At 43.1% G+C, this 69,049-nt stretch overlaps 30 non-coding genes and 1 pseudogene across 30 annotated transcripts; 27 read left to right on the top strand and 4 right to left on the bottom strand.

The window, feature by feature from the left end:
• Positions 1-6,633: 6,633 nt before the first annotated feature.
• On the bottom strand, positions 6,634-6,797 carry LOC134992363 (U1 spliceosomal RNA). Its single transcript, XR_010196535.1, has one exon. It is a non-coding gene; the product is annotated as a U1 spliceosomal RNA (small nuclear RNA).
• Positions 6,798-6,947: 150 nt separating this feature from the next.
• On the bottom strand, positions 6,948-7,111 carry LOC134992222 (U1 spliceosomal RNA). The gene has a single exon (XR_010196407.1). It is a non-coding gene; the product is annotated as a U1 spliceosomal RNA (small nuclear RNA).
• A 674-nt stretch (positions 7,112-7,785) lies between these two features.
• LOC134992518 (U1 spliceosomal RNA) lies at positions 7,786-7,948 on the bottom strand. Its single transcript, XR_010196676.1, has one exon. It is a non-coding gene; the product is annotated as a U1 spliceosomal RNA (small nuclear RNA).
• A 152-nt stretch (positions 7,949-8,100) lies between these two features.
• LOC134992061 (U1 spliceosomal RNA) lies at positions 8,101-8,264 on the bottom strand. The gene has a single exon (XR_010196255.1). It is a non-coding gene; the product is annotated as a U1 spliceosomal RNA (small nuclear RNA).
• A 44,958-nt stretch (positions 8,265-53,222) lies between these two features.
• Positions 53,223-53,386, top strand: LOC134992203 (U1 spliceosomal RNA). Its single transcript, XR_010196389.1, has one exon. It is a non-coding gene; the product is annotated as a U1 spliceosomal RNA (small nuclear RNA).
• A 152-nt stretch (positions 53,387-53,538) lies between these two features.
• Positions 53,539-53,680, top strand: LOC134992353 (U1 spliceosomal RNA; annotated as a pseudogene).
• Positions 53,681-54,372: 692 nt separating this feature from the next.
• Positions 54,373-54,536, top strand: LOC134992163 (U1 spliceosomal RNA). Its single transcript, XR_010196351.1, has one exon. It is a non-coding gene; the product is annotated as a U1 spliceosomal RNA (small nuclear RNA).
• Positions 54,537-54,688: 152 nt separating this feature from the next.
• Positions 54,689-54,851, top strand: LOC134991915 (U1 spliceosomal RNA). The gene has a single exon (XR_010196134.1). It is a non-coding gene; the product is annotated as a U1 spliceosomal RNA (small nuclear RNA).
• Positions 54,852-55,525: 674 nt separating this feature from the next.
• Positions 55,526-55,689, top strand: LOC134992109 (U1 spliceosomal RNA). The gene has a single exon (XR_010196301.1). It is a non-coding gene; the product is annotated as a U1 spliceosomal RNA (small nuclear RNA).
• A 972-nt stretch (positions 55,690-56,661) lies between these two features.
• Positions 56,662-56,827, top strand: LOC134992376 (U1 spliceosomal RNA). The gene has a single exon (XR_010196549.1). It is a non-coding gene; the product is annotated as a U1 spliceosomal RNA (small nuclear RNA).
• Positions 56,828-56,979: 152 nt separating this feature from the next.
• On the top strand, positions 56,980-57,142 carry LOC134992380 (U1 spliceosomal RNA). Its single transcript, XR_010196553.1, has one exon. It is a non-coding gene; the product is annotated as a U1 spliceosomal RNA (small nuclear RNA).
• A 671-nt stretch (positions 57,143-57,813) lies between these two features.
• Positions 57,814-57,977, top strand: LOC134992104 (U1 spliceosomal RNA). The gene has a single exon (XR_010196296.1). It is a non-coding gene; the product is annotated as a U1 spliceosomal RNA (small nuclear RNA).
• A 152-nt stretch (positions 57,978-58,129) lies between these two features.
• Positions 58,130-58,292, top strand: LOC134991901 (U1 spliceosomal RNA). Its single transcript, XR_010196121.1, has one exon. It is a non-coding gene; the product is annotated as a U1 spliceosomal RNA (small nuclear RNA).
• Positions 58,293-58,963: 671 nt separating this feature from the next.
• On the top strand, positions 58,964-59,128 carry LOC134992478 (U1 spliceosomal RNA). Its single transcript, XR_010196639.1, has one exon. It is a non-coding gene; the product is annotated as a U1 spliceosomal RNA (small nuclear RNA).
• Positions 59,129-59,280: 152 nt separating this feature from the next.
• LOC134992405 (U1 spliceosomal RNA) lies at positions 59,281-59,443 on the top strand. Its single transcript, XR_010196578.1, has one exon. It is a non-coding gene; the product is annotated as a U1 spliceosomal RNA (small nuclear RNA).
• Positions 59,444-60,117: 674 nt separating this feature from the next.
• On the top strand, positions 60,118-60,281 carry LOC134992144 (U1 spliceosomal RNA). Its single transcript, XR_010196333.1, has one exon. It is a non-coding gene; the product is annotated as a U1 spliceosomal RNA (small nuclear RNA).
• Positions 60,282-60,433: 152 nt separating this feature from the next.
• LOC134992378 (U1 spliceosomal RNA) lies at positions 60,434-60,596 on the top strand. The gene has a single exon (XR_010196551.1). It is a non-coding gene; the product is annotated as a U1 spliceosomal RNA (small nuclear RNA).
• A 674-nt stretch (positions 60,597-61,270) lies between these two features.
• Positions 61,271-61,434, top strand: LOC134992264 (U1 spliceosomal RNA). Its single transcript, XR_010196447.1, has one exon. It is a non-coding gene; the product is annotated as a U1 spliceosomal RNA (small nuclear RNA).
• Positions 61,435-61,586: 152 nt separating this feature from the next.
• On the top strand, positions 61,587-61,749 carry LOC134992591 (U1 spliceosomal RNA). The gene has a single exon (XR_010196733.1). It is a non-coding gene; the product is annotated as a U1 spliceosomal RNA (small nuclear RNA).
• Positions 61,750-62,423: 674 nt separating this feature from the next.
• LOC134992263 (U1 spliceosomal RNA) lies at positions 62,424-62,587 on the top strand. The gene has a single exon (XR_010196446.1). It is a non-coding gene; the product is annotated as a U1 spliceosomal RNA (small nuclear RNA).
• A 152-nt stretch (positions 62,588-62,739) lies between these two features.
• On the top strand, positions 62,740-62,902 carry LOC134992436 (U1 spliceosomal RNA). The gene has a single exon (XR_010196608.1). It is a non-coding gene; the product is annotated as a U1 spliceosomal RNA (small nuclear RNA).
• Positions 62,903-63,576: 674 nt separating this feature from the next.
• On the top strand, positions 63,577-63,740 carry LOC134992262 (U1 spliceosomal RNA). The gene has a single exon (XR_010196445.1). It is a non-coding gene; the product is annotated as a U1 spliceosomal RNA (small nuclear RNA).
• Positions 63,741-63,892: 152 nt separating this feature from the next.
• Positions 63,893-64,055, top strand: LOC134992458 (U1 spliceosomal RNA). Its single transcript, XR_010196620.1, has one exon. It is a non-coding gene; the product is annotated as a U1 spliceosomal RNA (small nuclear RNA).
• Positions 64,056-64,729: 674 nt separating this feature from the next.
• Positions 64,730-64,893, top strand: LOC134992298 (U1 spliceosomal RNA). The gene has a single exon (XR_010196479.1). It is a non-coding gene; the product is annotated as a U1 spliceosomal RNA (small nuclear RNA).
• A 152-nt stretch (positions 64,894-65,045) lies between these two features.
• On the top strand, positions 65,046-65,208 carry LOC134992423 (U1 spliceosomal RNA). The gene has a single exon (XR_010196595.1). It is a non-coding gene; the product is annotated as a U1 spliceosomal RNA (small nuclear RNA).
• A 674-nt stretch (positions 65,209-65,882) lies between these two features.
• LOC134992236 (U1 spliceosomal RNA) lies at positions 65,883-66,046 on the top strand. Its single transcript, XR_010196421.1, has one exon. It is a non-coding gene; the product is annotated as a U1 spliceosomal RNA (small nuclear RNA).
• A 152-nt stretch (positions 66,047-66,198) lies between these two features.
• Positions 66,199-66,361, top strand: LOC134992442 (U1 spliceosomal RNA). The gene has a single exon (XR_010196613.1). It is a non-coding gene; the product is annotated as a U1 spliceosomal RNA (small nuclear RNA).
• Positions 66,362-67,035: 674 nt separating this feature from the next.
• LOC134992114 (U1 spliceosomal RNA) lies at positions 67,036-67,199 on the top strand. The gene has a single exon (XR_010196306.1). It is a non-coding gene; the product is annotated as a U1 spliceosomal RNA (small nuclear RNA).
• A 152-nt stretch (positions 67,200-67,351) lies between these two features.
• On the top strand, positions 67,352-67,512 carry LOC134991912 (U1 spliceosomal RNA). The gene has a single exon (XR_010196130.1). It is a non-coding gene; the product is annotated as a U1 spliceosomal RNA (small nuclear RNA).
• Positions 67,513-68,186: 674 nt separating this feature from the next.
• LOC134992274 (U1 spliceosomal RNA) lies at positions 68,187-68,350 on the top strand. Its single transcript, XR_010196457.1, has one exon. It is a non-coding gene; the product is annotated as a U1 spliceosomal RNA (small nuclear RNA).
• A 152-nt stretch (positions 68,351-68,502) lies between these two features.
• LOC134991899 (U1 spliceosomal RNA) lies at positions 68,503-68,665 on the top strand. The gene has a single exon (XR_010196119.1). It is a non-coding gene; the product is annotated as a U1 spliceosomal RNA (small nuclear RNA).
• Positions 68,666-69,049: the final 384 nt, after the last annotated feature.

Below are 69,049 nucleotides of genomic sequence, written 5' to 3'. Positions count from 1 at the left end.
TTCTATAGTAAAGGGTATCTTTGTATTTATTAATCCTCCCTTTATATGTGTCTGTCTTTCAATAAAGCTTTGGGCTTGTGATTCCGTCACCCTCTAACACTCCACACCCATAGCCTTATTAACTATTGTATTGTTTAAATGTATAGTGCAGTTCATGATTTATAGTGTAGGCTGACCTGTACTGTAGTTCTTGAACTGTACTATACCGACAGCATTTGTATTGTGTTTTGGCTGTGCTGCAACACAGTACTTATGTGTGTAATGTTTATGTATGTTTTTTTGCTTCTTTATGTCAATAAAGACTGCTTTTTCAATCCAATATCTGAAAACAATCAATGTTTATCTTTGATGGCAATAGAAGTGGTATGATATTTGCTGCTTTTGAAAGGCAATATCTGATATGTCCCCTATCTGGGAACCATATATTAAATGGCTTTTCAGAAAAGGGAGATGGGAGAAGAGCTTTCAGTACTTGTAGGACCGATGCACATTTCCTATTCTAGCCTCCAAAAACAGATTCAGTTGCATTTTCCAGCGTGTTTTGGATGCGCCTTTGCAAATGTCTTACATCGACAAACTTATTTAGTACTATTTTGCAAATAGGGTTACATTGTTGCAACATTGTGTTCCCTAATTGTTTGATTTTTTAAATGCAACAATTGATAAAAACACCTGATAACTGCTCTGCGGAGTCTTATTTTGTGTCTACTTCTTATCTACATTTAATTCCGTACCTCTAATCAAGGCATTTTTAAATGCTGGCGGCTGCCAGGACGTGAGGCCAACCTAGACTTTAGATCTGAATTTGAATGTACTTGTGAACTAACTTAATTTCCTACTTCTAAATTCATTCCTAAATTCACTACTTACATGAATCCTGTAGTTGGGCATTTTGGGACTTCGATTGTGGGCATTGTTTTGTGTCCAGACCAGCAGCAGGTGGTGTGCATTTGCTGGAAAGGCATCGAAGACCTCCGATATGCTGCATCTCCTGATGTGTGTCTCCCTCAAGTGGCTGTCAGCAAATGCCTGCTAGACACCCCATTCCAAGCTGATTGTGACATCACGGAACATGCATCATAGAACAGGCATGCTAAAACATGGGTCTTCAACCTGCGACCCTCCAGCTGCTGTGGAACTACACATCCCAGCATGCCCTGCCTCAGTTTTAGCATACCTTATAGCAAAACTGTGGCAGGGCGTGCTGGGATGTGTAGTTTCACAGCAGCTGGAGGGCCACGGGATGAAGACCCATGTGCTAGAGCCAAGCCGCAGGTACATTGAATGCTAGCAAGCTGAATATTTAAATCCTTTTTGTTCCGCAGCATTCCAATGCGGAAGATTCCATGGAACCAGAGATCCTTCCATTGAGAAGGACATGCTGCCTGGATGACTACACTGTGCAAATTAAATCACGGAGCCAGTTGGTTTGTGGGTGGCTCTGGTGACTGGGTGGTTGGGTGGGTGGTGTGTCGGAGGTGGAGCACATGCAAATGATTGTGTATCATCCAGCTAGTGAGAGTGAAAACTCATGCAGGAGTGTGCCTGCTTGTCAGTGGGTTATGCACCTTGCCAGACGTTAAATCTACATAGAGCAGCTGGAGGGGACAAGAGCATGTTTGCAAAATATAGATAGAAGAGCATATATGCTGGCGCATTCTCCATGATTGTGTCAGCTTATGTTTTGGTGCACTGCACTTTCCTCCACTAAGTTTTAGCCATTTTTGTTAAGCTCAAGTGTAGTTGCTTCTCGGCCTTTTGGCTGTGATCTTGTATTGTGGTTGAAGGGTCTGCTGGAGGGAGGGATTGCTTTCTTCATTGGCGAAAGACCAAAGATATTCCAGGATGGAAGGCTTGGGAACACTATCTGTTTTTCAGTTGTGGAAGAGCACAGAGGTCGGATTGGACTACATTCTATAGTAAAGGATGTCTTTCTATTTATTAAACCTCCCCTTATATGTGTCAGTCTTTCAATAAAGCTTCGGGCTTGTGATTCCCTCACCCTCTTACACTCCACACCCATAGCCTTATTAACTGTTGTATTATTGTACAGTTTAAATGTATAGTGCAGTTCATGATTTATAGTGTAGGCTGGCCTGTGCTGTAGTTCTTGAACTGTACTATACCATCAGCATTTCTATTGTGTTTTGGCTGTGCCGCAACGCGGGTACTTATGTGTGTAATGTTTATGTATGTTTTTTTGCTTCTTTATGTGCATCGGTCCTACAAGTAATGAAAGCTCTTCTCCCATCTCCCTTTTCTGAAAAGCCATTTAATATATGGTTCCCAGATAGGGGACATATCAGATATTGGATTTCAAAAGCATCAAATATCATACCACTTTTATTGCCATCAAAGATAAACATTGATTGTTTTCAGATATTGGCTTGAAAAAGCAGTCTTTATTGACATAAAAAAAAAACATACATAAACATTGCACACATAAATACAGTGTTGCAGCACAGCCAAAACACAATACAAATGCTGACGGTATAGTACAGTTCAAGAACTACAGCACAGGCCAGTCTACACTATAAATCATGAACTGCACTATACATTTAAAGTATACAATAATACAACAGTTAATAAGGCTATGGGTGTGGAGTGTAAGAGGGTGAGGGATTCACAAAACCGAAGCTTTATTGTAACACAGACACATATAAGGGGAGGGTCAATAAATAGAAAGATATCCTTTACTATAGAATGTAGTCCAATCCGACCTCTGTGCTCTTCCACAACTGAAAAACAGATAGTGTTCCCAAGCCTTCCATCCTGGAATATCTTTGGTCTTTCGCCAATGAAGAAAACAATCCCTCCCTCCAGCAGACCCTTCAACCACGATACAAGATCACAGCCAAAAGGCCGAGAAGCAACTACACTTGAGCTTAACAAAAATGGCTAAAACTTAGTGGAGGAAAGTGCAGTGCACCAAAACATAAGCTGACACAATCATGGAGAATGCGCCAGCATATATGCTCTTCTATCTATATTTTGCAAACCTGCTCTTGTCCCCTCCAGCTGCTCTATGTAGATTTAACGTCTGGCAAGGTGCATAACCCACTGACAAGCAGGAACACTCCTGCATGAGTTTTCTCTCTCACTAGCTGGATGATACACAATCATTTGCATGCGCTCCACTTCCGACACACCACCCACCCAACCACCCAGTCACCAGAGCCACCCACAAGCCAACTGGCTCCGTGATTTAATTTGCACAGTGTAGTCATCCAGGCAGCATGTCCTTCTCAATGGAAGGATCTCTGGTTCCATGGAATCTTCCGCATTGGAATGCTGCGGAACAAAAAGGATTTAAATATTCAGCTTGCTAGCATTCAATGTACCTGCGGCTTGGCTCTAGCACATGGGTCTTCATCCTGTGGCCCTCCAGCTGCTGTGAAACTACACATCCCAGCATGCCCTGCCACAGTTTTGCTATTAAGGTATGCTAAAACTGAGGCAGGGCATGCTGGGATGTGTAGTTCCACAGCAGCTGGAGGGTCGCAGGTTGAAGACCCATGTTTTAGCATGCCTGTTCTATGATGCATGTTCCATGATGTCACAATCAGCTTGGAATGGGGTGTCTAGCAGGCATTTGCTGACAGCCACTTGAGGGAGACACACATCAGGAGATGCAGCATATCGGAGGTCTTCGATGCCTTTCCAGCAAATGCACACCACCTGCTGCTGGTCTGGACACAAAACAATGCCCACAATCGAAGTCCCAAAATGCCCAACTACAGGATTCATAAAAGTAGTGAATTTAGGAATGAATTTAGAAGTAGGAAATTAAGTTAGTTCACAAGTACATTCAAATTCAGATCTAAAGACTAAACACAAAACACAAAATAAGACTCCACAGAGCAATTATCAGGTGTCTTTATCAATTGTTGCATTTAAAAAATCAAGCAATTAGGGAACACAATGTTGCGACAATGTAACCCTATTTGCAAAATAGTACTAAATAAGTTTGTCGATGTAAGACATTTGCAAAGGCGCAAACAAAACACGCTGGAAAATGCAACTGAATCTGTTTTTGGAGGTTAGAAAAGATGCAGGATCAAGTAGCTCCATGGGTAGGGTGTTTGATTAGAATTCAACAGGTTATAGGTTTGAATCCTGGGTATGATAGTTTGAGGTGTTATTTAATAAAGCATGTTTATATATTAGTCACACATGGCTTACTTGTACAAATGGCATGTCACCAGTTAGTGCTGACTGCTGATATGCCATTTGCACTAAAACAAATTAAAATGGTAAAAGTTATTGTACTTTAAGTAAAAATAAAAGCTAAAATATCAATCCCAGTTTTGGATTACTTTAATGAACAAAAAAAAAATGCATATAGCAAAGGATAGTTTCAATCTGCCTACCTCTGGGTTATGGACCCAGCATGCTTCCATTACAGTACTCTGCTGCACATGTAAGTGCAAGAGATCCTGAAGCACTCACTCATCATGGGAAAGTACCAATGTGTTTCTTCATTGGTTGATGGAAGAAACATCTTACAAAAACTCTCCACATTATTGACTTTTTAAAATGTTTCTAGGAATCGTTCTAGATGAATGCTTATTAGCCTTTGTCAGTATGGACTTTTACAAAGTGTTGCTGTGGCGCAATCAGTTACTGTGTAAGGCTATTAACCAAAAGGTTGGTAGTTCAATCCCACCCAGGGACGTAATTGACCTTGTTATCAGATTTTGGTGATCTTTATGTAGACAAGTGAAAATTTCAAACCCCCTCTTATGGTGTAGGGTACCTGGCCTTCTCTGATGTAATCAGAGTTAGATTTGATTCAGTGATTTTATAAAAACAGCTAGGAAGCACAATTTAGCAGTGGGTTGCAGAGAAAAAGAAATATGCTGGCAAAAAAATCCAATTGAGTGATTAAACAGCTTTTCATTTTCTGGCTTTATTTTTATGCTAACAAATTTGTTCTCTGAAAAGTGTCCACAAAGCCAAGTTTCTGATTAACACATTTGTAGGGATGGTTTTTAACCTATTACTAAATTAAACTTGCTTCATTGGAAAGGCAGCAAGATGCATCCTCATTTCAATATCTACTGAAATAATACAGGTTGACACCAGGAAACATTAACGCCACTGCATCCTTTGTGCTTTCTCATGTGGAAGTCTGTTTAATGTGAAAACAAGGTGATATCTAATTAGCACACAGGTAAGGAATTAAGAAAATCTTTATTTAAGGGTGAAGATGTTTCTCACAAAATCGTTGCCCCAATGCATCATTGAAATTCAAGCTGGAAAGATGATTTTAATATATCACTTGTACATTTTGTATTGCTCTTCTGGTGACAATGTAGTTTGTTTTTGTCAATTACCATTTTAATAATCGGGTAAAGAAAATTAAGTGGATTTTTGAAAGAAAACAATACTGTCAATATACTATTAAAACAAATGAAAATGGTAAAAGTTATTGTACTTTAAGTAAAAATAAAAGAGCAAAAATATCAATCCCAGTTTTGGATTACTTTAATTAACAAAAAAAAAACGCATATAGCAGAGGATAGTTTCAATCTGCCTACCTCTGGGCTATGGACCCAGCATGCTTCCATTACAGTACTCTGCTGCACATGTAATTGCAAGAGATCCTGAAGCACTCACTCATCATGGGAAAGTACCAATGTGTTTCTTCATTGGTTGATGGAAGAAACATCTTACAAAAACTCTCCAGATTATTGACTATTTAAAGTTTTTCTAGGAAACGTTCTAGATGAATGCTTATTAGCCTTTGTCAGTATGTACTTTTGCAAAGTGTCGCTGTGGCGCAATCAGTTAGTGTGTACAGCTATTAACCAAAAGGTTGGTGGTTCAATCCCACCCAGGGATGTAATTGACCTTGTTATCAGATTTTGGTGATCTTTAAGTAGACAAGTCAAAATTTCAAAAACCCCTGTTATGGTGTAGGGTACCTGGCCTTCTCTGATGTAATCAGAGTTAGATTTGATTCAGTGATTTTATAAAAACAGCTAGGAAGCACAATTTAGCAGTGGTTTGCAGAGAAAAATAAATATGCTGGCAAAAAAATCAAATTGAGTGATTAAACAGCTCTTCATTTTCTGGCTTTATTTTTATGCTAACTAATTTGTTCTCTGAAAAGTGTCCACAAAGCCAAGTATCTGATTAACACCTTTGTAGGGATGGTTTTTCACCTATTACTAAATTAAACTTGCTTCATTGGAAAGGCAGCAAGTGATGTCATCCAAGCAGTGGGTCAAAGTTGGCTTCAACCCTCGTCTGCTTATGAAAAGAGAAAAGGGATATGCAGGGCATGGCGGCCTTTTGCGATGCTTGGATGACCCCTAGTTCGCATTAAAGACCCCCACCCTCCTTCGGTGTGGGGCTCATGTTGGCCATGCCCCAGCCCCTGAAGCATTCAAGCTGATTTCTTGCAGCAGCTGGGTACTGTAACAGCTCCAGAGCTGCTCTGTAAGGCAAGTAAAAGGGTGTGGGCCCTGCAGCACTACCTGTAGTTTGCATTGTGCATTGGAAGGCACAAAGTAAGCAGACGGGAGGAGAAGTCAGGATAGTGCACAAGGTTATAGAAGGGAGGGGCTCAAGAAAAGAGAAGTGGAAACAGACAGCATACTAGGCTGGAGAGAGACCTGAGACAAAGAGATCTGAATTATACGAGAGCCGTCCAGGGGAAACACAAATTATGCAGTCAAGTTTCCCACATTTGGGGAAATCGCAAGGGGCAGCACACCCAGAGTGCAATGGGTGAGCCTTGCCCTGGGAGAAGCACCTTCATGATCATAGTATCTCACCTGGCAGGTTAGTAGGAGTTGGGCTAGAGCTGGGGAGGGTCGCTGCTCGGGCACTACCTTTCAAGTGAAGGAGATCCAACTGAGGCAGCACAAGGGAACTCTCAAAAGAAGAACAAGGCTAGAGGAAGATCTGAGACAAAGAAATCTGACTTTACCAGAGCTGACCAGAGGAAAGCACAAACACAGTCCACCACTACCACAAATAATGCAGTCGAGTTTCCCACATTTGGGGAAATCACAGGGGTCAGCATACCCAGAATGCAATGAATGAACCTCACCCTGGGAAAACAATCTTCATGACAATAGTATCTCCTATGCAAAATAAGTATGATTTGGGATAGGGCTGGGGAGGGCCGCTGCTCAGGCACATCTCTGTCAAGTAAAGGAGATTCAACTGAGGCAGCACAAGGGAACTCTCATCTGGGGACAACAACTGCAGGGAGAACACATATTTTCAGATGAACATGGGGTGGCAGAAGGCTGCCTAATACTGAAGCACCCCCAAACAACAAACCAAATGCAACAACTAGTGCAAGCATTCCTGGGGGATGGCCTGCAGCAGATGGATTTGAATATGGTGATGTCATCCAAGCAGTGGGTCAAAGGTGGCTTCAACCCTTGTCTGCATATGAAAAGAGAAAAGGAGCGTGCAGGGCATGGAGGCCTTTTGTGGTGCTTGGATGACCCCTAGTTGGCATTAAGCACCCCCACCCTCCTTCGGTGTGGGGCTCATGTTGGCCATTCCCCAGCCCCTGAAGCATTCAAGCTGATTTCTTGCAGCAGCTGGGCACTGTAACAGCTCCAGAGCTGCTCTGTAAAGCAAGTAAAAGGGTGTGGGCCCTGCAGCACTACCCGTAGTTTGCATTGTGCATTGGGAGGCACAAAGTAAGCAGACGGGAGGAGAAGTCAGGATAGTGCACAAGGGTATAGAAGGGAGGGGCTCAAGAAAAAAGAAGTGGAACCAGACAGCAAACTAGGCTGGAGAGAGACCTGAGACAAAGAGATCTGAATTACATGAGAGCCGACCAGGGAAAACTCAAATTATGCAGTCAAGTTTCCCACATTTGGGGAAATCGCAGGGGCAGCACACCCAGAGTGCAATGGGTGAGCCTTGCCCTGGGAGAAGCAACTTCATGATCATAGTATCTCACCTGGCAGGTAAGTAGGAGTTGGGCTAGAGCTGGGGAGGGTCGCTGCTCGGGCACCCCCCTGTCAAGTGAAGGAGATCCAACTGAGGCAGCACAAGGGAACTCTCGAAAGAAGAACAAGGCTAGAGGAAGATCTGAGACAAAGAAATCTGAATTTTACCAGAGCTGACCAGAGGAAAGCACAAATACAGTCCCCCACTACCACAAATAATGCAGTCGAGTTTCCCACATTTGGGGAAATCACAGGGGTCAGCATACCCAGAATGCAATGAATGAACCTAACCCTGGGAGAACAATCTTCATGACCATGGTATCTCCTATGCAAAATAAGTATGATTTGGGATAGGGCTGGGGAGGGCCGTTGCTCAGGCACATCTCTGTCAAGTAAGTTGCATTTGATTTGTTGTTTGGGGGTGCTTCAGTATTAGGCAGCCTTCTGCCCTACCATGTTCATCTGAAAATATGTGTTCTCCCTGCAGTTGTTGTCCCCAGATGAGAGTTCCCTTGTGCTGCCTCAGTTGAATCTCCTTTTGGAGAAGACCTCAATAAGATTGTAGCTGATCTGGCTACTGCTAAAACAGCTTGCCTACCTAGTATGACTCCTACCACGCAGAAGGCTAAAAGTACTTTTCTTGGCCCTTTCATCCTCCAGGTAAAGCGTACCCAAGGTCAGGCATACCCAAAGCAAGCTCATGTTTCCAGACCTGCCAAGCCCAGACTGAAGCAATCCTGGGCTGCCCATCAGCCTGCTTCCAAAACGGACAAGCCTGCCGCATGACGGTGCAGGCCTCCCTCTGGGGGATCCCAGGGTGGGGGGCCCGACTTCTAGGTTTGGCAAAGAAAGGTATAATTCTAAGCTAGAGAATTCTGTTTGGAGCTCACCTTGTACTTTGTGAAGAAATAATCAGCATTGTGGCTGAGCAGATACATGTAGTGTGTGGCTGCAAACTGCATGGATCTGCTGCGTTGTAATGCTGATTCTTTTTTTTTGCAAAGTACCAATAGCTTCATATAATGTTCACAATTTTTATGCAGGATCAAATAGCTCAATAGGTAGGGTGTTTGATTAGAATTCAACAGGTTATAGGTTTGAATCCTGGGTATGGTAGTTTGAGATGTGTTATTTAATAAAGTATGTTGTTCTGACTGCCGGCATCCTATCACCTGGGATATCATACTAAATAAATGGAGTTGATCAAATTTTTTTTTTTTTTTTAACTAGGGACAATTTCCAGATACTTCCCTTTATAACTGAGATTGCCCCCTGGAACTTCACATCAGTTGACAACTATGCATGAGTGGGCAGTGCTTGCCCTGGATCTGTCCACCCATTTATGTGCCGCCATAAAATAAAGCATGACTAACAGTTATCCTGGGCGTACACTACACAATTATCTGTCAGGCTATCTATCCAGTCTGGATGGTTGGAATGAAAATCTGGTAATGTATAGGAGCAAATGTCAATTAACCATTTGCTCCCAAACACTAGAAAAGTGGTCAAAAATGGTCATTACACAAATTGGTTAAACCCAAAATTTAACCAATTTGTTTAGGGGACCATTTTTGTCCATTTTTTAGTGTTTGAGAGTAAATCGTTGATGGTCATTTGCTCACATAGATAACCGGATTTCTATTCCAACCAGCCAGTGTTGGAGAGATGGTCTGCCAGATTACATAATGCATACCAGAGCCATAACTAGACTTTTTGGTGCCCTGTGACAGAGAATTATATGCCCTCCCCCCCATTTTTGCAATATGGACAAAAGGCGCATGCCTTGTGGGGAAGGGGCATAACACGATTGGTCTCAGAGAAAGCACATGAGATATGAAGATATATCTAGTATACTTGACACTCAATGGTTTGTGGTATTGCAGGGGTGCCCTCCTTAAATGCATATACAGTCACACATGGCATGTTTGTGTAAATGGCATATCAGCAGTCAGCACTAACTGGTGACATGCCATTTGTACAAGTAAGCCATGTGTGACTAATATATAAACATACTTTATTAAATAACACCTCAAACTATCATACCCAGGATTCAAACCTAAAACCTGTTAAATTCTAATCAAACACCCTACCCATTGAGCTACTTGATCCTGCATCTATTCTAACCTCCAAAAACAGATTCAGTTGCATTTTCCAGCGTGTTTTGTTTGCGCCTTTGCAAATGTCTTACATCGACAAACTTATTTAGTACTATTTTGCAAATAGGGTTACATTGTCGCAACATTGTGTTCCCTAATTGCTTGATTTTTTAAATGCAAAAATTGATAAAGACACCTGATAATTGCTCTGTGGAGTCTTCTTTTGTGTCTACTTCTTATCTACATTTACTTCCCTACCTATAATCAAGGCATTTTTAAATGCTGGGTGCTGCCAGGACGTGAGGCCTACCTAGTCTTTAGATCTGAATTTGAATGTACTTGTGAACTAACTTAATTTCCTACTTCTAAATTCATTCCTAAATTCACTACTTACATTAATCCTGTAGTTGGGCATTTTGAGCCTTCAATTGTGGGCATTGTTTTGTGTCCAGACCAGCAGCTGGTGGTGTGCATTTGCTGGAAAGGCATCGAAGACCTCCGATATGCTGCATCTCCTGATGTGTGTCTGCCTCAAGTGGCTGTCAGCAAATGCATGCTAGACACCCCATTCCAAGCTGATTGTGACATCACGGAACATGCATCACAGAACAGGCATGCTAGAACATGGGTCTTCAACCTGCGACCCTCCAGCTGCTGTGGAACTACATATCCCAGCATGCCCTGCCTCAGTTTTAGCATACCTTAAAAGCAAAACTGTGGCAGGGCATGCTGGGATGTGTAGTTTCACAGCAGCTGGAGGGCCACAGGATGAAGACCCATGTGCTAGAACCAAACCGCAGGTACATTGAATGCTAGCAAGCTGAATGTTTAAATCCTTTTTGTTCCGCAGCATTCCAATGCGGAAGATTCCATGGAACCAGAGATTATTCCATTGAGAAGGACATGCTGCCTGGATGACTGCACTGTGCAAATTAAATCACGGAGCCAGTTGGCTTGTGGGTGGCTCTGGTGACTGGGTGGTTGGGTGGGCGGTGTGTCGGAGGTGGAGCACATGCAAATGAATGTGTATCATCCAGCTAGTGAGAGAGAAAACTCATGTAGGAGTGTGCCTGCTTGTCAGTGAGTTATGCACCTTGCCAGACGTCAAATCTACATGGAGCAACTGGAGGGGACAAGAGCAGGTTTGGAAAATATAGACAGAAGAGCATATATGCTGGCGCATTCTCCATGATTGTGTCAGCTTATGTTTTGGTGCACTGCACTTTCCTCCACTAAGTTTTAGCCATTTTGTTTAAACGCAAGTGTAGTTGCTTCTCGCTCTTTTGGCTGTGATATTGTATTGTGGTTGAAGAGTCTGCTGGAGGGATTGTTTTCTTCATTGGCGAGAGACTGAAGATATTCCAGGATGGAAGGCTTGGGAACACTATCCGTTTTTCAGTTGTGGAAGAGTTGAAAGACCGGATTGGACTACATTCTATAGTAAAGGGTATCTTTGTATTTATTAATCCTCCCTTTATATGTGTCTGTCTTTCAATAAAGCTCTGGGCTTGTGATTCCGTCACCCTCTTACACTCCACACCCATAGCCTTATTAACTATTGTATTGTTTAAATGTATAGTGCAGTTCATGATTTATAGTGTAGGCTGACCTGTGCTGTAGTTCTTGAACTGTACTATACCGACAGCATTTGTATTGTGTTTTGGCTGTGCTGCAACACAGTACTTATGTGTGTAATGTTTATGTATGTTTTTTTGCTTCTTTATGTCAATAAAGACTGCTTTTTCAATCCAATATCTGAAAACAATCAATGTTTATCTTTGATGGCAATAGAAGTGGTATGATATTTGCTGCTTTTGAAAGGCAATATCTGATATGTCCCCTATCTGGGAACCATATATTAAATGGCTTTTCAGAAAAGGGAGATGGGAGAAGAGCTTTCAGTACTTGTAGGACCGATGCACATTTCCTATTCTAGCCTCCAAAAACAGATTCAGTTGCATTTTCCAGCGTGTTTTGGATGCGCCTTTGCAAATGTCTTACATCGACAAACTTATTTAGCACTATTTTGCAAATAGGGTTACATTGTTGCAACCTAATTGCTTGATTTTTTAAATGCAACAATTGATAAAAACACCTGATAACTGCTCTGCGGAGTCTTATTTTGTGTCTACTTCTTATCTACATTTAATTCCGTACCTCTAATCAAGGCATTTTTAAATGCTGGCGGCTGCCAGGACGTGAGGCCTACCTAGACTTTAGATCTGAATTTGAATGTACTTGTGAACTAACTTAATTTCCTACTTCTAAATTCATTCCTAAATTCACTACTTACATGAATCCTGTAGTTGGGCATTTTGGGACTTCGATTGTGGGCATTGTTTTGTGTCCAGACCAGCAGCAGGTGGTGTGCATTTGCTGGAAAGGCATCGAAGACCTCCGATATGCTGCATCTCCTGATGTGTGTCTCCCTCAAGTGGCTGTCAGCAAATGCCTGCTAGACACCCCATTCCAAGCTGATTGTGACATCACGGAACATGCATCATAGAACAGGCATGCTAAAACATGGGTCTTCAACCTGCGACCCTCCAGCTGCTGTGGAACTACACATCCCAGCATGCCCTGCCTCAGTTTTAGCATACCTTATAGCAAAACTGTGGCAGGGCATGCTGGGATGTGTAGTTTCACAGCAGCTGGAGGGCCACAGGATGAAGACCCATGTGCTAGAGCCAAGCCGCAGGTACATTGAATGCTAGCAAGCTGAATATTTAAATCCTTTTTGTTCCGCAGCATTCCAATGCGGAAGATTCCATGGAACCAGAGATCCTTCCATTGAGAAGGACATGCTGCCTGGATGACTACACTGTGCAAATTAAATCACGGAGCCAGTTGGTTTGTGGGTGGCTCTGGTGACTGGGTGGTTGGGTGGGTGGTGTGTCGGAGGTGGAGCACATGCAAATGATTGTGTATCATCCAGCTAGTGAGAGTGAAAACTCATGCAGGAGTGTGCCTGCTTGTCAGTGGGTTATGCACCTTGCCAGACGTTAAATCTACATAGAGCAGCTGGAGGGGACAAGAGCAGGTTTGCAAAATATAGATAGAAGAGCATATATGCTGGCGCATTCTCCATGATTGTGTCAGCTTATGTTTTGGTGCACTGCACTTTCCTCCACTAAGTTTTAGCCATTTTTGTTAAGCTCAAGTGTAGTTGCTTCTCGGCCTTTTGGCTGTGATCTTGTATTGTGGTTGAAGGGTCTGCTGGAGGGAGGGATTGCTTTCTTCATTGGCGAAAGACCAAAGATATTCCAGGATGGAAGGCTTGGGAACACTATCCGTTTTTCAATTGTGGAAGAGTTGAAAGACCGGATTGGACTACATTCTATAGTAAAGGATGTCTTTCTATTTATTAATCCTCCCCTTATATGTGTCAGTCTTTCAATAAAGCTTCGGGCTTGTGATTCCCTCACCCTCTTACACTCCACACCCATAGCCTTATTAACTGTTGTATTATTGTACAGTTTAAATGTATAGTGCAGTTCATGATTTATAGTGTAGGCTGGCCTGTGCTGTAGTTCTTGAACTGTACTATACCGTCAGCATTTCTATTGTGTTTTGGCATTGCCGCAACGCGGTACTTATGTGTGTAATGTTTATGTATGTTTTTTTGCTTCTTTATGTGCATCGGTCCTACAAGTACTGAAAGCTCTTCTCCCATCTCCCTTTTCTGAAAAGCCATTTAATATATGGTTCCCAGATAGGGGACATATCAGATATTGCCTTTCAAAAGCATCAAATATCATACCACTTTTATTGCCATCAAAGATAAACATTGATTGTTTTCAGATATTGGCTTGAAAAAGCAGTTTTTATTGACATTAAAAAAACATACATAAACATTACACACATAAGTACAGTGTTGCAGCACAGCCAAAACACAATACAAATGCTGACGGTATAGTACAGTTCCAGAACTACAGCACAGGCCAGCCTACACTATAAATCATGAACTGCACTATACATTTAAACTATACAATAATACAACAGTTAATAAGGCTATGGGTGTGGAGTGTAAGAGGGTGAGGGATTCACAAAACCGAAGCTTTATTGTAACACAGACACATATAAGGGGAGGGTCAATAAATAGAAAGATATCCTTTACTATAGAATGTAGTCCAATCCGACCTCTGTGCTCTTCCACAACTGAAAAACAGATAGTGTTCCCAAGCCTTCCATCCTGGAATATCTTTGGTCTTTCGCCAATGAAGAAAACAATCCCTCCCTCCAGCAGACCCTTCAACCACGATACAAGATCACAGCCAAAAGGCCGAGAAGCAACTACACTTGAGCTTAACAAAAATGGCTAAAACTTAGTGGAGGAAAGTGCAGTGCACCAAAACATAAGCTGACACAATCATGGAGAATGCGCCAGCATATATGCTCTTCTATCTATATTTTGCAAACCTGCTCTTGTCCCCTCCAGCTGCTCTATGTAGATTTAACGTCTGGCAAGGTGCATAACCCACTGACAAGCAGGCACACTCCTGCATGAGTTTTCTCTCTCACTAGCTGGATGATACACAATCATTTGCATGCGCTCCACTTCCGACACACCACCCACCCAACCACCCAGTCACCAGAGCCACCCACAAGCCAACTGGCTCCGTGATTTAATTTGCACAGTGTAGTCATCCAGGCAGCATGTCCTTCTCAATGGAAGGATCTCTGGTTCCATGGAATCTTCCGCATTGGAATGCTGCGGAACAAAAAGGATTTAAATATTCAGCTTGCTAGCATTCAATGTACCTGCGGCTTGGCTCTAGCACATGGGTCTTCATCCTGTGGCCCTCCAGCTGCTGTGAAACTACACATCCCAGCATGCCCTGCCACAGTTTTGCTATTAAGGTATGCTAAAACTGAGGCAGGGCATGCTGGGATGTGTAGTTCCACAGCAGCTGGAGGGTCGCAGGTTGAAGACCCATGTTTTAGCATGCCTGTTCTATGATGCATGTTCCATGATGTCACAATCAGCTTGGAATGGGGTGTCTAGCAGGCATTTGCTGACAGCCACTTGAGGGAGACACACATCAGGAGATGCAGCATATCGGAGGTCTTCGATGCCTTTCCAGCAAATGCACACCACCTGCTGCTGGTCTGGACACAAAACAATGCCCACAATCGAAGTCCCAAAATGCCCAACTACAGGATTCATGTAAGTAGTGAATTTAGGAATGAATTTAGAAGTAGGAAATTAAGTTAGTTCACAAGTACATTCAAATTCAGATCTAAAGACTAAACACAAAACACAAAATAAGACTCCACAGAGCAATTATCAGGTGTCTTTATCAATTGTTGCATTTAAAAAATCAAGCAATTAGGGAACACAATGTTGCGACAATGTAACCCTATTTGCAAAATAGTACTAAATAAGTTTGTCGATGTAAGACATTTGCAAAGGCGCAAACAAAACACGCTGGAAAATGCAACTGAATCTGTTTTTGGAGGTTAGAAAAGATGCAGGATCAAGTAGCTCCATGGGTAGGGTGTTTGATTAGAATTCAACAGGTTATAGGTTTGAATCCAGGGTATGATAGTTTGAGGTGTTATTTAATAAAGTATGTTTATATATTAGTCACACATGGCTTACTTGTACAAATGGCATGTCACCAGTTAGTGCTGACTGCTGATATGCCTTTTGCACTAAAACAAATTAAAATGGTAAAAGTTATTGTACTTTAAGTAAAAATAAAAGCTAAAATATCAATCCCAGTTTTGGATTACTTTAATGAACAAAAAAAAATGCATATAGCAAAGGATAGTTTCAATCTGCCTACCTCTGGGTTATGGGCCCAGCATGCTTCCATTGCAGTACTCTGCTGCACATGTAAGTGCAAGAGATCCTGAAGCACTCACTCATCATGCGAAAGTACCAATGTGTTTCTTCATTGGTTGCTGGAAGAAACATCTTACAAAAACTCTCCAGATTATTGACTTTTTAAAGTTTTTCTAGGAAACGTTCTAGATGAATGCTTATTAATCTTTGTCAGTATGTACTTTTTGCAAAGTGTCTCTGTGGCGCAATCGGTTAGTGTGTTCAGCTATTAATCAAAAGGTTGGTGGTTCAATCCCACCCAGGGACGTAATTGACCTTGTAATCAGATTTTGGTGATATTTAAGTAGACAAGTCAAAATTGCAAACCCCCTCTTATGGTGTAGGGTACCTGGCCTTCTCTGATGTAATCAGAGTTAGATTTGATTAAGTGATTTTATAAAAAAAACAGCTAGGAAGCACAATTTAGCAGTGGGTTGCAGAGAAAAAGAAAAATGCTGGCAGAAAAATCCAATTGAGTGATTAAACAGCTCTTCATTTTCTGGGTTTATTTTTATGATAACAAATTTGTTCTCTGAAAAGTGTCCACAAAGCCAAGTATCTGATTAACATCTTTGTAGGGATGTTTTTTCACCTATTACTAAATTAAACTTGCTTCATTGGAAAGGCAGCAAGATGCATCCTCATTTCAATATCTACGGAAATAATACAGGTTGACACCAGGAAACATTAACGCCACTGCATCTTTGCTGTTTTCTCATGTGGAAGTCTGTTTAATGTGAAAACAAGGTGATATCTAATTAGCATACAGGTAAGGAATTAAGAAAATCTTTATTTAAGGGTGAAGATGTTTCTCACAAAATCGTTGCCCCAATGCATCATTGAAATTCAAGCTGGAAAGATGATTTTAATATATCACTTGTACATTTTGTATTGCTCTTCTGGTGACAATGTAGTTTGTTTTTGTCAATTACCATTTTAATAATCGGGTAAAGAAAATTAATTGGATTTTTGAAAGAAAACAATACTGTCAATATACTATTAAAACAAATTAAAATGGTAAAAGTTATTGTACTTTAAGTAAAAATAAAAGAGCAAAAATATCAATCCCAGTTTTGGATTAATTTAATTAACAAAAAAAAATGCATATAGCAGAGGATAGTTTCAATCTGCCTACCTCTGGGTTATGGACCCAGCATGCTTCCATTACAGTACTCTGCTGCACATGTAAGTGCAAGAGATCCTGAAGCACTCACTCATCATGGGAAAGTACCAATGTGTTTCTTCATTGGTTGATGGAAGAAACATCTTACAAAAACTCTCCACATTATTGACTTTTTAAAATGTTTCTAGGAATCGTTCTAGATGAATGCTTATTAGCCTTTGTCAGTATGTACTTTTGCAAAGTGTCGCTGTGGCGCAATCAGTTAGTGTGTAAGGCTATTAACCAAAAGGTTGGTGGTTCAATCCCACCCAGGGACTTAATTGACCTTGTTATCAGATTTTGGTGATCTTTAAGTAGACAAGTCAAAATTTCAAACCCCCTGTTATGGTGTAGGGTACCTGGCCTTCTCTGATGTAATCAGAGTTAGATTTGATTCAGTGATTTTATAAAAACAGCTAGGAAGCACAATTTAGCAGTGGGTTGCAGAGAAAAAGAAATATGCTGGCAGAAAAATCCAATTGAGTGATTAAACAGCTCTTCATTTTCTGGCTTTATTTTTATGCTAACTAATTTGTTCTCTGAAAAGTGTCCACAAAGCCAAGTATCTGATTAACATATTTGTAGGGATGGTTTTTCACCTATTACTAAATTAAACTTGCTTCATTGGAAAGGCAGCAAGATGCATCCTCATTTCAATATCTACTGAAATAATACAGGTTGACACCAGGAAACATTAACGCCACTGCATCCTTGCTGCTTTCTCATGTGGAAGTCTGTTTAATGTGAAAACAAGGTGATATCTAATTAGCACACAGGTAAGGAATTAAGAAAATCTTTATTTAAGGGTGAAGATGTTTCTCACAAAATCGTTGCCCCAATGCATCATTGAAATTCAAGCTGGAAAGATGATTTTAATATATCACTTGTACATTTTGTATTGCTCTTCTGGTGACAATGTAGTTTGTTTTTGTCAATTACCATTTTAATAATAGGGTAAAGAAAATTAAGTGGATTTTTGAAAGAAAACAATACTGTCAATATACTATTAAAACAAATTAAAATGGTAAAAGTTATTGTACTTTAAGTAAAAATAAAAGCTAAAATATCAATCCCAGTTTTGGATTACTTTAATGAACAAAAAAAAAATGCATATAGCAAAGGATAGTTTCAATCTGCCTACCTCTGGGTTATGGGCCCAGCATGCTTCCATTGCAGTACTCTGCTGCACATGTAAGTGCAAGAGATCCTGAAGCACTCACTCATCATGCGAAAGTACCAATGTGTTTCTTCATTGGTTGCTGGAAGAAACATCTTACAAAAACTCTCCAGATTATTGACTTTTTAAAGTTTTTCTAGGAAACGTTCTAGATGAATGCTTATTAGTCTTTGTCAGTATGGACTTTTTGCAAAGTGTCTCTGTGGCGCAATCGGTTAGTGTGTTCAGCTATTAGTCAAAAGGTTGGTGGTTCAATCCCACCCAGGGACGTAATTGACCTTGTGATCAGATTTTGGTGATATTTAAGTAGACAAGTCAAAATTGCAAACCCCCTCTTATGGTGTAGGGTACCTGGCCTTCTCTGATGTAATCAGAGTTAGATTTGATTAAGTGATTTTATAAAAAATCAGCTAGGAAGCACAATTTAGCAGTGGGTTGCAGAGAAAAAGAAAAATGCTGGCAGAAAAATCCAATTGAGTGATTAAACAGCTCTTCATTTTCTGGCTTTATTTTTATGATAACAAATTTGTTCTCTGAAAAGTGTCCACAAAGCCAAGTATCTGATTAACATCTTTGTAGGGATGGTTTTTCACCTATTACTAAATTAAACTTGCTTCATTGGAAAGGCAGCAAGATGCATCCTCATTTCAATATCTATGGAAATAATACAGGTTGACACCAGGAAACATTAACGCCACTGCATCTTTGCTGTTTTCTCATGTGGAAGTCTGTTTAATGTGAAAACAAGGTGATATCTAATTAGCACACAGGTAAGGAATTAAGAAAATCTTTATTTAAGGGTGAAGATGTTTCTCACAAAATCGTTGCCCCAATGCATCATTGAAATTCAAGCTGGAAAGATGATTTTAATATATCACTTGTACATTTTGTATTGCTCTTCTGGTGACAATGTAGTTTGTTTTTGTCAATTACCATTTTAATAATCGGGTAAAGAAAATTAATTCGATTTTTGAAAGAAAACAATACTGTCAATATACTATTAAAACAAATTAAAATGGTAAAAGTTATTGTACTTTAAGTAAAAATAAAAGAGCAAAAATATCAATCCCAGTTTTGGATTACTTTAATTAACAAAAAAAATGCATATAGCAGAGGATAGTTTCAATCTGCCTACCTCTGGGTTATGGACCCAGCATGCTTCCATTACAGTACTCTGCTGCACATGTAAGTGCAAGAGATCCTGAAGCACTCACTCATCATGGGAAAGTACCAATGTGTTTCTTCATTGGTTGATGGAAGAAACATCTTACAAAAACTCTCCACATTATTGACTTTTTAAAATGTTTCTAGGAATCGTTCTAGATGAATGCTTATTAGCCTTTGTCAGTATATAGTTTTGCAAAGTGTCGCTGTGGCGCAATCAGTTAGTGTGTAAGGCTATTAACCAAAAGGTTGGTGGTTCAATCCCACCCAGGGACTTAATTGACCTTGTTATCAGATTTTGGTGATCTTTAAGTAGACAAGTCAAAATTTCAAACCCCCTGTTATGGTGTAGGGTACCTGGCCTTCTCTGATGTAATCAGAGTTAGATTTGATTCAGTGATTTTATAAAAACAGCTAGGAAGCACAATTTAGCAGTGGGTTGCAGAGAAAAAGAAATATGCTGGCAGAAAAATCCAATTGAGTGATTAAACAGCTCTTCATTTTCTGGCTTTATTTTTATGCTAACTAATTTGTTCTCTGAAAAGTGTCCACAAAGCCAAGTATCTGATTAACATATTTGTAGTGATGGTTTTTCACCTATTACTAAATTAAACTTGCTTCATTGGAAAGGCAGCAAGATGCATCCTCATTTCAATATCTACTGAAATAATACAGGTTGACACCAGGAAACATTAACGCCACTGCATCCTTGCTGCTTTCTCATGTGGAAGTCTGTTTAATGTGAAAACAAGGTGATATCTAATTAGCACACAGGTAAGGAATTAAGAAAATCTTTATTTAAGGGTGAAGATGTTTCTCACAAAATCGTTGCCCCAATGCATCATTGAAATTCAAGCTGGAAAGATGATTTTAATATATCACTTGTACATTTTGTATTGCTCTTCTGGTGACAATGTAGTTTGTTTTTGTCAATTACCATTTTAATAATCGGGTAAAGAAAATTAATTGGATTTTTGAAAGAAAACAATACTGTCAATATACTATTAAAACAAATTAAAATGGTAAAAGTTATTGTACTTTAAGTAAAAATAAAAGCTAAAATATCAATCCCAGTTTTGGATTACTTTAATGAACAAAAAAAAAATGCATATAGCAAAGGATAGTTTCAATCTGCCTACCTCTGGGTTATGGACCCAGCATGCTTCCAGTGCAGTACTCTGCTGCACATGTAAGTGCAAGAGATCCTGAAGCACTCACTCATCATGCGAAAGTACCAATGTGTTTCTTCATTGGTTGCTGGAAGAAACATCTTACAAAAACTCTCCAGATTATTGACTTTTTAAAGTTTTTCTAGGAAACGTTCTAGATGAATGCTTATTAGTCTTTGTCAGTATGTACTTTTTGCAAAGTGTCTCTGTGGCGCAATCGGTTAGTGTGTTCAGCTATTAATCAAAAGGTTGGTGGTTCAATCCCACCCAGGGACGTAATTGACCTTGTGATCAGATTTTGGTGATATTTAAGTAGACAAGTCAAAATTTCGAAAACCCCTGTTATGGTGTAGGGTACCTGGCCTTCTCTGATGTAATCAGAGTTAGATTTGATTCAGTGATTTTATAAAAACAGCTAGGAAGCACAATTTAGCAGTGGGTTGCAGAGAAAAAGAAATATGCTGGCAAAAAAATCCAATTGACTGATTAAACAGCTCTTCATTTTCTGGCTTTATTTTTATGCTAACAAATTTGTTCTCTGAAAAGTGTCCACAAAGCCAAGTATCTGATTAACATCTTTGTAGGGATGGTTTTTCACCTATTACTAAATTAAACTTGCTTCATTGGAAAGGCAGCAAGATGCATCCTCATTTCAATATCTACTGAAATAATACAGGTTGACACCAGGAAACATTAACGCCACTGCATCCTTGCTGCTTTCTCATGTGGAAGTCTGTTTAATGTGAAAACAAGGTGATATCTAATTAGCACACAGGTAAGGAATTAAGAAAATCTTTATTTAAGGGTGAAGATGTTTCTCACAAAATCGTTGCCCCAATGCATCATTGAAATTCAAGCTGGAAAGATGATTTTAATATATCACTTGTACATTTTGTATTGCTCTTCTGGTGACAATGTAGTTTGCTTTTGTCAATTACCATTTTAATAATCGGGTAAAGAAAATTAATTGGATTTTTGAAAGAAAACAATACTGTCAATATACTATTAAAACAAATTAAAATGGTAAAAGTTATTGTACTTTAAGTAAAAATAAAAGAGCAAAAATATCAATCCCAGTTTTGGATTACTTTAATTAACAAAAAAAAAATGCATATAGCAGAGGATAGTTTCAATCTGCCTACCTCTGGGTTATGGACCCAGCATGCTTCCATTACAGTACTCTGCTGCACATGTAAGTGCAAGAGATCCTGAAGCACTCACTCATCATGGGAAAGTACCAATGTGTTTCTTCATTGGTTGATGGAAGAAACATCATACAAAAACTCTCCACATTATTGACTTTTTAAAATGTTTCTAGGAATCGTTCTAGATGAATGCTTATTAGCCTTTGTCAGTATGTACTTTTGCAAAGTGTCGCGGTGGCGCAATCAGTTAGTGTGTAAGGCTATTAACCAAAAGGTTGGTGGTTCAATCCCACCCAGGGACTTAATTGACCTTGTTATCAGATTTTGGTGATCTTTAAGTAGACAAGTCAAAATTTCAAACCCCCTGTTATGGTGTAGGATACCTGGCCTTCTCTGATGTAATCAGAGTTAGATTTGATTCAGTGATTTTATAAAAACAGCTAGGAAGCACAATTTAGCAGTGGGTTGCAGAGAAAAAGAAAAATGCTGGCAGAAAAATCCAATTGAGTGATTAAACAGCTCTTCATTTTCTGGCTTTATTTTTATGGTAACTAATTTGTTCTCTGAAAAGTGTCCACAAAGCCAAGTATCTGATTAACATATTTGTAGGGATGGTTTTTCACCTATTACTAAATTAAACTTGCTTCATTGGAAAGGCAGCAAGATGCATCCTCATTTCAATATCTACTGAAATAATACAGGTTGACACCAGGAAACATTAACGCCACTGCATCCTTGCTGCTTTCTCATGTGGAAGTCTGTTTAATGTGAAAACAAGGTGATATCTAATTAGCACACAGGTAAGGAATTAAGAAAATCTTTATTTAAGGGTGAAGATGTTTCTCACAAAATCGTTGCCCCAATGCATCATTGAAATTCAAGCTGGAAAGATGATTTTAATATATCACTTGTACATTTTGTATTGCTCTTCTGGTGACAATGTAGTTTGTTTTTGTCAATTACCATTTTAATAATAGGGTAAAGAAAATTAAGTGGATTTTTGAAAGAAAACAATACTGTCAATATACTATTAAAACAAATTAAAATGGTAAAAGTTATTGTACTTTAAGTAAAAATAAAAGCTAAAATATCAATCCCAGTTTTGGATTACTTTAATGAACAAAAAAAAATGCATATAGCAAAGGATAGTTTCAATCTGCCTACCTCTGGGTTATGGGCCCAGCATGCTTCCAGTGCAGTACTCTGCTGCACATGTAAGTGCAAGAGATCCTGAAGCACTCACTCATCATGCAAAAGTACCAATGTGTTTCTTCATTGGTTGCTGGAAGAAACATCTTACAAAAACTCTCCAGATTATTGACTTTTTAAAGTTTTTCTAGGAAACGTTCTAGATGAATGCTTATTAGTCTTTGTCAGTATGTACTTTTTGCAAAGTGTCTCTGTGGCGCAATCGGTTAGTGTGTTCAGCTATTGATCAAAAGGTTGGTGGTTCAATCCCACCCAGGGACGTAATTGACCTTGTGATCAGATTTTGGTGATATTTAAGTAGACAAGTCAAAATTGCAAACCCCCTCTTATGGTGTAGGGTACCTGGCCTTCTCTGATGTAATCAGAGTTAGATTTGATTCAGTGATTTTATAAAAACAGCTAGGAAGCACAATTTAGCAGTGGGTTGCAGAGAAAAAGAAATATGCTGGCAAAAAAATCCAATTGACTGATTAAACAGCTCTTCATTTTCTGGCTTTATTTTTATGCTAACAAATTTGTTCTCTGAAAAGTGTCCACAAAGCCAAGTATCTGATTAACATCTTTGTAGGGATGGTTTTTCACCTATTACTAAATTAAACTTGCTTCATTGGAAAGGCAGCAAGATGCATCCTCATTTCAATATCTACTGAAATAATACAGGTTGACACCAGGAAACATTAACGCCACTGCATCCTTGCTGCTTTCTCATGTGGAAGTCTGTTTAATGTGAAAACAAGGTGATATCTAATTAGCACACAGGTAAGGAATTAAGAAAATCTTTATTTAAGGGTGAAGATGTTTCTCACAAAATCGTTGCCCCAATGCATCATTGAAATTCAAGCTGGAAAGATGATTTTAATATATCACTTGTACATTTTGTATTGCTCTTCTGGTGACAATGTTGTTTGCTTTTGTCAATTACCATTTTAATAATCGGGTAAAGAAAATTAATTGGATTTTTGAAAGAAAACAATACTGTCAATATACTATTAAAACAAATTAAAATGGTAAAAGTTATTGTACTTTAAGTAAAAATAAAAGAGCAAAAATATCAATCCCAGTTTTGGATTACTTTAATTAACAAAAAAAAAATGCATATAGCAGAGGATAGTTTCAATCTGCCTACCTCTGGGTTATGGACCCAGCATGCTTCCATTACAGTACTCTGCTGCAAATGTAAGTGCAAGAGATCCTGAAGCACTCACTCATCATGGGAAAGTACCAATGTGTTTCTTCATTGGTTGCTGGAAGAAACATCTTACAAAAACTCTCCAGATTATTGACTTTTTAAAGTTTTTCTAGGAAACGTTCTAGATGAATGCTTATTAGTCTTTGTCAGTATGGACTGTTTGCAAAGTGTCTCTGTGGCGCAATCGGTTAGTGTGTTCAGCTATTAGTCAAAAGGTTGGTGGTTCAATCCCACCCAGGGACGTAATTGACCTTGTGATCAGATTTTGGTGATATTTAAGTAGACAAGTCAAAATTGCAAACCCCCTCTTATGGTGTAGGGTACCTGGCCTTCTCTGATGTAATCAGAGTTAGATTTGATTAAGTGATTTTATAAAAAATCAGCTAGGAAGCACAATTTAGCAGTGGGTTGCAGAGAAAAAGAAAAATGCTGGCAGAAAAATCCAATTGAGTGATTAAACAGCTCTTCATTTTCTGGCTTTATTTTTATGATAACAAATTTGTTCTCTGAAAAGTGTCCACAAAGCCAAGTATCTGATTAACATCTTTGTAGGGATGGTTTTTCACCTATTACTAAATTAAACTTGCTTCATTGGAAAGGCAGCAAGATGCATCCTCATTTCAATATCTACGGAAATAATACAGGTTGACACCAGGAAACATTAACGCCACTGCATCTTTGCTGTTTTCTCATGTGGAAGTCTGTTTAATGTGAAAACAAGGTGATATCTAATTAGCACACAGGTAAGGAATTAAGAAAATCTTTATTTAAGGGTGAAGATGTTTCTCACAAAATCGTTGCCCCAATGCATCATTGAAATTCAAGCTGGAAAGATGATTTTAATATATCACTTGTACATTTTGTATTGCTCTTCTGGTGACAATGTAGTTTGTTTTTGTCAATTACCATTTTAATAATCGGGTAAAGAAAATTAATTGGATTTTTGAAAGAAAACAATACTGTCAATATACTATTAAAACAAATTAAAATGGTAAAAGTTATTGTACTTTAAGTAAAAATAAAAGAGCAAAAATATCAATCCCAGTTTTGGATTACTTTAATTAACAAAAAAAAAATGCATATAGCAGAGGATAGTTTCAATCTGCCTACCTCTGGGTTATGGACCCAGCATGCTTCCATTACAGTACTCTGCTGCAAATGTAAGTGCAAGAGATCCTGAAGCACTCACTCATCATGGGAAAGTACCAATGTGTTTCTTCATTGGTTGCTGGAAGAAACATCTTACAAAAACTCTCCAGATTATTGACTTTTTAAAGTTTTTCTAGGAAACGTTCTAGATGAATGCTTATTAGTCTTTGTCAGTATGGACTGTTTGCAAAGTGTCTCTGTGGCGCAATCGGTTAGTGTGTTCAGCTATTAGTCAAAAGGTTGGTGGTTCAATCCCACCCAGGGACGTAATTGACCTTGTGATCAGATTTTGGTGATATTTAAGTAGACAAGTCAAAATTGCAAACCCCCTCTTATGGTGTAGGGTACCTGGCCTTCTCTGATGTAATCAGAGTTAGATTTGATTAAGTGATTTTATAAAAAATCAGCTAGGAAGCACAATTTAGCAGTGGGTTGCAGAGAAAAAGAAAAATGCTGGCAGAAAAATCCAATTGAGTGATTAAACAGCTCTTCATTTTCTGGCTTTATTTTTATGATAACAAATTTGTTCTCTGAAAAGTGTCCACAAAGCCAAGTATCTGATTAACATCTTTGTAGGGATGGTTTTTCACCTATTACTAAATTAAACTTGCTTCATTGGAAAGGCAGCAAGATGCATCCTCATTTCAATATCTACGGAAATAATACAGGTTGACACCAGGAAACATTAACGCCACTGCATCTTTGCTGTTTTCTCATGTGGAAGTCTGTTTAATGTGAAAACAAGGTGATATCTAATTAGCACACAGGTAAGGAATTAAGAAAATCTTTATTTAAGGGTGAAGATGTTTCTCACAAAATCGTTGCCCCAATGCATCATTGAAATTCAAGCTGGAAAGATGATTTTAATATATCACTTGTACATTTTGTATTGCTCTTCTGGTGACAATGTAGTTTGTTTTTGTCAATTACCATTTTAATAATCGGGTAAAGAAAATTAATTGGATTTTTGAAAGAAAACAATACTGTCAATATACTATTAAAACAAATTAAAATGGTAAAAGTTATTGTACTTTAAGTAAAAATAAAAGAGCAAAAATATCAATCCCAGTTTTGGATTACTTTAATTAACAAAAAAAATGCATATAGCAGAGGATAGTTTCAATCTGCCTACCTCTGGGTTATGGACCCAGCATGCTTCCATTACAGTACTCTGCTGCACATGTAAGTGCAAGAGATCCTGAAGCACTCACTCATCATGGGAAAGTACCAATGTGTTTCTTCATTGGTTGATGGAAGAAACATCTTACAAAAACTCTCCACATTATTGACTTTTTAAAATGTTTCTAGGAATCGTTCTAGATGAATGCTTATTAGCCTTTGTCAGTATACAGTTTTGCAAAGTGTCGCTGTGGCGCAATCAGTTAGTGTGTAAGGCTATTAACCAAAAGGTTGGTGGTTCAATCCCACCCAGGGACTTAATTGACCTTGTTATCAGATTTTGGTGATCTTTAAGTAGACAAGTCAAAATTTCAAACCCCCTGTTATGGTGTAGGGTACCTGGCCTTCTCTGATGTAATCAGAGTTAGATTTGATTCAGTGATTTTATAAAAACAGCTAGGAAGCACAATTTAGCAGTGGGTTGCAGAGAAAAAGAAATATGCTGGCAGAAAAATCCAATTGAGTGATTAAACAGCTCTTCATTTTCTGGCTTTATTTTTATGCTAACTAATTTGTTCTCTGAAAAGTGTCCACAAAGCCAAGTATCTGATTAACATATTTGTAGTGATGGTTTTTCACCTATTACTAAATTAAACTTGCTTCATTGGAAAGGCAGCAAGATGCATCCTCATTTCAATATCTACTGAAATAATACAGGTTGACACCAGGAAACATTAACGCCACTGCATCCTTGCTGCTTTCTCATGTGGAAGTCTGTTTAATGTGAAAACAAGGTGATATCTAATTAGCACACAGGTAAGGAATTAAGAAAATCTTTATTTAAGGGTGAAGATGTTTCTCACAAAATCGTTGCCCCAATGCATCATTGAAATTCAAGCTGGAAAGATGATTTTAATATATCACTTGTACATTTTGTATTGCTCTTCTGGTGACAATGTAGTTTGTTTTTGTCAATTACCATTTTAATACTCGGGTAAAGAAAATTAATTGGATTTTTGAAAGAAAACAATACTGTCAATATACTATTAAAACAAATTAAAATGGTAAAAGTTATTGTACTTTAAGTAAAAATAAAAGAGCAAAAATATCAATCCCAGTTTTGGATTACTTTAATGAACAAAAAAAAAATGCATATAGCAAAGGATAGTTTCAATCTGCCTACCTCTGGGTTATGGGCCCAGCATGCTTCCAGTGCAGTACTCTGCTGCACATGTAAGTGCAAGAGATCCTGAAGCACTCACTCATCATGCGAAAGTACCAATGTGTTTCTTCATTGGTTGCTGGAAGAAACATCTTACAAAAACTCTCCAGATTATTGACTTTTTAAAGTTTTTCTAGGAAACGTTCTAGATGAATGCTTATTAGTCTTTGTCAGTATGTACTTTTTGCAAAGTGTCTCTGTGGCGCAATCGGTTAGTGTGTTCAGCTATTAATCAAAAGGTTGGTGGTTCAATCCCACCCAGGGACGTAATTGACCTTGTGATCAGATTTTGGTGATATTTAAGTAGACAAGTCAAAATTTCGAAAACCCCTGTTATGGTGTAGGGTACCTGGCCTTCTCTGATGTAATCAGAGTTAGATTTGATTCAGTGATTTTATAAAAACAGCTAGGAAGCACAATTTAGCAGTGGGTTGCAGAGAAACAGAAAAATGCTGGCAGAAAAATCCAATTGAGTGATTAAACAGCTCTTCATTTTCTGGCTTTATTTTTGTGCTAACTAATTTGTTCTCTGAAAAGTGTCCACAAAGCCAAGTATCTGATTAACATATTTGTAGGGATGGTTTTTCACCTATTACTAAATTAAACTTGCTTCATTGGAAAGGCAGCAAGATGCATCCTCATTTCAATATCTACTGAAATAATACAGGTTGACACCAGGAAACATTAACGCCACTGCATCCTTGCTGCTTTCTCATGTGGAAGTCTGTTTAATGTGAAAACAAGGTGATATCTAATTAGCACACAGGTAAGGAATTAAGAAAATCTTTATTTAAGGGTGAAGATGTTTCTCACAAAATCGTTGCCCCAATGCATCATTGAAATTCAAGCTGGAAAGATGATTTTAATATATCACTTGTACATTTTGTATTGCTCTTCTGGTGACAATGTAGTTTGCTTTTGTCAATTACCATTTTAATAATCGGGTAAAGAAAATTAATTGGATTTTTGAAAGAAAACAATACTGTCAATATACTATTAAAACAAATTAAAATGGTAAAAGTTATTGTACTTTAAGTAAAAATAAAAGAGCAAAAATATCAATCCCAGTTTTGGATTACTTTAATTAACAAAAAAAAAATGCATATAGCAGAGGATAGTTTCAATCTGCCTACCTCTGGGTTATGGACCCAGCATGCTTCCATTACAGTACTCTGCTGCACATGTAAGTGCAAGAGATCCTGAAGCACTCACTCATCATGGGAAAGTACCAATGTGTTTCTTCATTGGTTGATGGAAGAAACATCATACAAAAACTCTCCACATTATTGACTTTTTAAAATGTTTCTAGGAATTGTTCTAGATGAATGCTTATTAGCCTTTGTCAGTATGTACTTTTGCAAAGTGTCGCGGTGGCGCAATCAGTTAGTGTGTAAGGCTATTAACCAAAAGGTTGGTGGTTCAATCCCACCCAGGGACTTAATTGACCTTGTTATCAGATTTTGGTGATCTTTAAGTAGACAAGTCAAAATTTCAAACCCCCTGTTATGGTGTAGGGTACCTGGCCTTCTCTGATGTAATCAGAGTTAGATTTGATTCAGTGATTTTATAAAAACAGCTAGGAAGCACAATTTAGCAGTGGGTTGCAGAGAAAAAGAAAAATGCTGGCAGAAAAATCCAATTGAGTGATTAAACAGCTCTTCATTTTCTGGCTTTATTTTTATGCTAACTAATTTGTTCTCTGAAAAGTGTCCACAAAGCCAAGTATCTGATTAACATATTTGTAGGGATGGTTTTTCACCTATTACTAAATTAAACTTGCTTCATTGGAAAGGCAGCAAGATGCATCCTCATTTCAATATCTACTGAAATAATACAGGTTGACACCAGGAAACATTAACGCCACTGCATCCTTGCTGCTTTCTCATGTGGAAGTCTGTTTAATGTGAAAACAAGGTGATATCTAATTAGCACACAGGTAAGGAATTAAGAAAATCTTTATTTAAGGGTGAAGATGTTTCTCACAAAATCGTTGCCCCAATGCATCATTGAAATTCAAGCTGGAAAGATGATTTTAATATATCACTTGTACATTTTGTATTGCTCTTCTGGTGACAATGTAGTTTGTTTTTGTCAATTACCATTTTAATAATAGGGTAAAGAAAATTAAGTGGATTTTTGAAAGAAAACAATACTGTCAATATACTATTAAAACAAATTAAAATGGTAAAAGTTATTGTACTTTAAGTAAAAATAAAAGCTAAAATATCAATCCCAGTTTTGGATTACTTTAATGAACAAAAAAAAATGCATATAGCAAAGGATAGTTTCAATCTGCCTACCTCTGGGTTATGGACCCAGCATGCTTCCATTGCAGTACTCTGCTGCACATGTAAGTGCAAGAGATCCTGAAGCACTCACTCATCATGCGAAAGTACCAATGTGTTTCTTCATTGGTTGCTGGAAGAAACATCTTACAAACACTCTCCAGATTATTGACTTTTTAAAGTTTTTCTAGGAAACGTTCTAGATGAATGCTTATTAGTCTTTGTCAGTATATACTTTTTGCAAAGTGTCTCTGTGGCGCAATCGGTTAGTGTGTTCAGCTATTAATCAAAAGGTTGGTGGTTCAATCCCACCCAGGGACGTAATTGACCTTGTGATCAGATTTTGGTGATATTTAAGTAGACAAGTCAAAATTGCAAACCCCCTCTTATGGTGTAGGGTACCTGGCCTTCTCTGATGTAATCAGAGTTAGATTTGATTCAGTGATTTTATAAAAACAGCTAGGAAGCACAATTTAGCAGTGGGTTGCAGAGAAAAAGAAATATGCTGGCAGAAAAATCCAATTGAATGATTAAACAGCTCTTCATTTTCTGGCTTTATTTTTATGCTAACTAATTTGTTCTCTGAAAAGTGTCCACAAAGCCAAGTATCTGATTAACATATTTGTAGTGATGGTTTTTCACCTATTACTAAATTAAACTTGCTTCATTGGAAAGGCAGCAAGATGCATCCTCATTTCAATATCTACTGAAATAATACAGGTTGACACCAGGAAACATTAACGCCACTGCATCCTTGCTGCTTTCTCATGTGGAAGTCTGTTTAATGTGAAAACAAGGTGATATCTAATTAGCACACAGGTAAGGAATTAAGAAAATCTTTATTTAAGGGTGAAGATGTTTCTCACAAAATCGTTGCCCCAATGCATCATTGAAATTCAAGCTGGAAAGATGATTTTAATATATCACTTGTACATTTTGTATTGCTCTTCTGGTGACAATGTAGTTTGCTTTTGTCAATTACCATTTTAATAATCGGGTAAAGAAAATTAATTGGATTTTTGAAAGAAAACAATACTGTCAATATACTATTAAAACAAATTAAAATGGTAAAAGTTATTGTACTTTAAGTAAAAATAAAAGAGCAAAAATATCAATCCCAGTTTTGGATTACTTTAATTAACAAAAAAAAAATGCATATAGCAGAGGATAGTTTCAATCTGCCTACCTCTGGGTTATGGACCCAGCATGCTTCCATTACAGTACTCTGCTGCACATGTAAGTGCAAGAGATCCTGAAGCACTCACTCATCATGGGAAAGTACCAATGTGTTTCTTCATTGGTTGATGGAAGAAACATCATACAAAAACTCTCCACATTATTGACTTTTTAAAATGTTTCTAGGAATCGTTCTAGATGAATGCTTATTAGCCTTTGTCAGTATGTACTTTTGCAAAGTGTCGCGGTGGCGCAATCAGTTAGTGTGTAAGGCTATTAACCAAAAGGTTGGTGGTTCAATCCCACCCAGGGACTTAATTGACCTTGTTATCAGATTTTGGTGATCTTTAAGTAGACAAGTCAAAATTTCAAACCCCCTGTTATGGTGTAGGGTACCTGGCCTTCTCTGATGTAATCAGAGTTAGATTTGATTCAGTGATTTTATAAAAACAGCTAGGAAGCACAATTTAGCAGTGGGTTGCAGAGAAAAAGAAAAATGCTGGCAGAAAAATCCAATTGAGTGATTAAACAGCTCTTCATTTTCTGGCTTTATTTTTATGCTAACTAATTTGTTCTCTGAAAAGTGTCCACAAAGCCAAGTATCTGATTAACATATTTGTAGGGATGGTTTTTCACCTATTACTAAATTAAACTTGCTTCATTGGAAAGGCAGCAAGATGCATCCTCATTTCAATATCTACTGAAATAATACAGGTTGACACCAGGAAACATTAACGCCACTGCATCCTTGCTGCTTTCTCATGTGGAAGTCTGTTTAATGTGAAAACAAGGTGATATCTAATTAGCACACAGGTAAGGAATTAAGAAAATCTTTATTTAAGGGTGAAGATGTTTCTCACAAAATCGTTGCCCCAATGCTTCATTGAAATTCAAGCTGGAAAGATGATTTTAATATATCACTTGTACATTTTGTATTGCTCTTCTGGTGACAATGTAGTTTGTTTTTGTCAATTACCATTTTAATAATAGGGTAAAGAAAATTAAGTGGATTTTTGAAAGAAAACAATACTGTCAATATACTATTAAAACAAATTAAAATGGTAAAAGTTATTGTACTTTAAGTAAAAATAAAAGCTAAAATATCAATCCCAGTTTTGGATTACTTTAATGAACAAAAAAAATGCATATAGCAAAGGATAGTTTCAATCTGCCTACCTCTGGGTTATGGACCCAGCATGCTTCCATTGCAGTACTCTGCTGCACATGTAAGTGCAAGAGATCCTGAAGCACTCACTCATCATGCGAAAGTACCAATGTGTTTCTTCATTGGTTGCTGGAAGAAACATCTTACAAACACTCTCCAGATTATTGACTTTTTAAAGTTTTTCTAGGAAACGTTCTAGATGAATGCTTATTAGTCTTTGTCAGTATATACTTTTTGCAAAGTGTCTCTGTGGCGCAATCGGTTAGTGTGTTCAGCTATTAATCAAAAGGTTGGTGGTTCAATCCCACCCAGGGACGTAATTGACCTTGTGATCAGGTTTTGGTGATATTTAAGTAGACAAGTCAAAATTGCAAACCCCCTCTTATGGTGTAGGGTACCTGGCCTTCTCTGATGTAATCAGAGTTAGATTTGATTCAGTGATTTTATAAAAACAGCTAGTAAGCACAATTTAGCAGTGGGTTGCAGAGAAAAAGAAATATGCTGGCAGAAAAATCCAATTGAATGATTAAACAGCTCTTCATTTTCTGGCTTTATTTTTATGCTAACTAATTTGTTCTCTGAAAAGTGTCCACAAAGCCAAGTATCTGATTAACATATTTGTAGTGATGGTTTTTCACCTATTACTAAATTAAACTTGCTTCATTGGAAAGGCAGCAAGATGCATCCTCATTTCAATATCTACTGAAATAATACAGGTTGACACCAGGAAACATTAACGCCACTGCATCCTTGCTGCTTTCTCATGTGGAAGTCTGTTTAATGTGAAAACAAGGTGATATCTAATTAGCACACAGGTAAGGAATTAAGAAAATCTTTATTTAAGGGTGAAGATGTTTCTCACAAAATCGTTGCCCCAATGCATCATTGAAATTCAAGCTGGAAAGATGATTTTAATATATCACTTGTACATTTTGTATTGATCTTCTGGTGACAATGTAGTTTGTTTTTGTCAATTACCATTTTAATAATCGGGTAAAGAAAATTAATTGGATTTTTGAAAGAAAACAATACTGTCAATATACTATTAGAAAAAATTAAAATGGTAAAAGTTATTGTACTTTAAGTAAAAATAAAAGCTAAAATATCAATCCCAGTTTTGGATTACTTTAATGAACAAAAAAAAAATGCATATAGCAAAGGATAGTTTCAATCTGCCTACCTCTGGGTTATGGGCCCAGCATGCTTCCAGTGCAGTACTCTGCTGCACATGTAAGTGCAAGAGATCCTGAAGCACTCACTCATCATGCGAAAGTACCAATGTGTTTCTTCATTGGTTGCTGGAAGAAACATCTTACAAAAACTCTCCAGATTATTGACTTTTTAAAGTTTTTCTAGGAAACGTTCTAGATGAATGCTTATTAGTCTTTGTCAGTATGTACGTTTTGCAAAGTGTCTCTGTGGCACAATCGGTTAGTGTGTTCAGCTATTAATCAAAAGGTTGGTGGTTCAATCCCACCCAGGGACGTAATTGACCTTGTGATCAGATTTTGGTGATATTTAAGTAGACAAGTCAAAATTTCGAAAACCCCTGTTATGGTGTAGGGTACCTGGCCTTCTCTGATGTAATCAGAGTTAGATTTGATTCAGTGATCTTATAAAAATAGCTAGGAAGCACAATTTAGCAGTGGGTTGCAGAGAAAAAGAAATATGCTGGCAAAAAAATCCAATTGACTGATTAAACAGCTCTTCATTTTCTGGCTTTATTTTTATGCTAACAAATTTGTTCTCTGAAAAGTGTCCACAAAGCCAAGTATCTGATTAACATCTTTGTAGGGATGGTTTTTCACCTATTACTAAATTAAACTTGCTTCATTGGAAAGGCAGCAAGATGCATCCTCATTTCAATATCTACTGAAATAATACAGGTTGACACCAGGAAACATTAACGCCACTGCATCCTTGCTGCTTTCTCATGTGGAAGTCTGTTTAATGTGAAAACAAGGTGATATCTAATTAGCACACAGGTAAGGAATTAAGAAAATCTTTATTTAAGGGTGAAGATGTTTCTCACAAAATCGTTGCCCCAATGCATCATTGAAATTCAAGCTGGAAAGATGATTTTAATATATCACTTGTACATTTTGTATTGCTCTTCTGGTGACAATGTAGTTTGCTTTTGTCAATTACCATTTTAATAATCGGGTAAAGAAAATTAATTGGATTTTTGAAAGAAAACAATACTGTCAATATACTATTAAAACAAATTAAAATGGTAAAAGTTATTGTACTTTAAGTAAAAATAAAAGAGCAAAAATATCAATCCCAGTTTTGGATTACTTTAATTAACAAAAAAAAAATGCATATAGCAGAGGATAGTTTCAATCTGCCTACCTCTGGGTTATGGACCCAGCATGCTTCCATTACAGTACTCTGCTGCACATGTAAGTGCAAGAGATCCTGAAGCACTCACTCATCATGGGAAAGTACCAATGTGTTTCTTCATTGGTTGATGGAAGAAACATCATACAAAAACTCTCCACATTATTGACTTTTTAAAATGTTTCTAGGAATCGTTCTAGATGAATGCTTATTAGCCTTTGTCAGTATGTACTTTTGCAAAGTGTCGCGGTGGCGCAATCAGTTAGTGTGTAAGGCTATTAACCAAAAGGTTGGTGGTTCAATCCCACCCAGGGACTTAATTGACCTTGTTATCAGATTTGGGTGATCTTTAAGTAGACAAGTCAAAATTTCAAACCCCCTGTTATGGTGTAGGGTACCTGGCCTTCTCTGATGTAATCAGAGTTAGATTTGATTCAGTGATTTTATAAAAACAGCTAGGAAGCACAATTTAGCAGTGGGTTGCAGAGAAAAAGAAAAATGCTGGCAGAAAAATCCAATTGAGTGATTAAACAAGCTCTTCATTTTCTGGCTTTATTTTTATGCTAACTAATTTGTTCTCTGAAAAGTGTCCACAAAGCCAAGTATCTGATTAACATATTTGTAGGGATGGTTTTTCACCTATTACTAAATTAAACTTGCTTCATTGGAAAGGCAGCAAGATGCATCCTCATTTCAATATCTACTGAAATAATACAGGTTGACACCAGGAAACATTAACGCCACTGCATCCTTGCTGCTTTCTCATGTGGAAGTCTGTTTAATGTGAAAACAAGGTGATATCTAATTAGCACACAGGTAAGGAATTAAGAAAATCTTTATTTAAGGGTGAAGATGTTTCTCACAAAATCGTTGCCCCAATGCATCATTGAAATTCAAGCTGGAAAGATGATTTTAATATATCACTTGTACATTTTGTATTGCTCTTCTGGTGACAATGTAGTTTGTTTTTGTCAATTACCATTTTAATAATCGGGTAAAGAAAATTAATTGGATTTTTGAAAGAAAACAATACTGTCAATATACTATTAAAAAAAATTAAAATGGTAAAAGTTATTGTACTTTAAGTAAAAATAAAAGCTAAAATATCAATCCCAGTTTTGGATTACTTTAATGAACAAAAAAAAAATGCATATAGCAAAGGATAGTTTCAATCTGCCTACCTCTGGGTTATGGGCCCAGCATGCTTCCAGTGCAGTACTCTGCTGCACATGTAAGTGCAAGAGATCCTGAAGCACTCACTCATCATGCGAAAGTACCAATGTGTTTCTTCATTGGTTGCTGGAAGAAACATCTTACAAAAACTCTCCAGATTATTGACTTTTTAAAGTTTTTCTAGGAAACGTTCTAGATGAATGCTTATTAGTCTTTGTCAGTATGTACTTTTTGCAAAGTGTCTCTGTGGCGCAATCGGTTAGTGTGTTCAGCTATTAATCAAAAGGTTGGTGGTTCAATCCCACCCAGGGATGTAATTGACCTTGTGATCAGATTTTGGTGATATTTAAGTAGACAAGTCAAAATTTCGAAAACCCCTGTTATGGTGTAGGGTACCTGGCCTTCTCTGATGTAATCAGAGTTAGATTTGATTCAGTGATTTTATAAAAACAGCTAGGAAGCACAATTTAGCAGTGGGTTGCAGAGAAAAAGAAATATGCTGGCAAAAAAATCCAATTGACTGATTAAACAGCTCTTCATTTTCTGGCTTTATTTTTATGCTAACAAATTTGTTCTCTGAAAAGTGTCCACAAAGCCAAGTATCTGATTAACATCTTTGTAGGGATGGTTTTTCACCTATTACTAAATTAAACTTGCTTCATTGGAAAGGCAGCAAGATGCATCCTCATTTCAATATCTACTGAAATAATACAGGTTGACACCAGGAAACATTAACGCCACTGCATCCTTGCTGCTTTCTCATGTGGAAGTCTGTTTAATGTGAAAACAAGGTGATATCTAATTAGCACACAGGTAAGGAATTAAGAAAATCTTTATTTAAGGGTGAAGATGTTTCTCACAAAATCGTTGCCCCAATGCATCATTGAAATTCAAGCTGGAAAGATGATTTTAATATATCACTTGTACATTTTGTATTGCTCTTCTGGTGACAATGTAGTTTGCTTTTGTCAATTACCATTTTAATAATCGGGTAAAGAAAATTAATTGGATTTTTGAAAGAAAACAATACTGTCAATATACTATTAAAACAAATTAAAATGGTAAAAGTTATTGTACTTTAAGTAAAAATAAAAGAGCAAAAATATCAATCCCAGTTTTGGATTACTTTAATTAACAAAAAAAAATGCATATAGCAGAGGATAGTTTCAATCTGCCTACCTCTGGGTTATGGACCCAGCATGCTTCCATTACAGTACTCTGCTGCACATGTAAGTGCAAGAGATCCTGAAGCACTCACTTATCATGGGAAAGTACCAATGTGTTTCTTCATTGGTTGATGGAAGAAACATCATACAAAAACTCTCCACATTATTGACTTTTTAAAATGTTTCTAGGAATCGTTCTAGATGAATGCTTATTAGCCTTTGTCAGTATGTACTTTTGCAAAGTGTCGCGGTGGCGCCATCAGTTAGTGTGTAAGGCTATTAACCAAAAGGTTGGTGGTTCAATCCCACCCAGGGACTTAATTGACCTTGTTATCAGATTTTGGTGATCTTTAAGTAGACAAGTCAAAATTTCGAAAACCCCTGTTATGGTGTAGGGTACCTGGCCTTCTCTGATGTAATCAGAGTTAGATTTGATTCAGTGATTTTATAAAAACAGCTAGGAAGCACAATTTAGCAGTGGGTTGCAGAGAAAAAGAAATATGCTGGCAAAAAAATCCAATTGACTGATTAAACAGCTCTTCATTTTCTGGCTTTATTTTTATGCTAACAAATTTGTTCTCTGAAAAGTGTCCACAAAGCCAAGTATCTGATTAACATCTTTGTAGGGATGGTTTTTCACCTATTACTAAATTAAACTTGCTTCATTGGAAAGGCAGCAAGATGCATCCTCATTTCAATATCTACTGAAATAATACAGGTTGACACCAGGAAACATTAACGCCACTGCATCCTTGCTGCTTTCTCATGTGGAAGTCTGTTTAATGTGAAAACAAGGTGATATCTAATTAGCACACAGGTAAGGAATTAAGAAAATCTTTATTTAAGGGTGAAGATGTTTCTCACAAAATCGTTGCCCCAATGCATCATTGAAATTCAAGCTGGAAAGATGATTTTAATATATCACTTGTACATTTTGTATTGCTCTTCTGGTGACAATGTAGTTTGCTTTTGTCAATTACCATTTTAATAATCGGGTAAAGAAAATTAATTGGATTTTTGAAAGAAAACAATACTGTCAATATACTATTAAAACAAATTAAAATGGTAAAAGTTATTGTACTTTAAGTAAAAATAAAAGAGCAAAAATATCAATCCCAGTTTTGGATTACTTTAATTAACAAAAAAAAAATGCATATAGCAGAGGATAGTTTCAATCTGCCTACCTCTGGGTTATGGACCCAGCATGCTTCCATTACAGTACTCTGCTGCACATGTAAGTGCAAGAGATCCTGAAGCACTCACTCATCATGGGAAAGTACCAATGTGTTTCTTCATTGGTTGATGGAAGAAACATCATACAAAAACTCTCCACATTATTGACTTTTTAAAATGTTTCTAGGAATCGTTCTAGATGAATGCTTATTAGCCTTTGTCAGTATGTACTTTTGCAAAGTGTCGCGGTGGCGCAATCAGTTAGTGTGTAAGGCTATTAACCAAAAGGTTGGTGGTTCAATCCCACCCAGGGACTTAATTGACCTTGTTATCAGATTTTGGTGATCTTTAAGTAGACAAGTCAAAATTTCAAACCCCCTGTTATGGTGTAGGGTACCTGGCCTACTCTGATGTAATCAGAGTTAGATTTGATTCAGTGATTTTATAAAAACAGCTAGGAAGCACAATTTAGCAGTGGGTTGCAGAGAAAAAGAAAAATGCTGGCAGAAAAATCCAATTGAGTGATTAAACAGCTCTTCATTTTCTGGCTTTATTTTTATGCTAACTAATTTGTTCTCTGAAAAGTGTCCACAAAGCCAAGTATCTGATTAACATATTTGTAGGGATGGTTTTTCACCTATTACTAAATTAAACTTGCTTCATTGGAAAGGCAGCAAGATGCATCCTCATTTCAATATCTACTGAAATAATACAGGTTGACACCAGGAAACATTAACGCCACTGCATCCTTGCTGCTTTCTCATGTGGAAGTCTGTTTAATGTGAAAACAAGGTGATATCTAATTAGCACACAGGTAAGGAATTAAGAAAATCTTTATTTAAGGGTGAAGATGTTTCTCACAAAATCGTTGCCCCAATGCATCATTGAAATTCAAGCTGGAAAGATGATTTTAATATATCACTTGTACATTTTGTATTGCCCTTCTGGTGACAATGTAGTTTGTTTTTGTCAATTACCATTTTAATAATAGGGTAAAGAAAATTAAGTGGATTTTTGAAAGAAAACAATACTGTCAATATACTATTAAAACAAATTAAAATGGTAAAAGTTATTGTACTTTAAGTAAAAATAAAAGCTAAAATATCAATCCCAGTTTTGGATTACTTTAATGAACAACAAAAAAATGCATATAGCAAAGGATAGTTTCAATCTGCCTACCTCTGGGTTATGGACCCAGCATGCTTCCATTGCAGTACTCTGCTGCACATGTAAGTGCAAGAGATCCTGAAGCACTCACTCATCATGCGAAAGTACCAATGTGTTTCTTCATTGGTTGCTGGAAGAAACATCTTACAAACACTCTCCAGATTATTGACTTTTTAAAGTTTTTCTAGGAAACGTTCTAGATGAATGCTTATTAGTCTTTGTCAGTATATACTTTTTGCAAAGTGTCTCTGTGGCGCAATCGGTTAGTGTGTTCAGCTATTAATCAAAAGGTTGGTGGTTCAATCCCACCCAGGGACGTAATTGACCTTGTGATCAGATTTTGGTGATATTTAAGTAGACAAGTCAAAATTGCAAACCCCCTCTTATGGTGTAGGGTACCTGGCCTTCTCTGATGTAATCAGAGTTAGATTTGATTCAGTGATTTTATAAAAAAACAGCTAGGAAGCACAATTTAGCAGTGGGTTGCAGAGAAAAAGAAAAATGCTGGCAGAAAAATCCAATTGAGTGATTAAACAGCTCTTCATTTTCTGGCTTTATTTTTATGCTAACTAATTTGTTCTCTGAAAAGTGTCCACAAAGCCAAGTATCTGATTAACATCTTTGTAGGGATGGTTTTTCACCTATTACTAAATTAAACTTGCTTCATTGGAAAGGCAGCAAGATGCATCCTCATTTCAATGTCTACGGAAATAATACAGGTTGACACCAGGAAACATTAACGCCACTGCATCTTTGCTGTTTTCTCATGTGGAAGTCTGTTTAATGTGAAAACAAGGTGATATCTAATTAGCACACAGGTAAGGAATTAAGAAAATCTTTATTTAAGGGTGAAGATGTTTCTCACAAAATCGTTGCGCCAATGCATCATTGAAATTCAAGCTGGAAAGATGATTTTAATATATCACTAGTACATTTTGTATTGCTCTTCTGGTGACAATGTAGTTTGTTTTTGTCAATTACCATTTTAATAATCGGGTAAAGAAAATTAAGTGGATTTTTGAAAGAAAACAATACTGTCAATTATAAGGGCACGGTCGTGCCCTTATATTAAGGCTGAATCGAACAAACGGAATTCTCCCATAGGGAACTTCTGAGATGGGGGCATGGTGTTTGAGGGGCTACACCTCAAAACTGATAGGACGTACTGAGCTGAAATTTGGCATGGACGCGTAGAATCGTCACCCGCTGCTGCAGGCCAAATTTCAGGGCAAAATAATAAAAAATGAGGAATTGGGAGTAAGCTAAAGTTCCAACTGTCAGTTTTTTTCTGCCACTCCCTCTGTGGCTTTTTGACAACGTTTTCCTATAGAGTGAATGAAGATTTTTTTGGGAAGGCATAACTCAGGATAGAGGACGAATTAAGACTTGGGGTTTGTTTTACTAGATAGAGTATGCCCCAGTGTAGTGCCTTTTGGGGTTGTGGTTTTTCAGAAAGTTATAGGGTTTTTTTAATTAAGAGAAATAGGCCCCATTATAGAGATAGGGCATTTCAATTTGTTGCGCCTGCGCAGTGACCGCCAGCAGGGGGTGTACAGAGAGTAGCTCTGGCAGTTGGGCACGAGGAGACAGAGCGGGAAGGAGTCACGTGGAGCTGCAGGAGGACAGCCAGCGGTTCCCGGCGTGTGAGTTCATTGAGGTCCATGAAGCGGGAGGAGATCGCCGGAGCTGCGTAGCACTGGGTGAGTTCTGTCAGGCAGCCCACCGCTGTGTACCCAGCTTCCACTTCTCCCCCGCGTGTCCGGCCACCCTCCCTTCCCGCCCGCCCGGCCCCCTCCCCTCCCGCCCGCCCGCCCGCTCGCCCGCCCGCTTGCCCGCTGTGTTCCCGGCCGCCCGCCGGACCTTCCCTGGTGGCTGCCTGCGTCTCCTCCCCGCGTCTGTGGTGCGGCTGGCAGTAGGAGGCGTCTCGGGCAGCTGTGTCCGGCCACTCCTCCCTCCTCCTCCTCCCGCTGTGTCCGGCCCTCCCTACCTGCAGTATGCGGTATTTATCAAGGTCTCTATGGTCACCAGTCACCCCCCCTTCCCCCTCTCGCCCTCCCTGCTGTGTGTCCGTCTCCCCCCCCCTGCTGTGTGTCCGTCGCCCCCCCCTTGCCCTCCCTGCTGTGTGTCCCCCCCTCCTCCCTGCAGTGTGTTCCCCCCCGTGCCCTCCCTGCTGTGTGTCCGGCCACCCTCCCCTCCTCCCGCTGTGTCCGGCCACCCCCCCCCTCCCGCTGTGTCCGGCCACCCCCCCCCTCTCGCTGTGTCCGTCCACCCCCCCCCCTCCCGCTGTGTCCGGCCACCCCCCCCTCCCGCTGTGACCGGCCACCCCCCCACTCCCGCTGTGTCTGGCCACCCCCCCCCTCCCGCTGTGTCCGGCCACCCTCCCCTCCTCCCGCTGTGTCCGGCCACCCTCCCCTCCTCCCGCTGTGTCCGGCCACCCCCCCTCCCGCTGTGTCCGGCCACCCCCCCTCCCGCTGTGTCCGTCCACCCCCCCTCCCGCTGTGTCCGGCCACCCTCCCCCTCCCGCTGTGTCCGGCCACCCCCCCTCCTCCCGCTGTGTCCGGCCACCCCCCCTCCTCCCGCTGTGTCAGGCCACCCCCCCTCCTCCCGCTGTGTCTGTCCACCCCCCCTCCTCCTCTCTGCTGTGTGTCCGTTCTCCCCCCGCCCTCCCTGCTGTGTGTCCGTCCCCCCCCGCCCTCCCTGCAGCGCCTGACACACGCACACGCAGCGCCTGACACACACGCACACACGCAGCACCTGACACACACACACAGACGCAGCACCTGACACTCACACGGACCTGACACACACGCACACACTCACACGCAGCGCCTGACACACACAGACACGCAGCGCCTGACACACACACACTCACGCACCTGACACACACACTCACGCACCTGACACACACACACACACTCACGCACCTGACACACACACACTCACGCACCTGACACACGCACACTCACGCACCTGACACACGCACACGGCACGCAGCACCTGACACACACACACAGCACCTTACACACACACACACACGCAGCACCTGACACACAGACATGCAGCGCCTGACACACACACACACAGACACGCAGCACCTGACACACACACGCAGACACGCAGCACCTGACACACACACACACACGCAGCACCTGACACACACACGCAGACATGCAGCACCTGACACACACACGCAGACACGCAGCACCTGACACACACACGCAGACACGCAGCACCTGACACAGACACGCAGCACCTGACACACACACACATACGCAGCACCTGACACACACACACACACAGCACCTGACACACACACACGCAGCACCTGACACAGACATGCAGCGCCTGACACACACACGCAGACATGCAGCACCTGACACACACATGCAGCACCTGACAGACAGACACACACACACACACATGCAGCACCTGACACACCCACACACACAGACATGCAGCACCTGACACACCCACACACACACGCAGCACCTGACACACATACATACATGTGGCATTTAACGCACACACGCACAGCACCTGACACACAATCATATACACTCAGAGCACCTAACACACACATACACTCGCAGCACCTCACACACACTCGTATACACACGCAGCACCTGCCACTCACACATATATACACATGTAGCACCTGCCACTCCCACATACATGAACAGCACCTAACACACACATATATACATGCAGCACCTGACACACACATACACGTGCAGCACCTGACAGTCACACACATACAGATGCGACACAAACACATACACGCTCAACACCTGACACCCACGTGGCAGCTGACGCATACAAATGCAGCACCTGAGATACACACATATACACGTGCAGCACCTGAGACACACACATACACGTACAGCACCTGACACACACACACATGTATGTACACGCGCGGCTCCAGGCACACACATACGTACGTACACACGCGGAATTTAACACACACACACACATACACGTGCGGCACCTGACACACATGTACGAACACGCGTGGCTCCTGACACACACACACGCATGGCTCCTGACACACACACACACACACACATGTACGAACACGCGCGGCTCCTGACACACACACGTATATACGTATACGCACGGCACCTGACACCTACACGTATGTACGTATACACACGGCTCCTGACACCCACACGCATGTACACGCGCGGCTCCTGGCACACACACACACACACACGTACGTACACGCGCGGCACCTGACACACGCCTGTACGTACACACATGCACAGCACCTGACATACACACATGTAGGTACGCGCCACCTGACACACACACACACGTACACGTACGACACTTGACACACACGTACGTACACGCACGGCACTGACACGTATGTACGCGCACGGCACCTGACACTCACGTACATACTAGTGATGAGTGGGTTCGGTTCGTCGGAATCCGAACCCCCCGAACTTCACCCATTTTACACGGGTCCGAGGCAGGTTCGAACCTTCCCGCCTTGCTCGGCTAGCCTGAGCGCGCACGAACGTCATCATCCCGCTGTCGGATTCTCGCGAGATTCGGATGTCTGCATTCGTGGAAAGGGATCCCATGTGTAAACATGGGACCCCTTTCAGTCCGTCTGGTCCGGGTGTTCGGTTTGTTGTTTTGCCAAGTACGTGGATTTAATCTGGAACCTGGATCAGGTGAGTATAATTATCTTTTATTTTCAGGTACCCGTGGATTCTACTTGGAGAAGAGGACCGACTGCTTCATGTCAACATAGGTAAGTATGTGTGTGTCGGCAGGTGGGAAATAAAGTTATACTTTCACGGTGTCTGTGTCCTGTTTTTATTTGGGTATTTTTTCCCCAGTAGAACTACAGGTACCAGCGGGCCCGTTTTTCTCCTGCATGCTGGTACTTGTGGTTCTCCAAGTACCAGCTTGCGGGGGAGGCTTGCTGGGACTTGTAGTACTACTAGAAAAAACAATATTCTTTAAATTTTCTCAAGGCTATCAGCCTCCCATCCGCAGCCCTTGGATGGGGGGGACAGCCTCGGGCTTCACCCCTGGCCCTTAGGTGGCTGGGGGGGGACCCCTTGATTGAAGGGGTCCCCACTCCCCCAGGGTACCCCGGCCAGGGGTGACTAGTTGGATATTTAATGCCACGGCCGCAGGGCACTGTATAAAAGTGACCCCCGGCTGTGGCATTATCTGTCCAGCTAGTGGAGCCCGATGCTGGTGTAAAAAATACGGGGGACCCCTACTCTTTTTGTCCCCCGTATTTTTTGCACCAGCACCAGGCGCAGAGCCCGGTGCTGGTTTTAAAAATACGGGGGATCCCCTGTCCGTTTTTCCCCCGGATTTTTAGAACCAGGACCGGCTCGAAGAGCCCGAGGCTGGTTATGCTTTGGAGGGGGGACCCACGCAATTTTTTTTTCGGGTTTTTCACATTCCATTTAAAAAATAAATAATATTTTAAAAAATATATAAATAATACTTGTGCCTCCAAAAAAGACAAACCAAGTACCTAATCCCTTCTAATATAAATAGATATGCTATTACCAAAAAAAAAAAACTGCAAAAAAAAAACATGTTTTTAAATTTTTTTTATTAGATTCCGCCAGCAAAGTGTGGCGGATTGAAAATGACGAATTTACTGTTTAAAAGCACTGTTGTCGAATTTACAAACTTCAATTGAATATACTTTTGTCGAATTGCCGCATTTGTACCATTGCAGAAAAGTCGAATTTGTCAAATGTCGAATTTTAAAGTCGAATTTTGAAAGCCTGTAAGAATAGGCTCCGTCCCCTTCTACCCCTGTACCTTGCTCTCTCCTGTCTGTGCTCTCTCCCGTCTGTAGGACTAGGCCCCGCCCCCTTCTTACCCTCCTGTGACTGCTCTCTCCTGACAAGTGGACCAGGCCTGCCCCCTACACGCTGCTGGTGTCTTCATTGTTACTTGGTCTGGAGCTCCGTTGGGGAGAGAACTCACGTGAGCTCATTAAGAATGAGGAACTGGGATGTTTTAATTTTATTGTGAGTAGTGTAGTGTGGTGATGTAGTATGTTGTATGGGGGGTATAGTGTAATTATGAAGTGCAGCATATGGGAGGGCTGTAGCATAGTGATGTAGTGTGGCATATGGGGGGTGGTAGCGCATAGGCGTGCGTACAGGGGGTGCCTGGTGCGCACAGGCACTCCCTAATGTCCAGCACCGCTGCACGCCACGCTTGCTGTAGCACAGTGATCGCTGACTGTGTGATCGGTGGAGCCTAGCCTGCAGCTCATTTCCGTACCTCCCACCACCGCTGCACCCGACCCCCCTCTGCCTGCTGCTAATACTATGCTGAGTGCATTCGTCGGCGGCCTCACTGGGGGGACTGGCGTCACCTTGCAATGTGACGTGGTGATGTCCGCCCATGCTCTCCTCCCGCCCACCTGTGCTTTCCTCCTGCTGCGGTCTCTCAGTCCTAGTGTGCCGCGGCCGCCACACCACTGGCAGTGTTCCTCTAGGAGGGACTGGGAGCTGCTGGCAGACACATTCTGCTGAGACTTACTTGTCAGTGCGGGTTCCGGACGGCAGGCGGCGGGTGGGAGGGCAGACGGGGAGCAGGTGTCACAAGGAGTGTGTGGGTAACTAATTCACAATACTTCCGCTCAACGTGGCACTGCTGGTCCTTCATCTCCCATGTCTCTTCACCAGGTGGCGGGCGGCCCGGAAATTAAGTGATGTGTTGTGCAGCAGTCAGTGTGAAGTGACTGTGAGTAACACTGGTGGTGCTGATGATGCTGCTGCAGAATCTGGAAGCAATTAATTCATAAATATAATGTACTCTATCAGTGTTTCTCTGACGTCCTAGTGGATGCTGGGAACTCCGTAAGGACCATGGGGATTAGCGGCTCCGCAGGATACTGGGCACAAAAGTAAAGCTTTAGGACTACCTGGTGTGCACTGGCTCCTCCCCCTATGACAATCCTCCAAGCCTCAGTTAGATTTTTGTGCCCGGCCGAGAAGGGTGCACACTAGGGGCTCTCCTGAGCTTCTTAGTGAAAGTTTAGTTTTAGGTTTTTTATTTTCAGTGAGACCTGCTGGCAACAGGCTCACTGCATCGAGGGACTAAGGGGAGAAGAAGCGAACTCACCTGCGTGCAGAGTGGATTGGGCTTCTTAGGCTACTGGACACCATTAGCTCCAGAGGGACCGAACACAGGCCCAGCCTCGGAGCTCGGTCCCAGAGCCGCGCCGCCGGCCCCCTTACAGAGCCAGAAGCAAGAAGAGGTCCGGAAAATCGGCGGCAGAAGACATCCTGTCTTCACCAAGGTAGCGCACAGCACTGCAGCTGTGCGCCATTGCTCCTCAGCACACTTCACACTTCGGTCACTGAGGGTGCAGGGCGCTAGGGGGGGGCACCCTGAGCAGCAATAGAAACACCTTGGCTGGCGAAAATACATCACATATAGCCCCCAGGGCTATATGGATGAATTTTAACCCCTGGCAGATTCCACAGAAAAACGGGAGAAAAGGCCGCCGAGAAGGGGGCGGAGCCTATCTCCTCAGCACACTGGCGCCATTTTCTCTCACAGCTCCGTTGGAGGGAAACTCCCTGGCTCTCCCCTGCAGTTACTACACTACAGAAAGGGGTTAAAAAAGAGAGGGGGGCACTAATTAGGCATAGTATAACAATACAGCAGCTATAAGGGGAAAAACACTTATATAAGGTTATCCCTGTATATATATATATATATATATATATATATATAGCGCTCTGGTGTGTGCTGGCATACTCTCCCTCTGTCTCCCCATAGGGCTAGTGGGGTCCTGTCCTCTATCAGAGCATTCCCTGTGTGTGTGTGTGTCGGTACGATTGTGTCGACATGTATGAGGAGGAAAATGGTGTGGAGGCGGAGCAATTGCCTGTAATGGAGTTGTCACCCCCTAGGGAGTCGACACCTGAGTGGCTGAGCTTATGGAAGGAATTACGTGACAGTGTCAGCTCTTTACAAAAGATTGATGACATGAGACAGCCGGCTACTCAGCCTGTGCCTGTCCAGGTGTCTCAAAAGCCATCAGGGGCTCTAAAACGCCCGTTACCGCAGATGGCAGATACAGACGCCGACACGGATACTGATTCCAGTGTCGACGATTAAGAGACGAATGTGACTTCCAGTAGGGCCACACATTACATGATTGAGGCTATGGAAAATGTTTTTACACATTTCTGATAATACCAGTACCACTAAAAAGGGTATTATGTTGGGTGAGAAAAAACTGCCTGTAGTTTTTCCTGCATCTGAGGAATTAAATGAAGTGTGTGATGATGCGTGGGTTTCCCCCGATAAAAACTGTTAATTCCTAAAAAGTTATTAGCATCATACCCCTTCCCGCCAGAGGATAGGGCACATTGGGAAACACCCCCTAGGGTGAATAAAGCGCTCACACGCTTGTCTAAACAGGTGGCACTACCGTCCCCGGATACGGCCGCCCTTAAGGAACCTGCTGACAGAAAGCAGTAAAATATCCTAAAATGTATATACACTCACACGGGTGTGATACTGCGACCAGCAATCGCCTCAGCCTGGATGTGCAGTGCTGGGGTGGCTTGGTCGGATTCCCTGACTGACAATATTGATACCCTAGATAGGGACAGTATATTACTGACTATAGAGCATTTAAAAGATGCTTTCTATATATGCGTGATGCACAGAGGGATATTTGCCGACTGGCATCAAGAGTAAGTGCGCTGTCCATTTCTGCCAGAAGAGGGTTATGGACAAGACAGTGGTCAGGTGATGCTGATTCCAAAAGGCATATGGAAGTATCGCCTTATAAAAGGGAGGAGTTATTTGGGGTAGGTCTAACAGACCTGGTGGCCACGGCAACGGCTGGGAAATCCACATTTTTACCCCAGGTAGCCTCTCAACATAAGAAGACGCCGTATTATCAGGCGCAGTCCTTTGGGCCCCATAAGGGCAAGCGGGCAAAAGGCTCCTCATTTCTGCCCCGTGGCAGAGGGAGAGGAAAAAGGCTGCAGCAAACAGCCAGTTCCCAGGAACAGAAACGGTGGGGGCCCGTCTCATAAATTTCAGCGTGCAGTGGGCTCACTCACAGGTGGACCCCTGGATCCTTCAGGTGGTATCTCAGGGGTACAAATTGGAATTCGAGACGTCTCCCCTTCGCCGTTTTCCTAAAGTCTGCTTTACCGACGTCTCCCTCCGACAGGGAGGCGGTATGGGAAGCCATTCACAAGCTGTATTCCCAGCAGGTGATAATCAAGGTACCCCTCCTACAACAGGGAAAGGGGTATTATTCCACGCTGTTTGTGGTACCGAAGCCGGACGGCTCGGTGAGACCTAATTTAAATCTGAAATCCTTGAACACTTACATACAAAGGTTCAAATTCAAGATGGAGTCACTCAGAGCGGTGATGGCAAACCGGGAAGAAGGGGATTATATGGTGTCTCTGGACATCAAGGATGCTTATCTCCATGTCCCAAATTACCCTTCTCACCAAGGGTACCTCAGGTTTGTGGTACAGAACTGTCACTATCAGTTTCAGACGCTGCCGTTTGGTTTGTCCACGGCACCCCGGGTCTTTACCAAAGTAATGGCCGAAATGATGATACTCCTTCGAAGGAAGGGAGTTTTAATTATCCCTTACTTGGACGATCTCCGGATAAGGGCAAGATCCAGGGAACAGTTGGTAGTCGGGGTAGCACTATCTCAAGTAGTGTTGCGGCAGCACGGTTGGATTCTTAATATTCCAAAATCGCAGCTGATTCCGACGACACGTCTTCTATTCCTAAGGATGATCCTGGACACAGTCCAGAAAATAAGAATTTACTTACCGATAATTCTATTTCTCATAGTCCGTAGTGGATGCTGGGGACTCCGAAAGGACCATGGGGAATAGCGGCTCCGCAGGAGACTGGGCACAAAGTAAAAGCTTTAGGACTAGCTGGTGTGCACTGGCTCCTCCCCCTATGACCCTCCTCCAAGCCTCAGTTAGGATACTGTGCCCGGACGAGCGTACACAATAAGGAAGGATTTTGAATCCCGGGTAAGACTCATACCAGCCACACCAATCACACCGTACAACTTGTGATCTGAACCCAGTTAACAGCATGATAACAGAAGGAGCCTCTGAAAAGATGGCTCACAACAACAATAACCCGATTTTTGTAACAATAACTATGTACAAGTAATGCAGACAATCCGCACTTGGGATGGGCGCCCAGCATCCACTATGGACTATGAGAAATAGAATTATCGGTAAGTAAATTCTTATTTTCTCTAACGTCCTAGTGGATGCTGGGGACTCCGAAAGGACCATGGGGATTATACCAAAGCTCCCAACCGGGTGGGAGAGTGCGGATGACTCTGCAGCACCGAATGAGAGAACTCCAGGTCCTCCTCAGCCAGGGTATCAAATTTGTAGAATTTAGCAAACATGTTTTCCCCTGACCAAGTAGCTGCTCGGCAAAGTTGTAAAGCCGAGACCCCTCGGGCAGCCGCCCAAGATGAGCCCACTTTCCGTGTGGAATGGGCTTTTACAGATTTTGGCTGTGGCAGGCCTGCCACAGAATGTGCAAGCTGAATTGTACTACAAATCCAACGAGCAATCGTCTGCTTAGAAGCAGGAGCACCCAGCTTGCTGGGTGCATACAGGATAAACAGCGAATCAGATTTTCTGACTCCAGCCGTCCTGGAAACATATATTTTCAGGGCCTGACTACGTCCAGCAACTTGGAATCCTCCAAGTCCCTAGTAGCCGCAGGCACCACATATGAAAAATTAGGTAAGGGCTTTTATAGGATAAAGCCGCCAATTCTGAGACACGATGTACAGAGAGCCAACGTAAAAAATAACAATGTTTATTAATAAAACATATAAAAAGATTAATTGTCAAATAACCGGTGAAAAATATATATAAATATATATAAGAACATTCTACCTTTGAGAAAGTCACGTGAACGTGACGAAACGCGTCAGGACCCGCCCCTATCCACACTCAGCTCAGGTGAAATCTTCCAGGTGTTCCTTGGTCCCCGCTGCACCCTCCTTCTACAGCATCCGACATCAGCGGCTTCAGCGCACACGCCGCCACGACCGGGTTGTGAGAGAGACGGTCCATTCCTTTCCGCTGCACAGCGTATATGGGCACTGCAGGACATTGAAGCCGAGGACGCTCGGCTCTTACCAGCCCATTTTGGAAAGGTATTGAATATCAATTTCAACTGAGGGACTTTTTTATTCATTAGGATCCTACCAACACACCTGGTATTTATCAACTATCTAACAAGTGAATCACTGAACTTTTCACCCCAATAAGCTGAGTCATTACAATATACCACTAGTTCACGTCTAGTGACTGTTCTTATATATATTTGTATATATTTTTCACCGGTTATTTGACAATTAATCTTTTTATATGTTTTATTAATAAACATTGTTATTTTTTACGTTGGCTCTCTGTACATCATGTTTCGTTCCTGATATTCAGCGCAGCCGTTTGTTCTTTTTCTATGCTATCACCACAATACTACACATAGTATTCCGGCAAGCGCAGACTATCAGGAACATAAAATTGTGATTATTTAATTCTATGAAACACGTATTGGTTTTCACTTTTTATTTTGATGATTAGGCGCTCGTTTGTTGCAGTTTTTTGTTTTGGTCAATTCTGAGACACGCCTGGCTGAAGCCAGGGCTAACAGCATTACCACTTTCCATGTGAGATATTTTAAGTCCACAGTGGTGAGTGGTTCAAACCAATGTGATTTTAGGAATCCCAAAACTACATTGAGATCCCAAGGTGCCACTGGAGGCACAAAAGGAGGCTGTATATGCAGTACTCCCTTGACAAACGTCTGAACTTCAGGAACAGAAGCCAGTTCTTTTTGGAAGAATATTGACAGGGCCGAAATTTGAACCTTAATGGACCCTAATTTGAGGCCCATAGACAGTCCTGTTTGCAGGAAATGCAGGAAACGACCCAGTTGAAATTCCTCTGTAGGGGCCTTCCTGGCCTCGCACCACGCAACATATTTACGCCAAATACGGTGATAATGTTGTATGGTTACATCCTTCCTGGCTTTGATCAGGGTAGGGATGACTTCATCCGGAATGCCTTTTTCCTTCAGGATCCGGCGTTCAACCGCCATGCCGTCAAACGCAGCCGCGGTAAGTCTTGGAACAGACATGGTCCCTGCTGGAGCAGGTCCTTTCTTAGAGGTAGAGGCCACGGGTCTTCCGTGAGCATCTCTTGAATTTCCGGGTACCAAGTCCTTCTTGGCCAATCCGGAGCCACGAGTATAGTCTTTACTCCTCTCCTTCTTATGATTCTCAGTACTTTTGGTATGAGAGGAAGAGGAGGGAACACATACACTGACTGGTACACCCACGGTGTTACCAGAGAGTCCACAGCTATTGCCTGAGGGTCCCTTGACCTGGCGCAATATCTGTCCAGCTTTTTGTTGAGGCGGGACGCCATCATGTCCACCCTTTGGTTTTTCCCAACGGTTCACAATCATGTGGAAGACTTCTGGGTGAAGTCCCCACTCCCCCGGGTGAAGATCGTGTCTGCTGAGGAAGTCTGCTTCCCAGTTGTCCACTCCCGGAATGAACACTGCTGACAGTGCTATCACATGATTCTCCGCCCAGCGAAGAATCCTTGCCACTTCCATCATTGCCCTCCTGCTTCTTGTGCCGCCCTGTCTGTTTACGTGGGCGACTGCCGTGATGTTGTCCGACTGGATCAACACCGGCTGACCCTGAAGCAGAGGTCTTGCCTGACTTAGGGCATTGTAAATGGCCCTTAGTTCCAGGATATTTATGTGAAGTGACGTTTCCATGCTTGACCACAAGCCCAGGAAATTTCTTCCCTGTGTGACTGCTCCCCAGCCTCTCAGGCTGGCATCCGTGGTCACCAGGACCCAATCCTGAATGCCGAATCTGCGGCCCTCTAGGAGATGAGCACTCTGTAACCACCACAGGAGAGACATCCTTGTCCTTGGAGACAGGGTTATCCGCTGATGCATTTGAAGATGCGATCCGGACCATTTGTCCAGTAGATCCCACTGAAAAGTTCTTGCATGGAATCTGCCGAATGGAATCGCTTCGTAAGAAGCCACCATCTTTCCCAGGACCATTGTGCATTGTACTGACACTTGGCCTGGTCTTAGGAGGTTCCTGACTATGTCGGATAACTCCTTGGCTTTCTCCTCCGGGAGAAACACCTTTTTCTGTACTGTGTCCAGAATCATCCCTAGGAACAGCAGACGTGTCGTCGGAATCAGCTGCGATTTTGGAATATTTAGAATCCATCCGTGCTGTCGTAGTACTACTTGAGATAGTGCTACTCCGACCTCTAACTGTTCTCTGGACCTTGCCTGCTTACTTTGTGCCTTCCAATGCACAATGCAAACTACAGGTAGTGCTGCAGGGCCCACACCCTTTTACTTGCCGTACAGAGCAGCTCTGGAGCTGTTACAGTGCCCAGCTGCTGCAAGAAATCAGCTTGAATGCTTCAGGGGCTGGGGCATAGCCAACATGAGCCCCACACCGAAGGAGGGTGGAGGTGTTTAATGCGAACTAGGGGTCATCCAAGCGCCGCAAAAGGCCGCCATGCCCTGCACGCCCCTTTTCTCTTTTCATATGCAGACGAGGGTTGAAGCCAACTTTGACCCACTGCTTGGATGACATCACCGTATGCAAATCCATCTGCTGCAGGCCTTCCCCCAGGAATGCTTGCACTAGTTGTTGCATTTGGTTTGTTGTTTGACCCACTGCTTGGATGACATCACCGTATGCAAATCCATCTGCTGCAGGCCTTCCCCCAGGAATGCTTGCACTAGTTGTTGCATTTGGTTTGTTGTTTGGGGGTGCTTCATTATTAGGCAGCCTTCTGCCCTCCCATGTTCATCTGAAAATTTGTGTTCTCCCTGCAGTTGTTGTCCCCAGATGAGAGTTCCCTTGTGCTGCCTCAGTTGAATCTCCTTTACTTGACAGAGATGTGCCTGAGCAGCGGCCCTCCCCAGCCCTATCCCAAATCATACTTATTTTGCATAGGAGATACCATGGTCATGAAGATTGTTCTCCCAGGGTGAGGTTCATTCATTGCATTCTGGGTATGCTGACCCCTGTGATTTCCCCAAATGTGGGAAACTCGACTGCATTATTTGTGGTAGTGGGGGACTGTGTTTGTGCTTTCCTCTGGTCAGCTCTGGTAAAAGTCAGATTTATTTGTCTCAGATCTTCCTCTAGCCTTGTTCTTCTTTCGAGAGTTCCCTTGTGCTGCCTCAGTTGGATCTCCTTCACTTGACAGGGGGGTACCCGAGCAGCGACCCTCCCCAGCTCTAGCCCAACTTCTACTTACCTGGCAGGTGAGATACTATGATCATGTAGGTGCTTCTCCCAGGGCAAGGCTCACCCATTGCACTCTGGGTGTGCTGCTCCTGCGATTTCCCCAAATGTGGGAAACTTGACTGCATAATTTGTGTTTCCCCTGGTCGGCTCTCATATAATTCAGATCTCTTTGTCTCAGGTCTCTCTCCAGCCTAGTTTGCTGTCTGTTTCAACTTCTCTTTTCTTGAGCCGCTCCCTTCTATGCCCTTGCGCACTATCCTGACTTCTCCCGTCTGCTTACTTTGTGCCTTCCAATGCACAATGCAAACTACAGGTAGTGCTGCAGGGCCCACACCCTTTTACTTGCCGTTCAGAGCAGCTCTGGAGCTGTTACAGTGCCCAGCTGCTGCAAGAAATCAGCTTGAATGCTTCAGGGGCTGGGGCATAGCCAACATGAGCCCCACACCGAAGGAGGGTGGAGGTGTTTAATGCGAACTAGGGGTCATCCAAGCGCCGCAAAAGGCCGCCATGCCCTGCACGCCCCTTTTCTCTTTTCATATGCAGACGAGGGTTGAAGCCAACTTTGACCCACTGCTTGGATGACATCACCATATGCAAATCCATCTGCTGCAGGCCTTCCCCCAGGAATGCTTGCACTAGTTGTTGCATTTGGTTTGTTGTTTGGGGGTGCTTCAGTATTAGGCAGCCTTCTGCCCTCCCATGTTTATCTGGAAATATGTGTTCTCCCTGCAGTTGTTGTCCCCAGATGAGAGTTCCCTTGTGCTGCCTCAGTTGAATCTCCTTTACTTGACAGAGATGTGCCTGAGCAGCGGCCCTCCCCAGCCCTATCCAAAATCATACTTATTTTGCATAGGCGATACCATGGTCATGAAGATTGTTCTCCCAGGGTGAGGTTCATTCATTGCATTCTGGGTATGCTGACCCCTGTGATTTCCCCAAATGTGGGAAACTCGACTGCATTATTTGTGGTAGTGGGGGACTGTGTTTGTGCTTTCCTCTGGACAGCTCTGGTAAAAGTCAGATTTATTTGTCTCAGATCTTCCTCTAGCCTTGTTCTTCTTTCGAGAGTTCCCTTGTGCTGCCTCAGTTGGATCTCTTTCACTTGACAGGGGGGTGCCAGAGCAGCGACCCTCCTCAGCTCTAGCCCATCTCCTACTTACCTGCCAGGTGAGATACTTTGATCATGAAGGTGCTTCTCCCAGGGCAAGGCTCACCCATTGCACTCTGGGTGTGGTGCCCCTGCGATTTCCCCAAATGTGGGAAGCTTGACTGCATAATTTGTGTTTCCCCTGGTCAGCTCTCGTATAATTCAGATTTCTTTGTCTCAGGTCTCTCTCCAGCCTAGTTTGCTGTCTGTTTCCACTTCTTTTTTCATGAGCCCCTCCCTTTTATACCCTTGTGCACTATCCTGACTTCTCCTCCTGTCTGCTTACTTTGTGCCTTCCAATGCACAATGCAAACTACAGGTAGTGCTGCAGGGCCCACACCCTTTTACTTGCCGTACAGAGCAGCTCTGGAGCTGTTACAGTGCCCAGCTGCTGCAAGAAATCAGCTTGAATGCTTCAGGGGCTGGGGCATAGCCAACATGAGCCCCACACCGAAGGAGGGTGGAGGTGTTTAATGTGAACTAGGGGTCATCCAAGCGCCGCAAAAGGCCGCCATGCCCTGCACGCCCCTTTTCTCTTTTCATATGCAGACGAGGGTTGAAGCCAACTTTGACCCACTGCTTGGATGACATCACCGTATGCAAATCCATCTGCTGCAGGCCTTCCCCCAGGAATGCTTGCACTAGTTGTTGCATTTGGTTTGTTGTTTGGGGGTGCTTCAGTATTAAGCAGCCTTCTACCCTCCCATGTTCATCTGAAAATATGTGTTCTCCCTGCAGTTGTTGTCCCCAGATGAGAGTTCCCTTGTGCTGCCTCAGTTGAATCTCCTTTACTTGACAGAGATGTGCCTGAGCAGCGGCCCTCCCCAGCCCTATCCCAAATCATACTTATTTTGCATAGGAGATACCATGGTCATGAAGATTGTTCTCCCAGGGTGAGGTTCATTCATTGTATTCTGGGTATGCTGACCCCTGTGATTTCCCCAAATGTGGGAAACTCGACTGCATTATTTGTGGTAGTGGGGGACTGTGTTTGTGCTTTCCTCTGGTCAGCTCTGGTAAAAGTCAGATTTATTTGTCTCAGATCTTCCTCTAGCCTTGTTCTTCTTTCGAGAGTTCCCTTGTGCTGCCTCAGTTGGATCTCTTTCACTTGACAGGGGGGTGCCCGAGCAGCGACCCTCCCCAGCTCTAGCCCAACTCCTACTTACCTGCCAGGTGAGATACTATGATCATGAAGGTGCTTCTCCCAGGGCAAGGCTCACCCATTGCACTCTGATTTCCCCAAATGTGGGAAGCTTGACTGCATAATTTGTGTTTCCCCTGGTCGGCTCTCGTATAATTCAGATCTCTTTGTCTCAGGTCTCTCTCCAGCCTAATTTGCTGTCTGTTTCCACTTCTTTTTTCATGAGCCCCTCCCTTTTATACCCTTGTGCACTATCCTGACTTCTCCTCCTGTCTGCTTTCTTTGTGCCTTCCAATGCACAATGCAAACTACAGGTAGTGCTGCAGGGCCCACACCCTTTTACTTGCCGTACAGAGCAGCTCTGGAGCTGTTACAGTGCCCAGCTGCTGCAAGAAATCAGCTTGAATGCTTCAGGGGCTGGGGCATAGCCAACATGAGCCCCACACCGAAGGAGGGTGGAGGTGTTTAATGCGAACTAGGGGTCATCCAAGCGTCGCAAAAGGCCGCCATGCCCTGCACGCCCCTTTTCTCTTTTCATATGCAGACGAGGGTTGAAGCCAACTTTGACCCCCTGCTTGGATGACATCACCGTATGCAAATCCATCTGCTGCAGGCCTTCCCCCAGGAATGCTTGCACTAGTTGTTGCATTTGGTTTGTTGTTTGGGGGTGCTTCAGTATTAGGCAGCCTTCTGCCCTCCCATGTTCATCTGAAAATATGTGTTCTCCCTGCAGTTGTTGTCCCCAGATGAGAGTTCCCTTGTGCTGCCTCAGTTGAATCTCCTTTACTTGACAGAGATGTGCATGAGCAGCGGCCCTCCCCAGCCCTATCCCAAATCATACTTATTTTGCATAGGAGATACCATGGTCATGAAGATTACTCTCCCAGGGTGAGGTTCATTCATTGCATTCTGGGTATGCTGACCCCTGTGATTTCCCCAAATGTGGGAAACGCGACTGCTTTATTTGTTGGTAGTGGGGGGACTGTGTTTGTGCTTTCTTCTGGTCAGCTCTGGTAAAAGTCAGATTTCTTTGTCTCAGATCTTCCTCTAGCCTTGTTCTTCTTTCGAGAGTTCCTTTGTGCTGCCTCAGTTGGATCTCCTTCACTTGACAGGGGGGTGCCCGAGCAGCGACCCTCCCCAGCTCTTGCCCAACTCCTACTTACCTGCCAGGTGAGATACTATGATCATGAAGGTGCTTCTCCCAGGGCAAGGCTCACCCATTGCACTCTGGGTGTGCTGCCCCTGCGATTTCCCCAAATGTGGGAAACTTGACTGCATAATTTGTGTTTCCCCTGGTCGGCTCTCGTATAATTCAGATCTCTTTGTCTCAGGTCTCTCTCCAGCCTAGTTTGCTGTCTGTTTCCACTTCTCTTTTCTTGAGCCGCTCCCTTCTATGCCCTTGCGCACTATCCTGACTTCTCCCGTCTGCTTACTTTGTGCCTTCCTACGCACAATGCGAACTACAGGTAGTGCTGCAGGGCCCACACCCTTTTAGTTGCCTTACAGAGCAGCTCTGGAGCTGTTACAGTGCCCAGCTGCTGCAAGAAATCAGCTTGAATGCTTCAGGGGCTGGGGCATAGCCAACATGAGCCCCACACCGAAGGAGGGTGGAGGTGTTTAATGCGAACTAGGGGTCATCCAAGCGCCGCAAAAGGCCGCCATGCCCTGCATAACCCTTTTCTCTTTTCATATGCAGATGAGGGTTCCAGCCAACTTTGGCCCACTGCTTGGATGACATCACCGTATGCAAATCCGTCTTCTGCAGACCTTCACCCAGGAATGCTTTTACTAGTTGTTGCATTTGGTTTGTTGTTTGGGGGTGCTTCAGTATTAGGCAGCCTTCTGTCCTCCCATGTTCATCTGAAAATATGTGTTCTCCCTGCAGTTGTTGTCCCCAGATGAGAGTTCCCTTGTGCTGCCTCAGTTGAATCTCCTTTACTTGACAGAGATGTGCCTGAGCAGCGGCCCTCCCCAGCCCTATCCCAAATCATACTTATTTTGCATAGGAGATACCATGGTCATGAAGATTGTTCTCCCAGGGTGAGGTTCATTCATTGCATTCTGGGTATGCTGACCCCTGTGATTTCCCCAAATTTGGGAAACTCGACTGCATTATTTGTGGTAGTGGGGGACTGTGTTTGTGCTTTCCTCTGGTCAGCTCTGGTAAAAGTCAGATTTCTTTGTCTCAGATCTTCCTCTAGCTTTGTTCTTCTTTCGAGAGTTTCCTTGTGCTGCCTCAGTTGGATCTCCTTCACTTGACAGGGGGGTGCCCGAGCAGCGACCCTCCCAAGCTCTAGCCCAACTCCTACTTACCTGCCAGGTGAGATACTCTAATCAGGAAGGTGCTTCTCCCAGGGCAAGGCTCACCCATTGCACTCTGGGTGTGCTGCTCCTGCGATTTCCCCAAATGTGGGAAACTTGACTGCATAATTTGTGTTTCCCCTGGTCGGCTCTCGTATAATTCAGATCTCTTTGTCTCAGGTCTCTCTCCAGCCTAGTTTGCTGTCTGTTTCAACTTCTCTTTTCTTGAGCCGCTCCCTTCTATGCCCTTGCGCACTATCCTGACTTCTCCCGTCTGCTTACTTTGTGCCTTCCAATGCACAATGCAAACTACAGGTAGTGCTGCAGGGCCCACACCCTTTTACTTGCCGTTCAGAGCAGCTCTGGAGCTGTTACAGTGCCCAGCTGCTGCAATAAATCAGCTTGAATGCTTCAGGGGATGGGGCATGGCCAACATGAGCCCCACACCAAAGGAGGGTGGGGGTGTTTAATGCGAACTAGGGGTCATCCAAGCACCGCAAAAGGCCGCCATGCCCTGCACGCCCCTTTTCTCTTTTCATATGCAGATGAGGGTTGAAGCCAACTTTGACCCACTGCTTGGATGACATCACCGTATGCAAATCCGTCTTCTGCAGAACTTACCCCAGGAATGCTTGCACTAGTTGTTGCATTTGGTTTGTTGTTTGGGGGTGCTTCAGTATTAGGCAGCCTTCTGCCCTCCCATGTTCATCTGAAAATATGTGTTCTCCCTGCAGTTGTTGTCCCCAGATGAGAGTTCCCTTGTGCTGCCTCAGTTGAATCTCCTTTACTTGACAGAGATGTGCATGAGCAGCGGCCCTCCCCAGCCCTATCCCAAATCATACTTATTTTGCATAGGAGATACCATGGTCATGAAGATTACTCTCCCAGGGTGAGGTTCATTCATTGCATTCTGGGTATGTTGACCCCTGTGATTTCCCCAAATGTGGGAAACGCGACTGCTTTATTTGTTGGTAGTGGGGGACTGTGTTTGTGTTTTCCTCTGGTCAGCTCTGGTAAAAGTCAAATTTCTTTGTCTCAGATCTTCCTCTAGCCTTGTTCTTCTTTCGAGAGTTTCCTTGTGCTGCCTCAGTTGGATCTCCTTCACTTGACAGGGGGGTGCACGAGCAGCGACCCTCCCCAGCTCTAGCCCAACTCCTACTTACCTGCCAGGTGAGATACTATGATCATGAAGGTGCTTCTCCCAGGGCAAGGCTCACCCATTGCACTCTGGGTGTGCTGCCCCTGCGATTTCCCCAAATGTGGGAAACTTGACTGCATAATTTGTGTTTCCCCTGGTCAGGTCTCGTATAATTCAGATCTCTTTGTCTCAGGTCTCTCTCCAGCCTAGTTTGCTGTCTGTTTCAACTTCTCTTTTCTTGAGCCGCTCCCTTTTATACCCTTGTGCACTATCCTGACTTCTCCTCCTGTCTGCTTACTTTGTGCCTTCCAATGCGCAATGCAAACTACAGGTAGTGCTGCAGGGCCCACACCCTTTTACTTGCCTAACAGAACAGCTCTGGAGCTGTTACAGTGCCAAGCTGCTGCAAGAAATCAGCTTGAATGCTTCAGGGGATGGGGCATGGCCAACATGAGCCCCACACCGAAGGAGGGTGGGGGTGTTTAATGCGAACTAAGGGTCATCCAAGCGCCGCAAAAGGCCGCCATGCCCTGCATACCCCTTTTCTCTTTTCATATGCAGATGAGGGTTCCAGGCAACTTTGGCCCACTGCTTGGATGACATCACCGTATGCAATTCCGTCTTCTGCAGAACTTCCCCCAGGAATGCTTGTACTAGTTGTTGCATTTGGTTTGTTGTTTGGGGGTGCTTCAGTATTAGGCAGCCTTCTGCCCTCCCATGTTCATCTGAAAATATGTGTTCTCCCTGCAGTTGTTGTCCCCAGATGAGAGTTTCCTTGTGCTGCCTCAGTTGAATCTCCTTTACTTGACAGAGATGTGCATGAGCAGCGGCCCTCCCCAGCCCTATCCCAAATCATACTTATTTTGCATAGGAGATACCATGGTCATGAAGATTGTTCTCCCAGGGTGAGGTTCATTCATTGCATTTTGGGTATGCTGACCCCTGTGATTTCCCCAAATGTGGGAAACTCGACTGCATTATTTGTGGTAGTGGGGGACTGTGTTTGTGCTTTCCTCTGGTCAGCTCTGGAAAAAGTCAGATTTCTTTGTCTCAGATCTTCCTCTAGCCTTGTTCTTCTTTCGAGAGTTCCCTTGTGCTGCCTCAGTTGGATCTCTTTCACTTGACAGGGGGGTGCCCGAACAGCGACTTTCCCCAGCTCTAGCCCAACTCCTACTTACCTGCCAGGTGAGATACTATGATCATGAAGGTGCTTCTCCCAGGGCAAGGCTCACCCATTGCACTCTGGGTGTGCTGCCCCTGCGATTTCCCCAAATGTGGGAAACTTGACTGCATAATTTGTGTTTCCCCTGGTCGGCTCTCGTATAATTCAGATCTCTTTGTCTCAGGTCTCTCTCCAGCCTAGTTTGCTGTCTGTTTCCACTTCTCTTTTCTTCAGCCGCTCCCTTCTATAACCTTGTGCACTATCCTGACTTCTCCTCCCATCTGCTTACTTTGTGCCTTCCAATGCACAATGCAAACTACAGGTAGTGCTGCAGGGCCCACACCCTTTTACTTGCCTTACAGAGCAGCTCTGGAGCTGTTACAGTGCCCAGCTGCTGCAAGAAATCAGCTTGAATGCTTCAGGGGATGGGGCATGGCCAACATGAGCCCCACACCAAAGGAGGGTGGAGGTGTTTAATGCGAACTAGGGGTCATCCAAGCACCGCAAAAGGCCGCCATGCCCTGCACGCCCCTTTTCTCTTTTCATATGCAGATGAGGGTTGAAGCCAACTTTGACCCACTGCTTGGATGACATCACCGTATGCAAATCCGTCTTCTGCAGAACTTCCCCCAGGAATGCTTGGACTAGTTGTTGCATTTGGTTTGTTGTTTGGGGGTGCTTCAGTATTAGGCAGCCTTCTGCCCTCCCATGTTCATCTGAAAATATGTGTTCTCCCTGCAGTTGTTGTCCCCAGATGAAAGTTCCCTTGTGCTGCCTCAGTTGAATCTCCTTTACTTGACAGAGATGTGCATGAGCAGCGGCCCTCCCCAGCCCTATTCCAAATCATACTTATTTTGCATAGGAGATACCATGGTCATGAAGATTTTTCTCCCAGGGTGAGGTTCATTCATTGCATTTTGGGTATGCTGACCCCTGTGATTTCCCCAAATGTGGGAAACTTGACTGCATTATTTGTGGTAGTGGGAGACTGTGTTTGTGCTTTCCTCTGGTCAGCTCTGGTAAAAGTCAGATTTCTTTGTCTCAGATTTTCCTTTAGCCTTGTTCTTCTTTCGAGAGTTCCCTTGTGCTGCCTCAGTTGGATCTCCTTCACTTTACAGGGGGGTACCCGAGCAGCGACCCTCCCCAGCTCTAGCCCAACTCCTACTTACCTGCCAGGTGAGATACTATGATCATGAAGGTGCTTCTCCAAGGGCAAGGCTCACCCATTGTACTCTGGGTGTGCTGCTCCTGCGATTTCCCCAAATGTGGGAAACTTGACTGCATAATTTGTGTTTCCCCTGGTCGGCTCTCGTATAATTCAGATCTCTTTGTCACAGGTCTCTCTCCAGCCTAGTTTGCTGTCTGTTTCCACTTCTCTTTTCTTCAGCCGCTCCCTTCTATACCCTTGTGCACTATCCTGACTTCTCCTCCCGTCTGCTTACTTTGTGCCTTCCAATGCACAATGCAAACTACAGGTAGTGCTGCAGGGCCCACACCCTTTTACTTGCCTTACAGAGCAGCTCTGGAGCTGTTACAGTGCCCAGCTGCTGCAAGAAATCAGCTTGAATGCTTCAGGGGATGGGGCATGGCCAACATGAGCCCCACACCAAAGGAGGGTGGAGGTGTTTAATGCGAACTAGGGGTCATCCAAGCACCGCAAAAGGCCGCCATGCCCTGCACGCCCCTTTTCTCTTTTCATATGCAGATGAGGGTTGAAGCCAACTTTGACCCACTGCTTGGATGACATCACCGTATGCAAATCCGTCTTCTGCAGAACTTCCCCCAGGAATGCTTGCACTAGTTGTTGCATTTGGTTTGTTGTTTGGGGGTGCTTCAGTATTAGGCAGCCTTCTGCCCTCCCATGTTCATCTGAAAATATGTGTTCTCCCTGCAGTTGTTGTCCCAAGATGAGAGTTCCCTTGTGCTGCCTCAGTTGAATCTCCTTTACTTGACAGAGATGTGCATGAGCAGCGGCCCTCCCCAGCCCTATTCCAAATCATACTTATTTTGCATAGGAGATACCATGGTCATGAAGATTTTTCTCCCAGGGTGAGGTTCATTCATTGCATTTTGGGTATGCTGACCCCTGTGATTTCCCCAAATGTGGGAAACTTGACTGCATTATTTGTGGTAGTGGGAGACTGTGTTTGTGCTTTCCTCTGGTCAGCTCTGGTAAAAGTCAGATTTCTTTGTCTCAGATTTTCCTTTAGCCTTGTTCTTCTTTCGAGAGTTCCCTTGTGCTGCCTCAGTTGGATCTCCTTCACTTTACAGGGGGGTACCCGAGCTGCGACCCTCCCCAGCTCTAGCCCAACTCCTACTTACCTGCCAGGTGAGATACTATGATCATGAAGGTGCTTCTCCCAGGGCAAGGCTCACCCATTGTACTCTGGGTGTGCTGCTCCTGCAATTTCCCCAAATGTGGGAAACTTGACTGCATAATTTGTGTTTCCCCTGGTCGGCTCTCGTATAATTCAGATCTCTTTGTCTCAGGTCTCTCTCCAGCCTAGTTTGCTGTCTGTTTCCACTTCTCTTTTCTTCAGCCGCTCCCTTCTATACCCTTGTGCACTATCCTGACTTCTCCTCCCGTCTGCTTACTTTGTGCCTTCCAATGCACAATGCAAACTACAGGTAGTGCTGCAGGGCCCACACCCTTTTACTTGCCTTACAGAGCAGCTCTGGAGCTGTTACAGTGCCCAGCTGCTGCAAGAAATCAGCTTGAATGCTTCAGGGGCTGGGGCATAGCCAACATGAGCCCCACACCGAAGGAGGGTGGAGGTGTTTAATGCAAACTAGGGGTCAGACAAGCGCCGCAAAAGGCCACCATGCCCTGCACGCCCCTTTTCTGTTTTCATATGCAGACGAGGGTTGAAGCCAACTTTGACCCACTGCTTGGATGACATCACCATATGCAAATCCATCTGCGGCAGGCCTTCCCCCAGGAATGCTTGCACTAGTTGTTGCATTTGGTTTGTTGTTTGGGGGTGCTTCAGTATTAGGCAGCCTTCTGCCCTCCCATGTTCATCTGAAAATATGTGTTCTCCCTGCAGTTGTTGTCCCAAGATGAGAGTTCCCTTTTGCTGCCTCAGTTGAATCTCCTTTACTTGACAGAGATGTGCATGAGCAGCGGCCCTCCCCAGCCCTATTCCAAATCATACTTATTTTGCATAGGAGATACCATGGTCATGAAGATTTTTCTCCCAGGGTGAGGTTCATTCATTGCATTTTGGGTATGCTGACCCCTGTGATTTCCCCAAATGTGGGAAACTTGACTGCATTATTTGTGGTAGTGGGAGACTGTGTTTGTGCTTTCCTCTGGTCAGCTCTGGTAAAAGTCAGATTTCTTTGTCTCAGATTTTCCTTTAGCCTTGTTCTTCTTTCGAGAGTTCCCTTGTGCTGCCTCAGTTGGATCTCCTTCACTTTACAGGGGGGTACCCGAGCAGCGACCCTCCACAGCTCTAGCCCAACTCCTACTTACCTGCCAGGTGAGATACTATGATCATGAAGGTGCTTCTCCCAGGGCAAGGCTCACCCATTGTACTCTGGGTGTGCTGCTCCTGCGATTTCCCCAAATGTGGGAAACTTGACTGCATAATTTGTGTTTCCCCTGGTCGGCTCTCGTATAATTCAGATCTCTTTGTCTCAGGTCTCTCTCCAGCCTAGTTTGCTGTCTGTTTCCACTTCTCTTTTCTTCAGCCGCTCCCTTCTATACCCTTGTGCACTATCCTGACTTCTCCTCCCGTCTGCTTACTTTGTGCCTTCCAATGCACAATGCAAACTACAGGTAGTGCTGCAGGGCCCACACCCTTTTACTTGCCTTACAGAGCAGCTCTGGAGCTGTTACAGTGCCCAGCTGCTGCAATAAATCAGCTTGAATGCTTCAGGGGATGGGGCATGGCCAACATGAGCCCCACACCAAAGGAGGGTGGGGGTGTTTAATGCGAACTACGGGTCATCCAAGCACCGCAAAAGGCCGCCATGCCCTGCACGCCCCTTTTCTCTTTTCATATGCAGATGAGGGTTGAAGCCAACTTTGACCCACTGCTTGGATGACATCACCGTATGCAAATCCGTCTTCTGCAGAACTTCCCCCAGGAATGCTTGCACTAGTTGTTGCATTTGGTTTGTTGTTTGGGGGTGCTTCAGTATTAGGCAGCCTTCTGCCCTCCCATGTTCATCTGAAAATATGTGTTCTCCCTGCAGTTGTTGACCCAAGATGAGAGTTCCCTTGTGCTGCCTCAGTTGAATCTCCTTTACTTGACAGAGATGTGCATGAGCAGCGGCCCTCCCCAGCCCTATTCCAAATCATGCTTATTTTGCATAGGAGATACCATGGTCATGAAGATTTTTCTCCCAGGGTGAGGTTCATTCATTGCATTTTGGGTATGCTGACCCCTGTGATTTCCCCAAATGTGGGAAACTTGACTGCATTATTTGTGGTAGTGGGAGACTGTGTTTGTGCTTTCCTCTGGTCAGCTCTGGTAAAAGTCAGATTTCTTTGTCTCACATTTTCCTTTAGCCTTGTTCTTCTTTCGAGAGTTCCCTTGTGCTGCCTCAGTTGGATCTCCTTCACTTTACAGGGGGGTACCCGAGCAGCGACCCTCCCCAGCTCTAGCCCAACTCCTACTTACCTGCCAGGTGAGATACTATGATCATGAAGGTGCTTCTCCCTGGGCAAGGCTCACCCATTGTACTCTGGGTGTGCTGCTCCTGCAATTTCCCCAAATGTGGGAAACTTGACTGCATAATTTGTGTTTCCCCTGGTCGGCTCTCGTATAATTCAGATCTCTCTGTCTCAGGTCTCTCTCCAGCCTAGTTTGCTGTCTGTTTCCACTTCTCTTTTCTTCAGCCGCTCCCTTCTATACCCTTGTGCACTATCCTGACTTCTCCTCCCGTCTGCTTACTTTGTGCCTTCCAATGCACAATGCAAACTACAGGTAGTGCTGCAGGGCCCACACCCTTTTACTTGCCTTACAGAGCAGCTCTGGAGCTGTTACAGTGCCCAGCTGCTGCAAGAAATCAGCTTGAATGCTTCAGGGGCTGGGGCATAGCCAACATGAGCCCCACACCGAAGGAGGGTGGAGGTGTTTAATGCAAACTAGGGGTCAGACAAGCGCCGCAAAAGGCCACCATGCCCTGCACGCCCCTTTTCTGTTTTCATATGCAGACGAGGGTTGAAGCCAACTTTGACCCACTGCTTGGATGACATCACCATATGCAAATCCATCTGCGGCAGGCCTTCCCCCAGGAATGCTTGCACTAGTTGTTGCATTTGGTTTGTTGTTTGGGGGTGCTTCAGTATTAGGCAGCCTTCTGCCCTCCCATGTTCATCTGAAAATATGTGTTCTCCCTGCAGTTGTTGTCCCCAGATGAGAGTTCCCTTGTGCTGCCTCAGTTGAATCTCCTTAACTTGACAGAGATGTGCCTGAGCAGCGGCCCACCCCAGCTCTATCCCAAATCATACTTATTTTGCATAGGAGATACCATGGTCATGAAGATTATTCTCCCAGGGTGAGGTTCATTCATTGCATTCTGGGTATGCTGACCCCTGTGATTTCCCCAAATGTGGGAAACTCGACTGCTTTATTTGTGGTAGTGGGGGACTGTGTTTGTGTTTTCCTCTGGTCAGCTCTGGTAAAAGTCAGATTTCTTTGTTTCAGATCTTCCTCTAGCCTTGTTCTTCTTTTGAGAGTTCCCTTGTGCTGCCTCAGTTGGATCTCCTTCACTTGACAGGGGGGTGCCCGAGCAGAGACCCTCCCCAGCTCTAGCCCAACTCCTACTTACCTGCCAGGTGAGATACTATGATCATGATGGTGCTTCTCCCAGGGCAAGGCTCACCCATTGCACTCTGGGTGTGCTGCCCCTGCGATTTCCCCAAATGTGGGAAACTTGACTGCATAATTTGTGTTTCCCCTGGTCGGCTCTCGTATAATTCAGATCTCTTTGTCTCAGGTCTCTCTCCAGCCTAGTTTGCTGTCTGTTTCCACTTCTCTTTTCTTCAGCCGCTCCCTTCTATACCCTTGTGCACTATCCTGACTTCTCCTCCCGTCTGCTTACTTTGTGCCTTCCTATGCACAATGCAAACTACAGGTAGTGCTGCAGGGCCCACACCCTTTTACTTGCCTTACAGAGCAGCTCTGGAGCTGTTACAGTGCCCAGCTGCTGCAAGAAATCTGCTTGAATGCTTCAGGGGATGGGGCATGGCCAACATGAGCCCCACACCAAAGGAGGGTGGAGGTGTTTAATGCGAACTAGGGGTCATCCAAGCACCGCAAAAGGCCGCCATGCCCTGCACGCCCCTTTTCTCTTTTCATATGCAGATGAGGGTTGAAGCCAACTTTGACCCACTGCTTGGATGACATCACCGTATGCAAATCCGTCTTCTGCAGAACTTCCCCCAGGAATGCTTGCACTAGTTGTTGCATTTGGTTTGTTGTTTGGGGGTGCTTCAGTATTAGGCAGCCTTCTGCCCTCCCATGTTCATCTGAAAATATGTGTTCTCCCTGCAGTTGTTGTCCCCAGATGAGAGTTCCCTTGTGCTGCCTCAGTTGAATCTCCTTTACTTGACAGAGATGTGCATGAGCAGCGGCCCTCCCCAGCCCTATTCCAAATCATACTTATTTTGCATAGGAGATACCATGGTCATGAAGATTGTTCTCCCAGGGTGAGGTTCATTCATTGCATTTTGGGTATGCTGACCCCTGTGATTTCCCCAAATGTGGGAAACTTGACTGCATTATTTGTGGTAGTGGGGGACTGTGTTTGTGCTTTCCTCTGGTCAGCTCTGGTAAAAGTCAGATTTCTTTGTCTCAGATTTTCCTCTAGCCTTGTTCTTCTTTCGAGAGTTCCCTTGTGCTGCCTCAGTTGGATCTCCTTCACTTTACAGGGGGGTACCCGAGCAGCGACCCTCCCCAGCTCTAGCCCAACTCCTACTTACCTGCCAGGTGAGATACTATGATCATGAAGGTGCTTCTCCCAGGGCAAGGCTCACCCATTGCTCTGGGTGTGCTGCTCCTGCGATTTCCCCAAATGTGGGAAACTTGACTGCATAATTTGTGTTTCCCCTGGTCGGCTCTCGTATAATTCAGATCTCTTTGTCTCAGGTCTCTCTCCAGCCTAGTTTGCTGTCTGTTTCCACTTCTCTTTTCTTGAGCCGCTCCCTTCTATGCCCTTGCGCACTATCCTGACTTCTCCTCCTGTCTGCTTACTTTGTGCCTTCCAACGCACAATGCGAACTACAGGTAGTGCTGCAGGGCCCACACCCTTTTACTTGCCTTACAGAGCAGCTCTGGAGCTGTTACAGTGCCCAGCTGCTGCAAGAAATCAGCTTGAATGCTTCAGGGGCTGGGGCATAGCCAACATGAGCCCCACACCAAAGGAGGGTGGAGGTGTTTAATGCAAACTAGGGGTCAGCCAAGCGCCGCAAAAGGCCACCATGCCCTGCACGCCCCTTTTCTCTTTTCATATGCAGACGAGGGTTGAAGCCAACTTTGACCCACTGCTTGGATGACATCACCATATGCAAATCCATCTGCGGCAGGCCTTCCCCCAGGAATGCTTGCACTAGTTGTTGCATTTGGTTTGTTGTTTGGGGGTGCTTCAGTATTAGGCAGCCTTCTGCCCTCCCATGTTCATCTGAAAATATATGTTCTCCCTGCAGTTGTTGTCCCCAGATGAGAGTTCCCTTGTGTTGCCTCAGTTAAATCTCCTTTACTTGACAGAGATGTGCATGAGCAGCGGCCCTCCCCAGCCCTATTCCAAATCATACTTATTTTGCATAGGAGATACCATGGTCATGAAGATTTTTCTCCCAGGGTGAGGTTTATTCATTGCATTTTGGGTATGCTGACCCCTGTGATTTCCCCAAATGTGGGAAACTTGACTGCATTATTTGTGGTAGTGGGAGGCTGTGTTTGTGATTTCTTCTGGTCAGCTCTGGTAAAAGTCAGATTTCTTTGTCTCAGATTTTCCTTTAGCCTTGTTCTTCTTTCGAGAGTTCCCTTGTGCTGCCTCAGTTGGATCTCCTTCACTTTACAGGGGGGTACCCGAGCAGCGACCCTCCCCAGCTCTAGCCCAACTCCTACTTACCTGCCAGGTGAGATACTATGATCATGAAGGTGCTTCTGCCAGGGCAAGGCTCACCCATTGTACTCTGGGTGTGCTGCTCCTGCGATTTCCCCAAATGTGGGAAACTTGACTGCATAATTTGTGTTTCCCCTGGTCGGCTCTCGTATAATTCAGATCTCTTTGTCTCAGGTCTCTCTCCAGCCTAGTTTGCTGTCTGTTTCCACTTCTCTTTTCTTCAGCCGCTCCCTTCTATACCCTTGTGCACTATCCTGACTTCTCCTCCCGTCTGCTTACTTTGTGCCTTCCAATGCACAATGCAAACTACAGGTAGTGCTGCAGGGCCCACACCCTTTTACTTGCCTTACAGAGCAGCTCTGGAGCTGTTACAGTGGCCAGCTGCTGCAAGAAATCAGCTTGAATGCTTCAGGGGCTGGGGCATAGCCAACATGAGCCCCACACCGAAGGAGGGTGGAGGTGTTTAATTCAAACTAGGGGTCAGTCAAGCGCCGCAAAAGGCCACCATGCCCTGCACGCCCCTTTTCTGTTTTCATATGCAGACA

Source organism: Pseudophryne corroboree, unplaced genomic scaffold (assembly GCF_028390025.1).
Source record: "Pseudophryne corroboree isolate aPseCor3 unplaced genomic scaffold, aPseCor3.hap2 scaffold_121, whole genome shotgun sequence".
NCBI lineage: Eukaryota > Metazoa > Chordata > Amphibia > Anura > Myobatrachidae > Pseudophryne > Pseudophryne corroboree.
Note: the sequence above shows the minus strand (reverse complement) of the source record. Positions and strands in the feature narration are given on the sequence as shown.